Genomic DNA, 72,089 nt, shown 5'->3' on the forward strand with positions numbered 1-72,089 from the left:
TCCCTGATGAAGTATTATTACACAGGAGATGCAACTACTGAGATTTGTTTCAACGATGACTTAGATGGACAGGAAGTAGGTGAGGTCATTGGTGAGTCAAATAGGTGTATCATTGCAGCAACAGGGTGATGGGGACACAGAGGTTCACAATATGGTTTCTTTTTATGTGTTCTTGAATGATCCGATAACAAAAGGCTTATATTTGTGTGTGGGAAGAGTAGAGGGTTCTTATGTGCTGTTGCACATGTGTGTGAAAGAGTGTGCATGCACATTATGTGTGGAAGAGCCATAGGCCAGCTTTGGAAGCTTTCTACCTTGCCATTTGAGGCACAGTCTCTAATTGAAATCTGGGGTTCACCGATACATCTAGGCTTACCAGGGAACACTGAGAATCTACCTGGCTCCACTTCCCAAGCACTGGAATCACAAGTATGAACCCTGTCCCCAGTGTAAACTGGCAGACAGCCCTGGCCAGAAACATCACACACACACACACACACACACACACACACACACCACACACACACACATACCACACACACACACACACACACACACACACACACACACACACACTATCCTCAAGTGCACAAGGAGGGCATTGCCATTTTTGTTGCTGGATGAAATGTGAGTTCTTTGGGGGAAGAGGTTACATGAGGAGCCTACTGACGACCCCAAAACTCTTCATGTGACTTTGTTATGATGAGTTTCACTGTCAATGCACATGTGAACTGGCCCCTGAGGGTAAACCTACAAACGTGAGAGTGGACTCAAACCCTGAAACATAATGACAAACATTTTCAAATGGGGTTTGTACAATAACCCTTCATTTCTCGTTGAAGATTGAGGAAGATGGCAAGCCTCCACTTTGGTGTCTCCATTGGGTCAGCCCTGGCCAATTGGCCATTGATGGCTGTGCTCTCTTCTTACAGTTATGCCCTTGAGCAGAAGGAGGAATCTTCCTGGGTGTATCTGACACATGGTTCCTAGCCAGGAAGAGGGAGGGAAAGAGGGAAGGCAAGGAAGACAAAGGGAGACAGAGACAGGTTTGAGAGACCATGTTCAACAAGAAAAGTTGATTCAATTTGCACTGAAGGTTCCTTGACGCCCTTTAAGTCCAAAATGTTCAACAAATATTTATAAAGATGTGGGTTTTATCCTGTCTTGTGTTGTTAGCAACAATAACACCATCAACTTGTTTCCACAAAGATTTCCTTGCCTGGTTCCTAATCCTGAGAGCACAAACAGGTAGCGCATAGAACTGCCATTTCCCAAGTCCTTCATTCTGTGATTATTGGTCATCGGGCAGAGACGTATTTCCAGGCAGTGGTTTCAAGAGAGTTCCTTCTTGCATAGCTTTTCAATTTTATCAAGAAAGACAGAAGACAAGTCAACAAATGACTCAGGATGAGGTGGGGCTGGGGATAATAAGAAGTATAGAATGAGGGGAACTGAGTCAACATATCTCAGAAGACCTTTTCTGTGGAGCTAATATCCAACCTGAATGAGGTCACAAGGAGAGCTGGGCAAAGGCTCAGAGGGACACATTCTGCGGACTGGAAAGTATGTGTGCCAATGTTCTAGACCACCAGTGAACTTGGCTGATCTGCCTTGTTAGAGCCTCTGAGTAAGAGCTTGCTGAGAGAGGCCAGCAGCAGGCATGGGATGAGGGCCTTGGAATCATGAGGAATACTTTGGATGTGATTCAGGACCAGATGGGAAAATTTGGAGGATTTTGAGCAGGAGGCAGAAGCATAGTTAGATGAAGAAGCTTGAGAATGAATATGACATGACTCATAGAATCTACAGGAACACGCTTTCCCAGGGGAAATGTAAGCAAATGCCTAATCCTGTCTTATGGGTTCTAACCCATATGGTTATAGCCCTGTCCGACCAAAGCCCAACTTGGGGCACAAATTAGTTTCTTGGCTTGCTTACAGAATATGGGTAAGAGGTTACTTACAGGAGCACAAGTGACCTCAAACCAGAAAAATCTCACCCAGAGTGCATAGCTGCAAAGATGGAGTTCCTCTCCCATTTCAGTTAACCCTGGACCCTCTATGCAGTCTTATACTCCTGGAGACCACAGGGCAATGCACGGTTGGGGCAACATTGTATACAAATGGCCAGGAGGTACAAGAAGAAGCAGCCAAAATCTCCAAAGACCCTCGGTGTCTATTAGGAAATGTCAGCAACACGGGTGTGATCTAGGGCACATTTTCCAAGATACTACAGAGGCTCTGATGAAGGTCCTGGCTGTTGTAATATCAAGTAGCAGAGTCAGAGTTCAGTGTCCGAGATGCAGGGTCCTTGTCTCTTCAGGGGCATGACATGGGAGCCTCCCTCCTCCCATCAATGGTCTCTTCATGCCACACTTACTTCTCTTTGCCCAAGAGGCCCGCTCCCATTATACCATGGTGGGAAAATGTCGCAAGCTGAGGATGGGCATCTATTTTGTGCAGCATTTTGGCCAAGATCAAGAATGGATGGGTCCTCCCATTCATTATTCAAACCTAGGAGCTGAGGAGATGGCTCAGTTGATAAAGCACTTGCTGCACAACTGTGTGGACACGAGGTGAGTCCCTAGCATCCAGGGGAAAAGCCAAACGTCATCATTTTCAGTCCTGGCACCAGAGAGGTGAAGATCAGAGGATTCCCGAGGTTTGCTTTTCAACCAGTGTAGCCAAATGAGTGAGCTCCATTTTAGTGTCTCGAAAAATAAGATAAAGAGAAAATAAGAAAGACAGACAATATTAACTTGGAACCTCCATGTGCATAGACACACCACACACACACACACACACACACACACACACACACACACATTCATATATACGCACACTCAAATTAATAATTAAAGTACATGTATCATATAAATCCTACCATAAGAACTTGCATGTGAATGCAGCTTTGTCAACCAAATTACTTGACAACCACAAATGTGCCTGCATTTAAAAGAACCCCAAAGAAAGCCTTATTAAGAAAAAAAATCATCTTGTAATACAAATCACACACAAAAAATTTCCTTCTCACCAAAAATTAGCATCTCTGTACATGGATTTTCAAAATGTAATTCATACTCAATTGTCACTGGCAACACCATTGCAAAATATAATTACCACTAGTAAGATAGATACATTACAAATATCACAATAACGGTTACATATGGTTAACTCACCATCATCACAGAGAGACGTCAGTAGCACCAAATCTGGAGCTTATGCAACCTGTGTAGATTTCAGTTCTCTTCTTTCTGTCATATTAATGAAACGCTCCCCCAGGGATGGTGGGGTAGATTTTTTTTTGTCCTATATATGAGTTTTATTTGACCAACAGAACCAGCCCTCAACTCCCTAGAGGATCCCCACAGGAAGCAAATGTAGGTGTGTTCTGAGCACGCCAATGATCAAAGAGAGAAGCCAACTCTTGTGCCAGCCACTCTCTTGATTATTCAGGGAAGGATGATCCAATTTGTGGATTAGCTGGGCCTCTTGGCCTTTTCTGATTTCACTGATCATTAGCCCATGCCCCCCTCGGGCCAGGAAGATAAAAGGAGCCCGGCAAAGCGGTCCACTGGCTTCTTGGCTGGTGTGGAAAAGGGGCAGAACTGGAGGCAGTCATTTGCAGTGGGGAAAATGAGGTCTGGGGATTATCTGGCTTTCAGTGAGTTAGCTTTTCCATAGCTCCCTAGACCCCCACCTGAGTGCCTAACATCGAGTAACAGACAGTTTGCCTTAGTTGAGTGGTCTACAGAGGCAGCCTATGGGCTTCAAATGTGATCCTTCAAAAGCTGGAGGTGGCGGAGGTGTGCCGCTGCTCTCAAAAGGCAGAGTAAACATGGGCGCACCAAACTCCCACCACCTCTGTGGTGGACTGGAGTGTCAGAGCAAATGTCAGAGAGCAGGTGTGAGCTTTAATACCACTCTGCACCTGGGAAGAGATGTGCTGCTTTAAACCCTGGAAGGAAAGGCCGTTCTCTGGCACAGCACTTTGTGGGATTACAAAAACTGCAAAGGGAGAGAAAGCGAGGAAGGAAATAGCAAGAAACAGGGGTTTAGGATTCAGGGGAAAGGAGAGGTTTTCAGTTCCTCTGAGTAACTCCTCAGTGACCAAGTCAGACTGTGGAACAGAAGTATGAAGGTTATATGCCTCACCCTTCATTGAAGCCATGCCATTGGGAAAGAGACTGCCAAAACCTCAGTGGAAGCTGAAGTAGGTCTTCACAGGCAAGACCTGCCCATCATCCACTTGGGTGATCCATCTCAGAGCCTTTTTTTTTTGGTCCAATAGCAAAGACAACAGGAGTATAGAAGGTTGAGAGAAGCAATTGAGATTCCCTAGTATAGAACCCAGTGAGGTGTGTGTCTATAGAGTGTTCTGGGTGATGGATAGAGTCAGGAGGGAGCTGTGAGGCTAAGCCACACGTGTAGGACTAAGCCTCCCTCCATCCTGAGTACCTTCTTCTCCATCCTTCATGATTTAGTGTCCTCCATGCAAGGGAACCAGAGCATGCCTCAGCTTGTCCCAGAGCTTCCTAGCCTCATATACTACAACAAAGATCTGACTTAAAGAACGTTGAGGTCCAGATCCCTGATGACACTGCTCACCACGATTGGTTCAGAATTTGCAGAAGACCTGAGGAAGACCAATGGGCAGCATCCCAGAACATCCATGTGGAGAAGTGATCTCGAGAAGAGCTCCAAAGAGTGCTGCCCAGGTGCCAGATGCATTAAGGGATGAGTTTTTAGACAGCTTTTGTTTCAGAATCATCTAACCCTGTCTTAAGAATTCCAAGCAAGAATAGCCTACTTGATGTGATCAGTAAAATGCTTATCTGAAAGCACGAGTACTTGGTTTCACACCCTGCCACCCACACACACAGATTGGGTGAGGTAATGAGTAACAGCCATCCCAGTGCTGGGGAGACAATAGAGACAGGTGGGTCCCTTCCGATTTCTGGCCATCTAGCCTATTCTAATCATCAAACTGCAGGTCAGTGAGAAAAAGCTGTTGAAAGAAGGAAAGAAAGAAAGAAAGAAAGAAAGAAAGAAAGAAAGAAAGAAAGAAAGAAAGAAAGAAAGAAAGAAAGGGAGAAAGAAGGAAAGAAAGAAAAGGAGGCAGATGACCTCTGAGGAACAACATTCAAGTTTGACCTCTGGGCTACACACCCATACAAGAGAACCACCCAATGAGCCCAGTTATCCCTCTGATCCAATGATTGTGAGTTTTGGGCTTTGTTTTGGGTCTTCTTATTGTGGAACCAGAAAGGGACAGAGTTGGCTATCTATTAATCACAGGATTAAAATTCCAGAGGTTAAGCTAGAACAAGACGCCACTGAACACAAGCTTACTTCCTCAGCTCTTCATTTTAAAGCAGTTGTCTCTTCGAAGGTTCAAGGACATACTATCACAATAGAGTTTTCAAGGACATATCTCACAACAGAGTTCTGATAATCGTGATTTCCTTGAGCTTCCTCCATGAACTTGTCATCCCAAGGACAGCATCCGACCATCCTATTGAGGTACGAAAACAGAGGATATGAACAATGACTTCAAATGATGGAGCCAGGCCATTTAGTATAGGGAAGTATAGCATTATGTTTTCCTGGAAAGGTGTGAGCAAATGCCTGTTTACCATAGATGGGGTTCCCAAGACAAATCAAATAACTCATCCTACCAAAGTTCATCTTAGCCAACTTTTCTTCTAGGGACTTACATAACTGAAAAGTTGCTTTCAGGGCACATAATTGACCCCAAAATACTTACATCACTATGACGTAATAGGCCATGGCCTCATGGAAGCTGAATCACTTATCCTCTTTCAGTCAATATTCTACTTCCTACGTACTCTCTAATGCCCCAAGATCGCTTGTGGCTAGGGGAGGAAAGAGGAGCAGTGACTGGGATTCCAGGTGAGGTGTGGGACCCTTCCCACTTTTGTCCACTAGGGAGTGTCAATAGTTCTGTTTCTGCTACCACAGACCCATACCATCAAAGTTTTCCTACTCAGTTGCCATGGTCCCCTAGACAAAGTGTTGTCTCTTCTAAGATGGCAAGGGGACAATCATTTTATCCCCAGAAGAAAAACACATACTATTGCAGGAAGAAAGCAGGATGTCAAACTGCTGTGCCTCCAACGGGCTACTATGGGACATTGGGTCTCTGTGCTCATGCCTCATATAGGAGAGTTTTAGAGAATTCTCACCGCTGTGACCTGTCGTGAGAAAAAAGTTAAGCCATCACACTGCTACAGGAGCAGAGTGAAGTTTGGTGTCCTCCATTAGATACAAGATATGGTTCTTTTTGGGGCATAGTACCAACATCATTGGCTTTTTGCTTTTCAAGTGTAAAACCTTTAAGGGACAAAACTTCTCTAAAATTTCTTCAGGATCCAGAAGCCACAATAAGTGCTCAATCAATATTTGTTGGCAGCTTGCCTGGTTTATGTGTGTGTGGGATGGGGGGGGTGTGGGTGCATGAATGTGTACCTATGTTCCCGTGTATGCAGGTGTGAAGGACAAAGACCAATACACTTAACTGTGGTATCTAAGGTACTGTCCACCTTATTCTATATTCATTGAGTGTGTGTGTGTGTGTGTGTGTGTGTGTGTGTGTGTGTGTGTGTGTGTGTGTGCGCGCGCGCGCATGCTTATGACATACATTCCTGGAACATATACAGAGAGGCCAGCAGAGGATATGGGTGTCCCTCTGTATCACTTTCTACATTATTCCCTTGAGACAAGTTTTTCTCACTGAAACTCAAGGTAGTCTGGCAAGCCCTTGTTGCCAAAACTCACAGCTCTGGGGTTCCCAAGTCGCATTTAGCCAGGTCCAGCTTTTTATGTGGGTGCTTGAGTTTTAAACTCGGGCCTGCACCCCTGCTCTTATCCACAGAACCGTCTTCCAGGCCCTACTTTCCCACGCCCTACTTTGCTATTGTTCAGACAGACTTCCATTGGCCTGCGGCTCTCCAAGTAGACTACACTGGCTGGCCAGCAATCCCCAAGGGGATTACAAAAGTACACCACCACATCTGGGTTTTTTACATGGGTTCTGATCTAGGAATTTGAACTCAGATCTTCATGGTTGCAAGTACTTTACTGACTGAGCCATCTCCCCAGCCTCATTTATTTTTAAATTTAATACTGTAGCCTTCTATTTCATATGGGAAGGGCAAAGAGAGCTGCAGCAGCCAATACCTTTCAGCAATGAGATAGAATCTTAAGGTACATATGAAACAGTGGTTAAAGAGAGAGGCATCGCCCGGCAAACCCTGTGAGATTCCTTCAGGATTTAGAAAGCATGGAGCTGTGAGACTTGAGTTTGAATTTGAACTCAGCCATTGAGTTGGGGGCATTCTCTATAAAGTGGGGTGCCAACACCCTTGAGGTTGTGATGATTCAAAGTGAATTTATTGGAAGGCAGGCAGCATTGACACGTAGAGAGCCTCTGTAGACAGAAATGATTATTACAGTTGTACATGAAGGGATAAACTCCTGGATTATGCATTTTCTTTGACAATCCCATGGATCAAGTGAGAGTGGACTGGATGAAGCTTTCAAAATATTAATAAAGTTCAATGCAAACAAAGTTGTCAAGAACCAGACTGAAGGCCAGAGAGATGGCTCAGTGCTAACGAGAGCATTCTGCTGTTGCAGAGGATCTGAGTTCAGTTCCCAGTACCCTTGTGTGGCAGTTAATCAGTGCTGGTAACTTAGTCCCCAGACATCAATCCTCTCTGTACTCCATGGGCATCTGTGCTCACACACTCAAATACACACCCATAAATAAAAATAATGAAAGGTAACCAAAAAGTAAGAACCAGACTAAAAATAACCTGCCAGATGTAAATATTGATTCTGTTAATTTAGGCAAAGCAGACACAGAATATAAGAAACTTGGGGCTAGGAGATGGGCTCAGTTAATGAAGTATTTGTTGTGCAAGTGTTAGGATCTGAGTTAGATCCTCAGGACCCAGGTCAAAAGCTGACTATGATGATGCACATGTTGAATGCTCATGACAGGTAGATTCCTGAGAGTCACTGGCTAGCCAACCTAGCCTACTTGGTGAGTTCCAGTGAGATATCCTGCCCTCATAAACTAAAGTGGAAGATATTTGAGAAACATCAATCTCACAGGCACATACATGCATGCATGCATAGCTGCATAGTCAAACGTCATGCATACACACACACACACACACACACACACACACACAGAGCACAATGTCAATGGAACAGTCATCAAGAGCTAGGAATAACTTTGCTGGTCATCGAGCTTAGTTCATTCTTCAGAAGGGACAGTAGACTAGCAAGGTCCCCATAGGAAGATGGAGACCAGGAAGAGAAAGCTGGACCCACATTTCCAGGCAGATACTCCTCATTAGTCTCTATATTTGCTGAGCCATGACCCAGGCAGGTGCCCTTCACATCATTGACAAATGTGAGGGTGTATGTCTTAGTAATCTATTGCCGTGACGGGATACCATTATATACCATTACCATGGCAACTCTTAACGAAGAAAGTACACAAGTGGGGCTTGATTACAGCTTCAGAGGTTAGTCCTCATAGCAGAGAGCATGGCAGTGCATAGGCAGATGTGGTAGCTGAAAGTTCTACATCCAGTTTAGAAGGCAGCAGGAAGATAGTGAAACTGGGACTGGCTCGAGCTCGTAAAACCCCAGAGCTGATCCCCAGGGACACACTTCCTCCAGCAAGACCAGGTCTACTCTAACGAGGCTACATCTCCTAATCCCTGTCAAGCAGCCCTAACGAACAAGCATTCAAATATATGGGGAGGAGGGCCATCCTATTCACACCACCACAGTGCATGTAAAAGTGAACGGGTATACATGTGTGCACAAGCATGTAGAGTCCAGGGGACAATCTTGTGTGTCATGGCTTGGGTGTCATCCACCTTTTCTTTGAGACAAGTCTCTGACTGACCTTGAATGCACCAAGTAGATTGAGTTGGCTCTCCCAGAAGTCCCAAGGATTCCTCTTTCTCTGTCTCCCCAGTCTAGGATTACAAACGCATGCCACTCTGCCTGGCTTTTCCCACATGGATCTAGAGATCAGACCTAATTCCTCACACTGCTGCAGCCACCTCCCAATCCTAGGTCATAGCTTTTGAAGTCCATCAGAGGTTCAGTCACAAGGCCAAGTGTCCATTTGTTTGACAAAGGAAGGGTCTATGCTGTGAGGAAGCCCATCCACATAGAATCTGTGTTTCTGTGTCATCACGAGGCCCAGACACGCTGTGCAAAATGCTACATTCAAATACATTAAGTAATATTCAAGTTCTTAGGTCATTCTCTAGCTACCTAAATCACCTTTGTCTGCCTATTGGCTCATAGCTCTGGATTCTTTGGCCATCAGCTGTTGCCTGGGATGGTTAATCCCAGTTGTCAACTTGAGATCTCCTGGGCATGTGCCTGAGAGGATATCTTGATTAGGTTAATTGAAATGAGAAGACCCACCAACTGTGGGTGTCACCATTCCCCTGGCAGGGGTTCCTGAGCTGCATGCAGTGAGCAGCTGCACGTGTTTGTTGCTCTCTGCTTCCTGATTGTGGGTGCGATGTGACCAGCTGCTTTGAACTCCTGCTGCTTTGATGTGATGGACCGTGAACCAGAATAAACCCTTTCTCCCTGTAAATCACTTTTGTGAGAGTGTTTTATCAGAGCCACAGCAAAGGGAAGTAAGACATCATCCATCGTCCTATCTCACCCCCTGAGCTGGCTTGCAATGACCCTCACCGTATCTCATCGGCACCATAGCCGTAGCACCAAGATGTCAGAATCCAGGTCTTCTCCACTGTGACACTATTCTGGGAAGACATGAACGAGTATCTGCTCAGCTCAGATACAGCCCAAAGTAACGATGTCACTGAGGTCCCACTTGGTGAGCCAATGAATGTGTTGGGTTTATGGGGTATGCGTGAGACGTGGCTTATAGGACATGGGTGACTCAAAGGCAGTTGCATCACTGAAAGGCCACCCCAACATTAATGGTCACTCAGGGAAGCTGAAGACCTGGACCTCTGCATGGGCTCCAAGCAATTAGACACGTGAGTTGTCTCTTCCAGACAGCTCAGCTGCTGTCTTCACATCAGCCTTTCCTGCTTATATAAGCTTGGGGAGGGAAGTGCTTTGTGCATCTCATCACTTTCAGGGACTTCCTGAGACTCCCAAGTTGCTTATTTCTTGTGTCTTTTTTTTTCTTTTTTTTTTTCAGAGCTAGGGACCAAACCCAGGGCCTTGCGCTTCCTAGGCAAGTGCTCTACCGCTGAGCTAAATCCCCAACCCCTATTTCTTGTGTCTTAACAAGTCTCCTTTAGATTATCCCAAGTCTTACTGAGTTGTGAAAGAAAATGCTGCACAAGAGCTTTACAACCCTACATGTTGCCATGTAAAATAACCCCAGGTCTCCTTTCATTCCAACCTTGGTCCCCCAGTTCTTCTCTCTCTCTCTCTCTTGTACTTCCAGAAACTCACAAGCTTTCATCAAAATCCCAGATACCCTTCATGGCCATGGTGGTGGCCTGCTTGGTGGCCATGCTCCTTTGCCAGAGTCCCTTCCCATAACCTCAGAACACATGTCCATACACGTCTGCTATCGACATCTTTGCCTCTCACAGGCCCTTCTAGGAAGATATTCTCTGTGTGCAAAGAATCTAGTGGTTTAGATTCGTCCAGCCAGTGGTCCAGAGACCATGTGCATCCCACGATAGCAACCCACCTAAAATTATAAATAGAATTTGAAAAAATGATGAGAGTTCTTTTGTGATTTATTTTTTATAACTTGTCTCTGAAGCTCTCCAGGGCGAGCTATGTAGATGACGGTGTTGTCTCACAAACTCCAAGACGTAGGCACGTCTGCTGCTGAAGACAGAATTGTGCATTCTGATTCTTCCCACAGAGTCATTGAGAGAGTTCCTGTTGTTGTAAAAATATAAAAATAAAACGGTAATGTTGGTCTTTTACCCCGCTTGGTCCTGCACCGCCGTGCCCAAGATATCTGCTAGATATCTTGGCAGAAACACATCCCAGCCGCACACTTTCCTACACTCAAACCCTCACATAAAACAACACACAACACAATAATCTTTGACCCAATTGGTAAGATATAATTGCCCACTTAAACATACAAAACCCGGTACCATCCATCCCTTGAGAACATTAATAACAACCTGTAAATATACAGAGCAGAATCTTAACATCACCTGCCATGTTGTCCTGTCATGGCTTCTCCCCTCTCTCCTCTGTCTTGTCTCTTCCTCTCTCCCTTCTGTTCTAGTCTCCTCCTCTTCCTTCAAACTTCTCTCCCGCCCATCCTTCTCCTCCAATGATAGGCCCTCTTCTATCCTGTACCTGCCCCTCACCTGTACTTTACAACTTCAAAGGCAAGGTTCTGGTGAAGTCACCTGATTCCTGAGTATGTGACTAGGCAGCTGTCCTTGGGGCAGTGGAATGGGCATCAAAATACAGATAACTTCAGGGCAAACCACAACAAGTTCCCATGGCCTCAGTTTCCCTAACTGTGACCACATGACATTCCTCATTTCACAAGGTAGGAATGTTCTGCTGGTCTTCGTGTGTGTGTGTGTGTGTGTGTGTGTGTGTGTGTGTGTGTGTGTGTGTGTGTGAATACGAGGGAATATGATCACAGGTGTGAGTGTGGCACTTATGTGAAAGCCAAAAGACAACTTCAGGCATCAGGACTCAAGGTCTACCTTTTATGAAACAGGGTCTCTTTATCACTCATCACTGGTAGACCAGGCTAGCTCCTCCTGACCCCAGCTTTTCAGATCCCCCCTTCTCCATCACCTTGGAGGTACTAGGATTAGAGTCTGCACCATCATGATCAGTGGTTTAAAAATCTGGGCTCTGGGGATCCAAACTCAGAAAGGTAAGCTCTATACCCACTGAGCCATCTCGCTAGCCCGGCCATAGTTTGTTTTTAAGCAAACTTGTGTACAGAGACCTGGGAGATGCTGTTTGGAAGAGAAAGACCCCAGAACTTCTTAATTTAGAATTCATTGCCAGTCCAAGGGAGAAAGAGAAAGGGTGAGACAGCCAGAGGGAGGGAGGGAGAGAGGGAAGGATGGAGAGAGGGAAGGAAGGAAACACACAGTGAGAGAGAGAGAGAGAGAGAGAGAGAGAGAGAGAGAGAGAGAGAGAGAGAGATTCTCTCTCCAACCAGAAAGCAAACAAACAGCTGTGGTGACAGATGTTGGTGATCCTGATTACTCTGAGGCAGTTAATGTTTAGGTTACCCAAGTAGTCTCCCTCTCCCCTTCTCCTATCCTCTCTGTCTCTCTGTCTCTCTGTCTCTGTCTCTGTCTCCCTCCCTGCCTCCCTCTCCCTCTCTCTCTTCTTCCTCTTCCTTCCCCCCACCCCCACTCCTTCTCAGACTAGTTCCTCCCACTCCAGCTCAGCTGGCTCCCCAGCTTAGAGGCCTATAAAGAAAACACCCACAGGTCTTCCCTCCACCCCACCCGTGCCCACACCAAGTCATCCACCCACCCCATGCATGTGTGCCCTCCTTGTTTCTCTCTGAACACAGAGAACAGGAGGACGAAGGAAGACTTTCATCCTTTGCCTCAGGTCGGCCTGTGCATTTTGTTCCTGTGGGAAATCACATTCAAGGTCAATGTCTCCCAAAGACAAGTACACTTCTGCGCCCCCTCAAGACTTTATCTGAATACCAAAAAGGGGGCGCTTTTGTTCCCTCTAAATTCATTCCGAGATGGTTAATAACGAATTAATGATATCACTCTTTTGGGTTTTTGTTGTTGTTTGTTTTGATAAGGACAGGAGAGGAAGAAGGTCTGTCTGTTCTCTCTAAAGTAGACCCGGAGTGTTTCTGGGATTAAAAGTTGTCTACCCAAACTGTAAGGGCCATGTATATGCAAGCAGTTAGGAGTTATTACAGGGCCCCAAATAGGAAACCGTTCGCTTGATCTTTCTCTTCAATCCTATTAGGGGCCCCCTGTAGCTCAAGAGAGATACCAGCCTGTCGTGTCCCGGTTGCTGTGACGACCCTGTCTTTATAGAACAAGAAAGGGAGACGGTAGTGATTGGCAGACCTTGCTTGCCCCCGTATGTACAACAAAGGGCGACAAAACGAAGAGGAAGTGAGGCCCTTCTGGGCTTCTTAACCCGACCCCACCTTCCACCTGGCTATCTCGCCCCCCTCCCCTCCTCCGGAAAGGACAGCACCATTGCCTGTGTACAGATGTCAAAAGATCATTAATCGTGAGGTGGTGGGAGGGGGTGCTTCTAATTGCAAGGGATGCATTTTTTTTAAGTCAGACTGTCTAGCATCAAGTTCATTTAGCTAAAGCGATGTGGTGGGGAGCTGAAGCAACGAAGGGGGTGCCTAAGGCGTTGCCCTGCGGGTGACTGCCACCCAGGGCCCTGTTGGTGTAACGTTAGGGAAACCGGGAAGCTGGGGGGAGGTGGCCCAGCCTGAAAGTCCCACCATCTGGTGCCACAGTCCAACTCGCCAGTCATAAATAACAGCCTGTCTTTTCACGTTTTCTCTCTGGCCTCCTCTCAGACTCCCTCTAAAGGGGCTGCAAAATGCAAAATGGAGTTGGGGTTCAATTTCCCTTGCTGTCTGCGCGGGAAGGAGCAGGCGCGTCCGGGGCGGGCACCAGGGGAGGGGACCACGAAGCCTGTGGAGTGGCCACGACAAAGGCCTCGGCGTCCTGGGGCCCAGCTTTCCGCTGTGAGCCACCCAGCCCCAGCCGGAGCCTTCGATTGCAAAAGTAAAACCGAAGGAGCGCGGGCCGAGATGGCAATTTCATCTCTTTCCGTTCTCTTCCCTAAAGCCCTCAACCCTTCTGGGACGCGTCCCGGGTTAGAACTGCGCGGTGCACAGGGGTGCTCCTAGCCGTCCCTGAAACCTGGAGCTCGCGGATCCTTGCTTACACTCTGTGGACACAATTGCCTCTTTTAGATTTGCAACACTCCCCGGCTCTCCGCACACATCCACTGCTGCCAAAATATTTTTCAAAGGTCCTCAAATAAAATCAAACCCTAGTAGTGGCGGAGGCCCGGGATTGCCCAGATAATGCACAAGGAACAGAAGTTAAGTCGACTCATGGGCATTAAAGGCTAAGTCGGATGATTTTTTTTTCTTCTTTCCCTTTCCTTTTTGGAGAAATCGAGGGAGGAAAAAGGAAAAAAAATGTTAAGGAAGAAAGTTTTTTTTTTTTAAAGAAATAGTAAAATAGGAAATGAAGACCTACCCTGCAGCGTAGCTGCGAAGTAACGAAGTAACGCTGTTTAACTTTGACATGTGCCCCACTTAAAACAAAACTGTTATCTCCTTGAGCGCCGAGATCCCCCAAACCTCGTTCAGACTCCGACAGAGGGAAAGATGTCGTAAATAGGCGAATTTTGTTTCCCAGTGGGTCTCTCTGCCAGCGTGAGCTATCCAGGATCCGCAGACAAAGCGGGTGCCTTGAAGCGGGTGACTTTTCCAGGTGAGCCTAGAGACTCGGTTTAAACTCCAGGGCTCTCCATGAAACCGGCCAAGAAAAAGTTGCTTAAGAAAACCCACCCAATCCTCCCAGGAAACCCCCCACTTTCCATTCCCAACCCGGATTCCTCTCTCAAATGAATTACCATCCACTCTCTTCCTAGCCAAGTCCTCTCAGCTTCATAACCAAGCCCCCCAAGATTTTAAGAAATAAACTTGAGGTTTGGAATTGAGAGGACCTGGCATGTGATTCCCGGTCGCCCCGACTTCAGTGTTCTTGGTTCTCTTCCTGTCAGGCGTGATAAAACAAAATATTTTAACTACAACCTACAAGTTTGCTTTTTATTTCATTTTTCTCCCTTTTTACACATTTTCTTCTCTTAGGAGAAACAGATCAAGAGAGACTTATTACAAGGCACGGTGAAGAAGTCGAATGAAAGTGGCTCCCATCAATGCAGAAAGTAAATTATTTTTTTAAAAGCTAGATTTTAGTTGGTAACAAAAGCACATTATATTTAGTAACATTTACTGAGATTAAGTTCAATCTTCAGTTGGGATATGAGGACTAAGCCCGAGGTCACTTTCTTAGTTCGAATTTCCTTAGAAATTCTAATTTGAAAACATCTTTGAGACCACTGGTTTGCTTTCTTCATAAGAAGCTTTGGGAGTATTTTTTTTAATTATCATTTTGTTTTTTTTTTCTTTTTTAAAATAGACCTTTTAGCTTAAAAAAACCGCTTTCAGCTAGAATATAAGAAATGCTTTTTGGTTGGTTTGGGGTGTTTGGTTTTTGTTTTGTTTTACAGTTCTTCAGTTGGTAGGATCTTTCACTGAAATAAAAAAAACTAATCTAATCTAAAAAAAAAATACTTTCTTCTTGGTGACTATCCAGTCCCTAAAAATGTTTTAGACTGTTGGGAAAGTGTCCACTAACACAGGCATCTGACCAGCTAGTTCAGGCAAAGCTTGCAGCAGGAGTTACCCTCACGGGCCAAGGAAGAAGATTTTGTTATTCTGGTTGGCATTAATGGTGGTGGCTTGGGGGGTTGGGGGGTTGGGGGGTTGGGGGAAATCTCTCCTTTTGTGTCTATGAGCGCACTGGCGCATGCCTCGTTTGCTCTAGTAACATTAAATTTTTTTTTTGGAAAACACAGAAGGAAGTTCCGTAGCGTCTGGTCTTCTATGTTCTAAAGATGTCCAAATACCTAAATATCACGAGTATTTTCAAATTAAAACGCAACATGTGCCCGAAAACTTCTTTATTTATTATGTTTATTAGAACCTTCAACATAAGCCATTCCTGAATATGGTGGTTCTTGAACACACGAAACGGCTGCTTAAGTTTCTTACACAAAATGCTGGGAATTGTCCTCCGCAAATCTTCATCCAGCGCTTCTTCGGCTTGTTTGACTCTCATCAGATGAAACGTGCTATAAAAACGTGGATGATTGCAACCTAAGAGTGATTTATTTTTTACAAAGACGAACCTTTTCGGGCCATTCGTTTATTTTTAAATAGAGAACGGTCTTGGGTGGCTTTTTTTGTTTGTTTTCTTTCTCTCTGTTTTACTAGACTCACAGGGCCGGGGCGCACGAAAAGAAAGCCTCGCTTCTTCTTCTTCGCGGTTTCAACGGTGAATTTGCGCCACCTTCTGGTAGCCTGGAGAACGAAAACACCAGACTGGTTCTATAAAAGAATTCTTTTATTCACAATTCTGTGTCCCATCGGTATCTGTAGGCGGAGCGTCCCTCCGCTTCTCTAAGAACTCCTGGCAGATTCCCTACAGCCTGGTTTTTATAAAGATGCTTTAAACTAGGAAACGAGATTTTTTTCTTTATCTCATCTTTAAAAGAGCTCTCTAAAACGAAAGCTGCATCTCTATATGATAGTTTACTGAAACGCCTCTTCCTAGTCGAGCTTCAGTAAAGGATGCATGTAGACTAGTCCTAGACCATCCCACATGCGCAGTCCTCTGGGGAGTGCTTGCAAACAAAATGGAGCCCATAACTGTAGCAGCAGAGAAACAAACGCTTTTCTTTCTTGGGTTCCTAAGACCCCATTGCCCACAATTAATCACGATGACATGTTGTATTCAGGCTTTTTGGTGACGTCGGCTAGGTGCACATACATCTGGTTTTTCATAGATTTCAATCCCTTCTGTAATACGGATTTCACAATGTTAAAACTTGTTGGTACAGCCCCTGGGTGAGCCCCTTCCCTCAAAAGTTATCAGTTCACACACACACACACACACACACACACACACACACACACACACACACACACACTATGAGTTCAAGCCATGTTGGTGGCTTTGAACTTTAACACAGACAGATCTCTCTGAGGTCAAAGCTGTTCTAGTCTACATAGTGAGACCCTGTCTACAAAATCAACAAAACGAAACAAGCTAGCAGTGTGGAGAGAGACAATTCAGGTGAGAATTGCCACAAAGACAGAGGTTGATACTTAGACCCTCAAGGCAGGCTCCCTTAAAAATGTGAATGGATGGCGCCGAGCACAGGGCAGGGTTGGTGGGTGCTCACTTAGTTGGCACTAAATTCTGGGTTTCATCCTCAGTACTGCATGATCTGGAAGTGGTGGCACGCACCTGTAATTCCAGCACTAGGGAGGTGGAGGCAGGAGGATCATTCAAGGTCAATCCCATATTCATAGCTAGTTCCAGACCATTCAAGGAATACACGAGGTAGGGTTTCATGGGAGGAAAAAGGTATATTCAACCAAACCACATTGGCATGTATAGCCCCACATCCCCCTTCCAGGAAGGCCTCTGTACTGCCTTTTAAAGACTCTGTGGAAAAGTGGGGATGGGAAGGCTTTGCAGCAGATAAAGTACTAAAAGCTGCACAAAGACCCCAGGTTTCATCATGAAAATCCACATTTAAAAAAGAAGTCAGTCGGGGCTGGGGATTTAGCTCAGTGGTAGAGCGCTTACCTAGGAAGCGCAAGGCCCTGGGTTCGGTCCCCAGCTCCAAAAAAAAAAAAAAAAAAAAAAAAGAAGTCAGTCACAGCAGCAACGCTTGTAATCTCAGGACTGAGGAGATGAAGATAGGGGCTTGCTGGCCAGCTACCCTAGCTGCATTGGTAAATTTGAGGCTAGTGAGAGACCCAGCCTCAAAAGGCTGAGTTGATGGTAACTGAGGATCCACACCCAAGGCGTCCTCTGCCTCCCGTATGCAGTCACACATACATGCACCTGCGCACAATGCACATGCACACCTTTACACACAGAAAAACACACTCAACAAGGAGTGAAAAACGAAGACCTTGCTGCAGTCTTAATGGGGCTCCAAATGTTTTCATTTGCCAAGCTGTGCTCAGAAAGATGGGTGCTAGATTGGGCTATCTCAGTGCAATCATTTTCTCCATTATTCATTCGCTATTTATGAGAACTATCCAAGCCCCAGTGCATGCCAGACCTGTGAGGTTAAAATAGCCCTGCAGACAGCCTTGGGAGGGCTGCACAGCACATGGCATTACCCCATGCCTGACTTAGCAGGGGCCTCTCCAGAAGAATCACGCTGAAGGCATCTGTCCAGACAGGACAGGTGGCTACTTGTATGACATGAAGACAACCCCAATAAGAGAGACCAATAATTATTTTGTCATCAGCGTAATCTCAAAAATCTTTATTGCCAATGCAAGCAGGTTGTGAGGAAAGCTCGGATGAAGACTACATAGTTTCTTAAAGAATATTCAAACCAGGACACGAAGGATGGAGAAGAACACTTACAAATTAATAATGTTGGGTTGGGGAGGTGATTTAGTGGGTAAAAGGCTTGCTGCCCAATTGTGAGGAACCTGAAGCCAGATTCCCCACCCCCACCCCAGTCCTCACACTGTAGCATGTGTCTGCAATCCTGGCACGGATATTGCGGGATAGGAGGTGGAAACAGGGGAGTTCTCAGGGGCTCATCAGCCAGCTAGGATATAGCAGTGAGCAACATGAGACCTTTCCTCAGACTGGCTGGAAGAGCATCCTTATCTAAAGTATCCTTTGGACTACACACATGAGACACTGTGCACAAACACCTACACCCCTGCACACGAACATGCACACACGTGTGTGTGTGTATATGTATATGTGTATGTGTATGCATATGTGTATGTGTATGTATAATGTATGTATATACACACACAGGCATAAACCGTCAATGTTGGGTAGATTTCAGTCACCAAATTAAGAGTGTGTACACCAATAAACTGGGAGCAAAACAGGTTAGGAAGGAATTTGACAAAATAATTCCAATAATTTACAAGAATAATGTGTTGAAGGCAGCCAAAGTGTGTGTGGCAAAGTAATAAAAGCTGACCTCATTATGTCACTGTCGTAACAATAACAATAATAACAAGTGGAGTGGAGTGACATGGCTATGGAAATCAGACCAAAATAAAACCAGACAAAGGATACAAAAAGGATTTTGTGTATTTACAAAAATTCAGTAAGGTAATCAAATACATGGTAGAAATTGCTAAATTTTCTGGTGTGGTTTTTCCTTTTTGTTTTTTTCTGTGTTTTTAAATTTTTTTTTTACATTTATTTACTTACTCAAGAGTAGCATGTACACAACACATGTGGAAGTCAGAAAACAATGTTCAAGAGTCAATTCTCTCCCATCACCTGGGTTCCAGGACGTGGCAAGTAACTTCACCCACTGAGATACCTCAGTGGACTCTGATGTCTAAATTTAGTAGAGAGGGAATATTATGCAACTGTCAAAAAGATATACATCTTAATGAAAAACAAATTTCCTGCTTCTAAAGGTCTACACATCAAGAGTAAATGTAGAAAGACGAGTAAAAGACACAAACCGCACCTCCTAGCAGAGAAAACACATACTTCAAGAAATGCTAAAATGGACTTCAGGAGAGGATAGGGAGGCTGGCTATGCTGGTAAAATGCCAGCAGTGAAACCACAAACACCTGAATCTGGATTCTCAGAAGCCATGGGTGGGTTTTTGTTTGTTTTGTTTTATAAGCAAGGCATAAAAGCGTGTTCCTATAGTCTCAGATCTGGGGCACAGAAACTGTCAGATCCCTAAAGCTCACAAGCCAATCTATCCAAACCAGGTTCAGGGGGACACATAGTATCCAACAGTAAGATTTAGAATAGTTAAGGAACTATATTGAATAAGTAGGGAGAGAGTGGCCTTGTCTAGTCCCTGATTTTAGTGGGATTGCTTCAAGTTTCTCTCCATTTGGTTTAATGTTAGCAACTGGTTTGCTGTATATGGCTTTTACTATGTTTAGGTATGGGCCTTGAATTCCTATTCTTTCCAGGACTTTTATCATGAAGGGGTGTTGAATTTTGTCAAATGCTTTCTCAGCATCTAATGAAATGATCATGTGGTTTTGTTCTTTCAGTTTGTTTATATAATGGATCACGTTGATGGTTTTAAGGGGATACAAATCGGAAAAGAAGAAGTCAAAATATCACTATTTGCAGATGATATGATAGTATATTTAAGTGATCCCAAAAGTTCCACCAGAGAACTACTAAAGCTGATAAACAACTTCAGCAAAGTGGCTGGGTATAAAATTAACTCAAAGAAATCAGTAGCCTTCCTCTACACAAAAGAGAAACAAGCCGAGAAAGAAATTAGGGAAATGGCACCCTTCATAATAGACCCAAATAATATAAAGTACCTCGGTGTGACTTTAACCAAGCAAGTAAAAGATCTGTACAATAAGAACTTCAAGACACTGAAGAAAGAAATTGAAGAAGACCTCAGAAGATGGAAAGATCTCCCATGCTCATGGATTGGCAGGATTAATATAGTAAAAATGGCCATTTTACCAAAAGCAATCTACAGATTCAATGCAATCCCCATCAAAATACCAATCCAATTCTTCAAAGAGTTAGACAGAACAATTTGCAAATTCATCTGGAATAACAAAAAACCCAGGATAGCTAAAGCTATCCTCAACAATAAGAGGACTTCAGGGGGAATCACTATCCCTGAACTCAAGCAGTATTACAGAGCAACAGTGATAAAAACTGCATGGTATTGGTACAGAGACAGACAGATAGACCAATGGAACAGAATTGAAGACCCAGAAATGAACCCACACACCTATGGTCACTTGATTTTTGACAAAGGAGCCAAAACCATCCAATGGAAAAAAGATAGCATTTTCAGCAAATGGTGCTGGTTCAACTGGAGGTCAGCATGTAGAAGAATGCAGATCGATCTATTCTTATCACCCTGTACAAAGCTTAAGTCCAAGTGGATAAAGGACCTCCACATCAAACCACATACACTCAAACTAATAGAAGAAAAACTAGGGAAGCACCTGGAACACATGGGCACTGGAAAAAATTTCCTGAACAAAACACCAATGGCTTATGCTCTAAGATCAAGAATCGATAAATGGGATCTCATAAAACTGCAAAGCTTCTGTAAGGCAAAGGACACTGTGGTTAGGACAAAACGGCAACCAACAGATTGGGAAAAGATCTTTACCAATCCTACAACAGATAGAGGCCTTATATCCAAAATATACAAAGAACTCAAGAAGTTAGACCGCAGGGAGACAAATAACCCTATTAAAAAGTGGGGTTCAGAGCTAAACAAAGAATTCACAGCTGAGGAATGCCGAATGGCTGAGAAACACCTAAAGAAATGTTTAACATCTTTAGTCATAAGAGAAATGCAAATCAAAACAACCCTGAGATTTCACCTCACACCAGTGAGAATGGCTAAGATCAAAAACTCAGGTGACAGCAAATGCTGGCGAGGATGTGGAGAAAGAGGACCACTCCTCCATTGTTGGTGGGATTGCAGACTGGTACAACCATTCTGGAAATCAGTCTGGAGGTTCCTCAGAAAATTGGACATTGAACTGCCTGAGGATCCACCTATACCTCTCTTGGACATATACCCAAAAGATGCCCCAACATATAACAAAGACACATGCTCCACTATGTTCATCGCAGCCTTATTTATAATAGCCAGAAGCTGGAAAGAACCCAGATGCCCTTCAACAGAGGAATGGATACAGAAAATGTGGTACATCTACACAATGGAATATTACTCAGCTATCAAAAACAATGACTTTATGAAATTCGTAGGCAAATGGTTGGAACTGGAAAATATCATCCTGAGTGAGGTAACCCAATCACAGAAAAACACACATGGTATGTACTCATTGATAAGTGGCTATTAGCCCAAATGCTTGAATTACCCTAGATGCCTAGAACAAATGAAACTCAAGACGGATGATCAAAATGTGAATGCTTCACTCCTTCTTTAAAAGGGGAACAATAATACCCTTGGCAGGGAATAGAGAGGCAAAGATTAAAACAGACACAGAAGGAACACCCATTCAGAGCCTGCCCCACATGTGGCCCATACATATACAGCCACCCAATTAGACAAGATGGATGAAGCAAAGAAGTGCAGGCAGGAGCCGGATGTAGATCGCTCCTGAGAGACACAGCCAGAATACAGCAAATACAGAGGTGAATGCCAGCAGCAAACCACTGAACTGAGAACGGGACCCCCTTTGAAGGAATCAGAGAAAGAACTCGAAGAGCTTGAAGGAGCTCGAGACCCCTTATGAACAACAATGCCAAGCAACCAGAGCTTCCAGGGACTAAGCCACTACCTAAAGACTATACATGGACTGACCCTGGACTCTGACCTCATAGGTAGCAATGAATATCCTAGTAAGAGCACCAGTGGAAGGGGAAGCCCTGGGTCCTGCTAAGACTGAACCCCCAGTGAACATGATTTTTGGGGGGAGGGCGGCAATGGGGGGAGGATGGAGAGGAGAACACCCATAAAAGAGGGGAGGGGAGGATTAGGGGGATGTTTGTCCGGAAACCGTGAAAGGGAATAACACTTGAAATGTAAATAAGAAACACTCAAGTCCTCTCTTGGGCATATACCCAAAAGATGCCTCAACATATAAAAGAGACACGTGCTCCACTATGTTCATCGCAGCCTTATTTATAATAGCCAGAAGCTGGAAAGAACCCAGATGCCCTTCAACAGAGGAATGGATACAGAAAATGTGGTACATCTACACAATGGAATATTACTCAGCTATCAAAAACAACGAGTTTATGAAATTCGTAGGCAAATGGTTGGAACTGGAAAATATCATCCTGAGTGAGCTAACCCAATCACAGAAAGACATACATGGTATGCACTCATTGATAAGTGGCTATTAGCCCAAATGCTTGAATTACCCTAGATCCCTAGAACAAACGAAACTCAAGACGGATGATCAAAATGTGAATGCTTCACTCCTTCTTTAAATGAGGAAAAAGAATACCCTTGGCAGGGAAGGGAGAGGCAAAGATTAAAACAGAGACTGAAGGAACACCCATTCAGAGCCTGCCCCACATGTGGCCCATACATATACAGCCACCCAATTAGACAAGATGGATGAAGCAAAGAAGTGCAGACCGACAGGAGCCGGATGTAGATCGCTCCTGAGAGACACAGCCAGAATACAGCAAATATAGAGGCGAATGCCAGCAGCAAACCACTGAACTGAGAATAGGTCCCCTATTGAAGGAATCAGAGAAAGAACTGGAAGAGCTTGAAGGGGCTCGAGACCCCAAAAGTACAACAATGCCAAGCAACCAGAGCTTCCAGGGACTAAGCCACTACCTAAAGACTATACATGGACTGACCCTGGACTCTGACCCCATAGGTAGCAATGAATATCCTAGTAAGAGCACCAGTGGAAGGGGAAGCCCTGGGTCCTGCTAAGACTGAACCCACAGTGAACTAGTCTATGGGGGGAGGGCTGCAATGGGGGGAGGGTTGGGAGGGGAACACCCATAAGGAAGGGGAGGGGGGAGGGGGATGTTTGCCCGGAAACCGGGAAAGGGAATAACACTCGAAATGTATATAAGAAATACTCAAGTTAATAAAAAAAAAAAAAAAAAAAAGAAACACTCAAGTTAATAAAAAAAAAAAAGAATAGTTAAGGAAGACACATGACATCAACCTTTGATCTCCACACACGTGTGCATACACATGCACTCTCACACACACGTCCTACATGTGTGGACACAAATGACAATGTGTACACATTCATGTTCAAGGCAGACTGGTCACACCAACTAGAACATATTGAGGTTCCATTTCCTATCTAATAGTGCACACATACTATTTGAGATGCCGTAATTTGGTTCAACTGACAAAACCTCTTAGAAGTCTCTTCACATCAAGTGCTGGAGAAGATGTGGGACCACATGATCTTTGAACAAGACTTCTAGAAAAAAAAAGAGTCACCACGGAAAATGGGTTGGCATTTAAATATTATACAACTTGGCAACTCAGCTCTGATTCATAACTAAGAAAAACTTTTTACAGGTACCTAAGACGAAGTGTTTGTGAGCATTCAGAATAGTGGCAGGCTTGAGAGTGGGGCTAGAACCATGAATGAGGGTTGTAGGAAAAGATGTAGAATGGGGCACAACTGAGCATGTGCAGCGGGTAGCAAAGATTAACAGAGGATACTATTACCCAATGGGGGAGGAGCCTGTCAGAAGCCCACAGGTAGTATGGTCCTTGCCATGAGAATGAAATGGCTTGGAAGAGGTTAAGTGGGTCAAATGGTTGCTGCACAAGAATAGGTCCAGAGTCTGAACCCCAGAACCCATACAAATTCGGGTTCAGAAGAGGTTGTCTGTAATTTTAAAGCTCCTATTGTGAGATGGGAGGGAGAGACACCACCGAAAGCCGTACGGCCAGATAGCCTGATATATGTGGAGTCAAACACACACACACACACACACACACACACACACACACACACACATGAATGCTCATCAAACACACACAAAGATAGTAAAAAATCAATTAAAAGTATTAAAACATTTAAGTAAGGTCACACTTCCTAGGAAAGCATATAGATAAGGTGGAACTATAGAAAGAGAGGGGAAAGGCAGGATTCGGAGTAGTTTCTTAAGTGATACAGGGCAGGAGGATAGTGTATTTGATCAAAGAAATTACTTCAAGGTCCTAATTACTGTGTCATCGGTGTATTCACAGATGTCTATTACTCTTGTGAAAGCAAAGCGAACGCTACACAAAAGAGGACCATTGATGCAGCCATGATGAGAGTCTGTCACAGGTGAACAGGTCTCTGCACCCAAGATCCAGTCAGAATTAAAGGGAACAAAACCGACGGATCTATAGCACTTTCTTATGGGGAAGGCTCTTGCAGACAAAACATTGGTAAGAACAGTTTGAGGAGACAACTCAATCAGTGAAATGCTTGTTCTTCGACCATAGGGACCAGAAATCAACCTCTAGAACCATGCAAAAATGTCTGACACAGTGTGGTGTGTTTGTAGCCCCAGCACCAGAATCATAGGGACAGGGGACCCACACCCACCCACCAGTGGGGTGCTCACCAGCTAGCCGGCTTTGCTAAACTGGTGAGCTCTAGGGCAGTGAGAGAAATTGTCTTAAACCCAAGGTAGTCAGCTCCTGAGAGTCACTGATTTTCGCCTACACGCATGCACCTGAGTACACACAGACACACAGGCACAGACTCACAGACACAGACACACACACACACAAATAAATACATAGAAAATGTGTTCTACACAGACAGCCATGTAAGAAAACAAGTTACTTGGAGGATGTGGCATCTGCAAGACCAGCCCCTGCACTGTTCTGGTCTTGGTCATAAATGCAGTAACAACAGCAGCAACCATCACATCCCTTGAGCCTTTACCATGTGCCATGCCTTGCCATGCTCCCCACCTACCTGTAGAACCCCAGGAGCTAGCAACCAATCCGAGCCACAATGTCCACAAGAAGAAACCTTCCACATGCATGGGAAAAGTTCCTAAGATTTACATGAGCTGCACCAGCTGTGTTCTGCTGCGGTTGCCCAAACACACTGAAGAGACTGGCATCTCTCTCTCATGAACAGTGAATCTTTCTGCACTTTGGACAGAGGTTTCTAAAAGTGTAGTAAAGCCAGGAAGTCTGTGTCTGCCAGTTCCATTTCTAGGGAACTATGGACAGAGAATGGGTAAGGAGGGATGTCAAATGTAGTTGCAAGGACATTCGCTCTGGCACTTTCAGAGGTAAAATTATGAAACTCGTGTGTTCAAAGGAGAAGTGGTAGTTGGATAAATGGCAGAATGTTCATAGGTTAAAGATTGTCATCTCTTTCAATCTACTAAATTGTTCTAAGATTAGATGAAGATAGATAGATGATAGATAGATAGATAGATAGATAGATAGATAGATAGAGATAGATAGATAGATAGATAGATAGATAGATAGATAGATAGATAGATAGGTAACAGATAGATGAGAGGCCAACAGACAGACAAAAAACAACAAATCATATACTGGCTAGTTTTATATCAATTTGACGCAAGCTAGAGTCATTTTGAAAGAGGAAACCGCAATTGAGAAAATGAGTCCACCACCAGATTGGCCCATTGGCAAGGCTTTTCCATGATTGGTGATTGATGTGAGTGAAGACTATGAGTGATGCCATCCCATCCGGTGGTCCTAAGTGGTGTAGGAAAGTAGGCCTAGTAAGCCATTCAGGAAAGCCGGTGATCATTGTTCTTTTTCTTTAGTTCCTGACCCCAGGTTCATGCTTTGAGTTCCTGCCCTGACTTTCCTGGATGATGAACTGCAATCTGTATGATCAAATAAATGATTTGCTCCCAAAGCTGCTTTTGGTCATGGTGTTTTATCACATCAATAGAAACCCTAAGAAAGACAGAAAGATAGACAGATAAATATGAGTATATGGATAGATGTATTGACAGACGGATGGATGGATGGATGGATGGATGGATGGATGGATGGATGGAAGGGTAGATGGCTGGAGATCAATAGATATATGATACAGATAGATGAAGTTCAAAATAAATAATATAAATAATTGATAGAGACAATAATTGATGATAGATTCATAGAGAGTTTTGTGGTTGTGACTTGGTGGTAGAATGGATAGATAGATAGATAGATAGATAGATAGATAGATAGATAGATAGATAGATAGATAGATAGATAGATAGATAGATAGATAGATTCATAGGTCAATAGATAGGTAGATATATAGATACATAAACACATATATACATAGATACATAGATAATACATAAATACATAGATAGCTTTGTGGTTGCAGCTTGGTGGTAGAAGGGATACATAAATAGACAGACAGACAGACACATACAGACAGACAGACAGACAGACATAGGTAGATGCATAGATAGATGCATAGATACATAGATAGTTTTGTGGCTTTGGCTTGGTGGTACAGTGCTTATCTAGCATTCTCAAAGCCCTGAGATTGACTACCATTACCACATTAAAATCACAAACACAACGGATTTACATGCAGCTTAAGAAAGAACTTAAAGAGAGACTACGCACTCCTTACCGGTTTCCTCAAGACAGAACACTTTTCCAACATTACAAAGTTTTCCAAAACTTTTGTAGATACTTTCTCACACTTCTCCCTTTCCTTTAGTCCTAATGACCACTAATCTCTGTCCACTTGCATAATTCTCTCTTTCCGTAATACCGAGTAAGTGGAGTTCTATCATGTGTAACTTTGAGAACCAGCTTTTCCACCTATTACATTCCCCAAAGAGCCACCAGGTGGTTGTAACTATTTCTTTCTATAGGGAGGGTAGCACCCCACAGAACAGATACACCAAACATGTTTAACCATTTGCCCACTGAGGGGCATCCTGGCCATATCTAGTTTAGGAACAATTACAAATAAAACCACTGCTATAATCATTATGCAGAATTTTGTGTGGACAATGGTCTTCATTTCTCTGGGACAAATACTCAACAACGAATTGTTAAATTATGTGCCATGACTTCATTTTTGTTAAGAACTGCCAAGCTACTGGCAAAACGGATGCACCATTTCTGCAGTCCCACTAATGAAAATAATTCATTTCTCCTGTCTTCCTCATCAAAATTTGGTACCATCACCAAATTTCATGTTAGCCATTTTGGTAGCTGAGTGTTGCTATTTCATTATGGTTCCTTAGTACCTGATGATGTTCAATGTTGATTATGTGCTTATTTGAATCTGCATACTTTGTCTCATGAAGCCATGTCTTTTGTCAATTTTCTAGTTGGATTATTTAAGGGTGTGTGTGCTCTATGTGCACATGTGTGAGCCCACATGTGCCTACAGAGGGTAGAGGAGGACTTCTGTCACGTTCTACTTTGTCTCCTTGGTTCCCTCTGTGAACCTGGAACATGGGTGACAGTTTTCCTTTGTCACTTTACATAAACTTCAGATTAATGCTATTTCAACAACAAAAATATAGCCATGATGTGAATTACATTAAACCTACATATCAATGTAGAAAATGCATACCATCACTGTGATGACTCTTGTGAGCCTTGAACATAGTATTCCTGTCCTTATTTGGAGTCATAACTTCCAGCACACAATGCATATGGGTTTTTTTAGACCTGGGTGATAAGTTTTTGAGGGACTTTGAGTCACACTGTATTTTTAACTTCTTCCCCCGACTTACTGCTGACACCTACAAATATCATTAATCATGTTTTATAATATTGTTAACTTTTCTCATTAGTTTTAGGAACATAGTTTTGTCTATATTTTGGAAGTGTTTCTTGGGGTGGGTAAGAAAAATCAGTTCATCTGCAAACAGGAACAATTTTAATTTTTTTTTTACCAATGTACATGTTCTTTTCTTACTCTATTTCAGAATATCCAACACTCTCCTGAACAAAAGTAGTGAGATTGGGCATCTTTGTTCTGTTCCTGACCACAGGAGACAAACACTTAGTCTTTCACAACAAAGCATATTGCATATTTCTTCATTGTGACATTTTAAATGTGAACATTTGGGCTGCAGAGATGGCTCAATGGCTAAGAGGGCTGACTGCTCTTCCAGAGGTCCTGAATTCAATTCCCAGCAACCACAGGGTGGCTCTCAACCATCTGTAGTGAGATTGGATGCCCTCTTCTGGTGTGTCTGAAGACAGCTATAGTATACTCATATACATTAAATAAATAAATGTTAAAAAAAAGAGAAATAGTCAGAACTAACTATAGTTTGCACTGTGAATGTTGACATTTAAAAATTACAAATATTCATTGTCAGATTAATATACTCTCTCTACATATAAATTTGTAGAATTTTTTCATGTTTCAGGACAATGAGGTGGAAAGGGGAGGGGAGATGGAATTGAGTGGAAAAGACAACTTTAATTGAAGGCACATTTAAGGCAATAGGAAAATCTAGTGCTGTAGAAACTTCCTAAAATATAAGAAGACAATCCCAATGACGTCTCCAAATAATGGGGAAGATGGAGCTCCAATTGGCCATCTTTTGTACTAAACAAAGCTTCTAGGACAGGGACTAGGTTACATCCAATTAAGTTTTTGGCTAAAGTGGTCCCATGGAAATCCCCAAACAGGTTGTTCTCCACAAACTGACAGCAATTCCCCATTGCTGAAGACAGCACGTACACACAGCTAGTTGAACATGGATAGTTAGAACTTGTGTCTACATAAAACCATTACTAGCCTAGTTTCTTTGTTACAGGAAGGTACTCTGCAGGCACTGTGATGGTTTGTATATGATTGGCCTAGGGAGTAGCCCTGTTGGAGTAGGTGTGTCACTGTGGACATGGGCTTTAAGACCCTCACCCTAGCTTCCTACAAGCCAGAATTCGCTAGTAGCCTTCAAATGAAAATGTAGAACTTTCAGCTCCTCCTGCCCCATGTCTGCCTAGATGCCGCCATGTTCCAGTCTTGATGATAATGGACTGAACCTCTGAAATTGTAACCCAGCCCCAAATAAACGACAGTTATAAGAGTTGCCTTGGTCATGGTGTCTGTTCATGAAAGTAAAACCCTAACTAAGACAGGCACCAAGAGAGAAATGTACACACCAACCTGGCCACAGAACCTTTGATCTACAGTGGTGAAGTGTCTGCCCATTACATAATGGAATACATACCCTAAACTGTTTGGGTGACCAAGAACCAGAGTCTAGATAGCCCAGAGATGTAGTGTAAAATCAAATAATACTGGTCTAAAAAAAGAAAAGGTAACAATAAAATAACTACTAGTGATACTCTGCTGTACTCCCAGATTGGTGCCTTCCTCCTGCAGCAGATGGGAACAAGTACAGAGACCCACAGCCAGACATTACACAGGAGAGATGGGGAGGAGAGAGGAATGCATCACTCTAAATGGGCTATCTCCATCCAACTCCTCTGTGTGGGAATCAGAGGGGATGGAGGTCACGAGGAGAACAAGGCCCTCTAACTCCACTGAGAAAAGCTCTTATGAGATGAGAGAGTGAAGCAGCAAGAACAGGGCCAACATGTATCTGTAGGAGGTCCACTATGTATATATTACAGCTTTCAGTTTAGTACTTCAATGGCAATCCCGAATGTGTGAATGAGTGGGGCTCCGAATCTTGTGCCTTCCTGTGGGGCTGCTTTCCTTCTACTGGTTTGCCTTGTTTAACTTCAAAGTGATGATCATGCTTTTGTTTGTTTGTTTTTTATCTTATCATTTACTTTGTTAAACAAAAACCCGAGTGTATTATTGTTGCATAGCACACTCTAGAAGAATTTATTTGATCTTTAGTTCATAATCTTGTTGAGTTTTTTATTTCCTTGCTAATTTTATGTCTAGTTGTTATATTAGTCATTGAGAGGTAGATATTAAATTCCCTTCCCATTATTACCAAATTTTTTGGACTCTTAAATTTTGTATCAGGTTTTACTTCAAACATTTTAGCTTGGGTAAGTTGTTGAATACGCTTTTGGAGTTTTAAAAACAAAATGTATATTTACTTTACCTTTAGCCGTGTGTGTGTGTGTGTGTGTGTGTGTGTGTGTGTGTGTGTCTGTGTCTGTGTAACACCTACTGAGGCCGGAAGAAGGCATCTGAATCCCTGGAGCTGGGGTTACAGACAGACACAGGTGCTAAGAATCAAACCCCAGTCTTTGCAAGAGCAACAAGTGCTCTTAACTGCCAAGTCATCTTTCTGTCCAGTCACACATTTAGACTCTTCAGAGTCACCTATGCATCTTAGCACGCTCCTTTGTGTCTGAAAATTCCCTTTCTGGTTGGTTTGTGTGGAGCAGGTGGTCCTGCAGCCCAGACCTCTTCAACGTCACTGTGTAGCCGAGGATGATCTTGAACTCCTGTTCTTCCTGCTTCTATCCCCCAGCTGATGAGCTTAGGGATGTGCACCATGCTTGCTGCCATTTCTCTGATTCTGAATTATGCATACATAAAATGATCAGGTAGAACCGATACTCAGGCAGCCACTTCCGCTTCCTTCTGACACTCGTACATACATCTTTCTCCATCCTTTTACTTCTGTCCTGACTATTACACTGTATTTGACGAGAAATACCTTTAGTCTGCACATAATTAAAGTATGCCCTTTGATACACTCTGTTGATTTCTATGTCTAACAGGTATTTTTCAGCTTTTTACATTTTCTTTTTGTTGCAGATTGTTCTGCACAGTCTTCTTTTTTCTGAGTTTTTTTTCCTAGCTTCTCATTACTTGAACATTTTACATAATTCCATTTTGAGGTATTCCGTGTTTTTTAGTATAATTCTCAGTACGGAACTTTTACAGGCTACTGCACGTGCCATGTACATTATGCATATACATACATGGACATCACGCATGCATACACACACACCACACACACATACATACATTTACATACACTTACACATGCACACACATCATGCATGCATGCACACACACCATGCACACACACATATATATATACATATACATACACACAACATGCATGCATACATATAGACTATGCACACACACTATACACATATGCATACAGATACACACATTCACATACACTATGAACACACACACCATACAAACACACCATACACACACCATAAACACACGCATACACATATATACACACATCATGCACACACACACACACACACACACACACACACACACACAAATGCCTTCATTCTCTGTACTTTAGGTCTGCTGACAACAAGGCCACTTGTCTTTCCTTTGACTCAGAACACCTTGATTCCTTCATCGCTAAGGGATGCTTTTGCTGGATTTCCACTTCATTTGTCTGTCTGTCTCTCTGTCTGTCATTCCTGAAGAGCACTCTCCATTGCTCTGGCCTCCAAGGCTCCTGACTAAAAATCTTCTTCCATTCTGACTGGCTCTTCCTTGGAACTAAGACTCCATTTATTTCTGGCTCCCTTTGAGGTTTTTTCCAAGTCCTTACAACTTTAATTACGGCATGTCATGGTGAGGGTCACTCAGCTTCTTGAGTATGTTTGTTCCTGACCTTTACCAGTTTAGGCAATTTTCAGTATTAATTTCTTCATGGCTTTTACATTTTAGACTACATCTATTTGTGTATGTGTGTGCACGTGCACACAGGTACGCATGTGTATGTGCTTACATGCACACATGCCAAGACATGTGCAGAGGTCATAGAAGGACAACTTGAAGGACTTGGATTTTCTCTTTCACCATGTGGGTCCCAGGAATTGAACTCAGATAATGAAACTTGGCAGCAAACTCCTTCCCCTGCTAAACCAGCTTGCCAGCCCTCGTATACTTTTTGTCAGTCCCACTTTTTGTCCCTCCTTTCAGTATCTGAATGACATCAACAGACCTTGTATTAGTGTGGGTTTCCATGGTTCTGCTCATCCTGTTTCTTGGCAAGTCCTGTTGCTTATCCCGTGAGTTGTGACTCTCTTCTCTGCTCCTTCTATTCTGCCCTTGAGCGCACCGATCAGCCCTTTGCTCTGGTTATAATTTCTCAGTTCTGAGGTTTCTTCTCAACTATTTTTCATATCCTTTATGTTTTGGCTGAGACTGTTCTTGGAATTGGTATTTTAAACCAGCTCATATCGTGTATATATAATTTCTCATGGAGGTGCATTTATAATAGCTGCTTTCAATTTTTTTTGTCAGAAACTTCTAATGTAGCTGTCCTTTCTGCATTGCTCTGTGTAACTTGTCTCATTGCAGTGGCAAAATACCTGAGAGCAGAAACCTACAAGAAGGCAGGCTATCTTCTGGCTTACAGCTTACGTCATGCAGGGAGGCGTGGCAGCCGGAGCATGAGGCAGCTGCTCACCCTGTCTGGAAGCAGAGTGCTAAGTGCTCAGCTGGCTTCCTCCTTCTTATTCAGTCCAGGACCCCAGCCTATGGAATGCTATTGACCATATGCAGGATGAGTCTTTCCATCCCATCCACCCCTATCCAATCTAGATAATCCCTCATAGGAAAACCATGACTTCTGTTTCCATGGTGACTCTAAATCCCATCAAATTGACCATCAATATTCATCAGTCTCTACTGATAGCCTCTTTAATTACGGCATGTCATGGTGAGGGTCACTCAGCTTCTTGAGTATGTTTGTTCCTGACCTTTACCAGTTTAGACAATTTTCAGTATTAATTTCTTCATGGCTTTTACATTTTAGACTACATCTATTTGTGTATGTGTGTGCATGTGCACACAGGTACGCATGTGTATGTGCTTACGTGCACACATGCCAAGACATGTGCAGAGGTCATAGAAGGACAACTTGAAGGACTTGGATTTTCTCTTTCACCATGTGGGTCCCAGGAATTGAACTCAGATAATAAAACTTGGCTTTAAGAGTTTAAGAGTTAGCCTGGTTACTGGTATTATGAGTAACTTATTAAACCCTTCCGGTACACTTGCACAGGAAGAGACACCATCTCATTGTCCATACCGATGGCAGAAGGTCAGGTTCTCTGAACTTCAGTGTATTCTCACTGCAATGATCTCATCCTTACGCAGTGTGGCATGTGAATTCCTGCCCTTCACAGAATACATGGTTTTAGTCTCGGGACAAGACTTGCTGCCAACTGGCAGAGCTGAGAGCCCAGACTCCCTACTTGGTCTCCTGGCAATGCTCCATCACGTGGGTGTTGGTGTCCTTCAGTACAGCCCGTTCTTTACTGTCCTTTGAAAGTAGGGACTGGACACAACCCTCGCAGGATGTTTGGCTGGATTGCAGCAGTTCTTGCTATAAGTTTTCTCTACCCAGGTCTCTGTGATGGTTATCCTTAATGTTCACCTTGACAGAAGGAAAAATCACTTGAAAAGAGAGTCTCAGTGAGAAGTCGTCTATGTTGGACTTCCTGCAAGCATTCCTATAGGGGATTAAATTAATTAATATAGGAAGACCTAGCCCACTGTGGGTGTCACTATTCTCTAAGCAGGGGGAACACAGAAATGAAAACAGACAAACAAGCAAGTGAGCGTGCACGCATTCATTTCTCTCTGCTCATAACTGTGCTTGTGATGTCACCATCTATCTGAGGTTCCTGCTCCTATGGCTGCCTCATAGTAGTGCGCAGTGACCCAGAGCTATGAGCTAAAATAACTCATTTTTCCCTAGGTTGTTTCCCTGTAAGAATATTTTGCCACAGCAATAGCAATGAAACTGAGAAAGCTTCCTCTTACTAGACTAGAGAGAGCAATCTTTTGGTTTTGACGTTTGTCTCCTCCACTCACTGGTCTTTCTCTGTGTTCTGTAGCCATTTCCTACCAGTGAAACATTCCCTCCCCGAAGAGGGAGTCTCCTGAGATTGACTTGAGAAGATCCTGAACCTTACAAGGCTCAGAAGAGCCATCTCCAAAGTTTTAAAATGAGTAACAATTATTGAGGAAGAGACTCTTAGGGGAGCCATGGGCAAGTTGGACAGAAAACCCCAAGAACTTGGGTTTGTGAGTCATCACCCATGCTGGGGCAGACCGCTCAGTGATGCAGCTGCTTTTGGGTCAGCTTTGCTGCTGTATGCAATTCCAATAACCTCTGTTACGTAGGCGGAATCATTTGGTTCATCTGTCACCAGTGCCCCTATTTGGGTTGAACAGAACCTAGTTCACTCATTTCCAGGAGAAGTCACACAATACAGAGTCACTGGCTTCTTCTGTCCAAGTATTATACATAAGTGTTTGTGTTGGGGCTGGAGAGGTGACTCCACGATTAAGAACATTTTCTAGCACCTACATGGCAGCTCACGCGTCTATAACTTCAGATCTATAAAATCAAATGCAGGCATGCAAATATGTAAGCGCGCGCGCACACACACACACACACACACACACACACACACATACACACACACAGCATTCATACATGATAAAAATAAACAAGTTAAACGTTCTCATTTCATTTCTGTTACTATGATAAATATCCTTATGAAAGCAACATAGAAAGGGTTTGACTTCAGTTCCAGGTTACAGTTCTTCATTTGGGGGAAGGCAAGGGACTCAGGGAGTTAATCAAACCACATCCACATCAACAGCAAAGGAAGACTAAGTGCATCTTGTTTGGTGCCCAGCTAACTTTCTCTACTCTAACAGTCCAGGGTCCAGCCCATGAAATGATGCTGCCCACGTACAGGCTGGGTCTTGTTACCTCAATTAATATCAAAATAATCCTTCCCCACATGCATGGGCTAACCTGATCTAGTCAGCTTCTTAGCCCTCAGCTGATCCTGGATTATGATAAATTAACAGAAGCTGATCATCACAATAAGATAAAGAAAAAGGAAACAAACAACAACAAAACAGGAACTTCTCACTGAACCGTCTTGGGATCCTGAGGGGGCTGTGTAGGCTTCCTTCTTTCCATCATTCCATTTACGTACACATGTTTTACACAGTTTTTTTTAAGCTTTTAAATCATACTGAAGGAAATAAATAGGACAACTTTTAGCCACTTTATCTTCCTAGGAGTAGAAGAGCTGTATATTTCATTAAATAGGTTTAAGAACACAATGATCGATGTTGATATTTCATAGTATGTCCATGATGTAATCAAAATCTAGGTGTCAAAGTCCTGTAGCTCCACTTCTACAAATGTACATGTAAAAGTCTAAAAGAATATCTACCATCAGCAGCAGGAAGGAAACTCCAGAGGGAGAGATCAAACCTGGATTTGGTTTTGCTTTTTGGATTTCTTGTTATTTTCTCTACTACGTAACATATAATATGTTAATGGTTTTCTATGGCATTCTCTCTATTTATGAGTTTATTTTTGTGTGTATGTGCTTGTGTGTAAGGGAGCACATGTGCCGTAGCATGGATGTGGAGGTCAGAGCACAAAGTAGGTAAGGCTCCACCTTCCACATTATCACTGCTACACTGTACTCTGGGCTAGCTGCCCTGCAAGCTTTGGAAGAATCCTGTCTCCACCTCCTATTACTTTAGAAGTGCTGGGGCCACAGACATTTGACTTTTTATGGGTTCTGACTTACAAACTCAGGTCATCGTGGCCTGGTTAGCAAGTGAGTTTACTTACTGACTTCCTGGATTTGCTAAAGCATTTGAAAGCAGGAAAAGGGAGTCTGAGGCATTCATGTATGTTAGAAACAACAGCTGTCCTCTCAGCTACTGTTTCTTGAGCTGTGGCTGTGGAGTATCAGAATAAATACTATGAACTTTGTATGCATTATTTCTTGAATTCTCACCTCTAGGATGCAGATGCCCAGCCCACCCAGAAGCTAGAGAGGAAAACCTGGAGCTGTCAAATGACTGGGCCTTTGTTTACCAAGTGAGCAAGAGCATGGATTCTAACTCAGTCACACTGGCTTCCTGCTTTCTCCTAACAATTGCTCACACATTTTGGCACTCTCTGTCTTACCTCAATTATTTTCATTTGTGTTCTTGCTTCCTTTACTCCATAATCTAAAGACAGAGTTGGGAAGGGCCTATTTTGACTCTTCGGAATTTGGTTTGTAGTTCCACCTTTAGTCACATGACTAGATGATGTCTCGCCAGCTCAGTTTGTTTGACTTCTTAAAGATGCCCATGGAATGGTACCATCCAGTTACCCATAGAATGTGGGCCACTTGTCCACAGAAGACCTTCTTGTGAAGACATTGAGGAAATGGTTCTGTGTCCCCCCAGGTTCATTCATTAGATAGCAGAGCCACTGTGGGGAAGAGGGAGGTCTAGGCCGTGTCCCAAGATCCAAAATCAACCCCAAGTTCATGCTGATCTACCCCTTTCTCCCTCCAATTTCAGAGAGACAGAATGGGGGAGGGGTGCTCTGTAGCATTTTAAAAACATTTATCTTCTAAATGTTCTATTTTCTTTAAAAGTTAGCATGATAAGGTCATTGCCTTGCTAATTTAATTTTTGTATTGAACATCTCTGAGTTTTATTGAGCTTCTATTTCTTTTATTTTTGAGATTCTAATATAATTACACCGTTAGCTACTTCTCTTTCCTCCTTCCAAATCCTCTCATATACCTCTCCTTGCTCTCTTTCAAATTAACAAGCTCTTTCTTACTAATTGTTGTTACTTGCACGTATTCCAAATACAACCTCCGCGCTCTGTTTGAGGTTACTTGCATATATGTTTTCAGAGCTGACCAGTTAGCTGGGTAACCAGTTGGTGTGCTCTTCCCTGGGGAAGACTATTTCTCCCCCTCTCAGCATTCCTTAGTTGCCTGTAGATCTTTGTGAGGCCCAGTACCCATGGATGTACAAAACACTCGTGTACCAATTGTTCAGGGAACATTTCAGAAGGAGGGGAGAAATCTTGTAAGAAGCAGAGGATCAGGTAAGATTGTATCTTCTATGACTGCCACAGGTTGCATCAATCGCATCTCATCAGAATAACTACCCAGACATGAACTAAACAAGGACAATAGACATGCCAAAGTTGACAGAGGAAAAACCATGAGGTCCAATTTCTTCTATCCATACGGCTTCATACCCCCTTCTGCTATTTCTTCTGCTCAGGCAAGCTTGAGCTTGCTTTCGTCCCCCTCCCTTCCCTCACTAAACCCCATCAAGTTCTATTTGCCATTCTTGGATCTATTTCTCTTGTTCTAGCTTCATTTCTGTTGCTGTGATAAAATGCCCTGACAAAAAGCCATTAAGGAAAAACAGGTTTATTTTAGCTTAATTTCAGGTTCCAGTCCACCTAGTCCATTACTCTAGAGAAACCAAGGCAGCTAATCACATCACATTTATAGTCCAGAGCAGAGAGAAATTAACTCATGCTTATTCTCTTGCTTGCTTGTGTTTAGTTCCATTTCTTCAGACACATTACATGTGTGCGTTCAGGGTTATATTAATTATAATCCATATATGTAGTGATAGATGGGTAGATAGATGCTACATAGGTAGATAGATAGATAGATAATAGATAGAGACAGATGATAGATAGATAGAGATAGATAGAGATAGAAGATAATAGTTGATAGATGATATAGAGAAATAGATAGATAATACATAGAGATAGATATAGATAGATATAGATAGAAGATAATAGTTGATGATATAGAGAGATAGATAGATAGATAGATAGATAGATAGATAGATAGATAGATAGATAGATAGATAGATAGATAGATAGAGGCTACACCATGTAGGTTTTCTAAGTGTATGTTAGGGTATTGAGATGTGTACAAAGACAACAAAAAGGACGGTAATGGGCTTCCACGGTCTCCAGGGACACATCAAGCTTGGTGTGCAATGAGACACTGATCATTGAGTCTTCACTGCTAGCTCGCTTTCTTTCTTTCTTTCTTTCTTTCTTTCTTTCTTTCTTTCTTTCTTATGTTTGAGACAGGGTCTTGTTTAATCCACGCTGGGCTCAAATATGGTAATGTAACATTGGGTGACCTTGAACTTTGAATTTTTCCAATTCTCTTTCCTGAGTGGAGAGATTAACCATGTACTATCATATGTCCCATCTAGCGCTAGGGATCTAACCTAGAGCTTTGCGAATGTGAGGCAAGAACTCTAGCAACTGACCTGCATCCTGAGTCTCTTCCCTTTTTATTTCCTTTTCAGTCTAAAGGGACAAGGTTAAGCTTCTGATCCCTCTCTATGCAGAATTGAACGGATTAAGGCCTCTGGATATCAGGACGGTAGCCTTCTTTGAATTTATTGAACTGCTTGATTACAACCAAGAAAATAAATGTATGAAATGCTTGGCAGATGCAGAATTTGAATGAAAAATAAGACATGAATAATGAATGAGCTTGAGTCAGTACCTTCAGCTACCTCAGGCTGCTCTTGATAGCTTTTGAAGGCTTTGAGAATTCTTAAGACATCAAGGAAGAATTTTTCTCTGTGGGAAAGAGTATCAGCTTTTTATATATTAGTTCAACTTCAGAAGTCATCAAATAACTGACAACATGTCTGAATTCCAGAGTAAAACATGCAGGTATGGAGTCTTTGCCTGGCTTTTGGATATACTGATGATACATTGGGAACCATGTCAGAGCCACAGGTTACCTCAGGGAAGCTGCAACCGTGACAATGGCACAAACGTGGAATGTGGCCTTAGCCTTGCTCCCAGTGACTGTGGGCAAGTTCTTTATCCCCTGGGTTTCATTTACAGTGGAATGGTCAGGGTCTCTCTGAGATTCAATTCTCCCTCCAACTGCTCAGATGTTGGGTGGCTGGCAGAATATGAGGCTCCAAGGGTCTTGGGTCTTCTCCCAAAACTTGTGAAAGTTACAATGATGATCTTTAAAGTAAAAGACTTTGTTATTTTTATTTATGAGTAGTGTGTGTTTCTGTGTATGTGCAAGTGAACACCTTGACAGTGGAGGCCAGAAGAAGGCATCGGGTCCCCTGCAACTGGAGTTCCAGCCAGTTGTTAGCTTCCCATTACAGCTGCTGGGAACTGAACTCTGTCTCCTGCAAGAGCAGGGAGTGCTCTTTCTTAACTGAGCCATCTCGTCTCCCCAGCGCTGCTTGAAGAACGTCAAAGGATGCTATCAAGTGGTGATCCTGTCTAATCCGAATAGGTTCTTCTGTAGCTTTACATTGCTACAGAAAACCATGCTGAAATGTAGCAATGGGCCGAGAGCAGATGTTATGAAGGCCATTCCAATGGAAGGTGCAGAAATGACTCAGTCAGTAAATTGCTTGATAATCAAGCATGAAGACCTGAATGAGGACCTACTGTAAACAGTTAGGTACAGCAGCATGCATCTGGAACAGCACTGGAAAGATGGAGACATGAGGATCCTTCCAGCTTGATGGCTGGCCAGTCTAACCACAGTGAGCTCTGGCTTCAATGGTAGACTCTTCTTCAAACAAATAAGATGAGGTTCCATTGAGGAAGCGGACATTGATCTCTGATCCCCACATGTGGGTACGCTTAGATACACGTGTGTACACACACAGACGATTTACTCAGGTGTCTGTTTACCTCCCAATTTTGCCATGTGATGTCTTTAAGTACCTTGGAACTATTTGAGTTAGAAAATTATCAACAGATTCAGCCCCTGGATCTTGAACAGGTCTCAAAAGCCAAACGTTTTTCTTTATGATTCTGGCTCATTCGAAAAACATAGAAGGTAACAATGGCAAACCCATTTAAAAAGAGACACTACACGGAGGAGGAGAAAGCAGAGTGACTACAGAGTGGAAATCGGAGCCATGCAGACACCAGAGGACTGGAGACAGGAGCCATACAGTCCTCCCTGCAGCCATTACAAGAGAGAAATCCAGCTCTCAGTGCTGAGAACAAACAACTGTTGAATGCCCAGCCACGAGTGGGACATTTACATTATCGTATTACTCTTTCTACAGTCCAGGAACATCTCAGGGGGTGAGATTGGCAAGAATTTAAGAGGGACGGAGTGTTGTGGAACATTGTTTCCCAGGCGTGGGGTAACAATACACTTGAACTCTCAGAGGCTGTGATTAGCCAAGTAGGATCACACATGACTGGGCCCATCGGCATTCCATCATGGGGTGGGGAAAGGACTCTTTCTCCCCCAAAGATCTATTGGTAAGTTGTTAGCAGGGAGGGAGAGACATTTCCTTCAGTGGTGTAGTCCCTGATAAGTCGCCCATGCTACTGCAATAATCTTAAAGTAAGTAACCCTGGTTAGGTTCATTGGTTCACCCCCTTTCAAACATGTGAGATTAGCAGAGAAACCAGTTGGGAAAGAGAAGATTGTCAGGAGGGGGAGGGGCACACAAGAAGTTCAGGGGTGAAAATGATCAAAAAACATTCCATGCGTGTATGAAAGCATTGTAATGAAACCCATAACTATGTAAATGTATTATGTGCTAATGAAACCTTTAAAAATGGGATCGATGGGATGGCTTAGCCAGAAAGTCACACATGCCTAGCAGCCCTAGAACCTAGGTACAGGAGGAAACTGACTCCACAAAATGCTTCTAACTTCCACACATACCATATCATGTGTACCCACACACAAATGTCATGTACACACACATGCATACACATGTTAAAGAAGCTTTTAGAAGCTTCACAGCTCCCAGCAGCTCTAGCTTTTGCTCTAGAACCAGGGGGTGAACCAGAGCTGACCTGGAATCAGTGTAGCACTCAGGCCTCTTCAGAGAAGCTTCACTGGACAGTGGGGGGTGGTGAAAACAGAAACTCACAAATGGACAATGTGCAGTGCACAAATGACTGTGGGGTGCCCAGCCACAAACTGGACATTGTCATTACACCTCTCCTGAAGGCTCAGGCTATCATGGAAGATGGGGAGGAGAGACTGTAATAGCCAGAGGTCAGGGAGACCTGAGCAGAGCAGTATCTTGTAGACATGACAGGACTTCTGACTTCATGTACTCACAGCAGCTGTGGTTCCTCTCAGGACCAAGCCAGTCAGATTTCTAACAGGGAGGGGAGAGGGCTCGCTCACGAGGTAGCCCTAACTGGGTTGCTATGGATGATTAATGGCATGTGCAGAAAGAAGAGACTGTTTTCTGTGAAGTTACGTCTCCTGGTATGTTATTTACACTTCAGCGGATCACCCCACATCCAGAAGTATGTGGACAGCATAAATTGGGATCTATGTGCTACTAATTTTTTTAAGACTTATTTTATTTATATAAGCACACTGCAGCTGCCTTCAGACACACCAGAAGAGGGCATCAGATATCATTACAGATGGTTTTGAGCCACCATGTGGTTGCTGGGATTTGAACTCAGGACCTCTGGAAGAGCAGCCAGTGCTCTTAACCTCTGAGCCATCTCTCCAACCCATGTTATTTAATTTTAAAGAAAGACATGAAGTTGGGGATGCAGAAGGGATCTAAGAGGAGTTAATGGGAAGAGTTGGGATACATATAATCAAAATATATTCTATGAAATCCTCAGTGAAGAATAAAAATAATATTTTTTATTTCCTGAACTTTATTTAAATAGTTTTTCAAACCTGAACAGTCCTTCAGCGATTAGAGGGCCGTGCTTGCTTCTTTGGTATCCTTCGTTTACTCTGGCTCAGACAATCCTTCCATGTCTTCTTTCACAGGGTTCCCTGAGCCCTGACGGGGGGATTAGGTAGAGATATCCCATTTAGGGCTGAAGGTTCCAAGATCTCTCTCTCTCTGTACATTGACCATCTGTGCGTCTCTGAATTTCTATCATCAACTGCAGGAGGAAGCTTCTCTGACGATGGCTGGACCAGACACTGATCTATGAGTCTAGCAGCAGAATGTCATCTGCTGTCATTTTCTGGCCACATTCCCGTGGTACAACAATAGTAATTGCTTTTCCTCTAGCAGCACGGCCTACCTGGTCCATAATTCTGGGCCGCCTGAGGAGTGTCTGGGATGGGTTCCTTCTCAATCTAATCAGATATGGGTGGGTCACTTCCACAAGCTTGTGCCACCATTGCACTTGCAGGCAGGGCGCCATTGTAGATTGGAGGTTTGTAGCTGGGTCGGTGGTTACCTTTCTCCTTTGGTAGCATGCAGAGCGCCTTCCAGTGCCATGAACACTAGTCCATGGGCCTGAAAACTCCAAGCAGGCCCCAAATTGACTTCTCCATGTCCAATGAGGTACGTCGGTGCTCAGCAATAGGGCCTTAGTTTCAGTGTGTAGAGACTAGCCAATGGCCTGAGATGTTCAGAGGTCCCCATGGTACCATTTTGAACAACTTTTGCATCCCATTCCTGGTACTGGAAGCTTCATTTGGTGACTTACAATGTTCAGATGGGGCTACATCTTAGCTATTTGATAATTTCAGTTAAATTGCCTTCATATACACATATATTTTGTTCTCATTCCTGAGGAGACCCAGCCCTCCTCACAGTCCCCTTACTGTATACTTAACCTCTGTAGTTATATAGATTGCTGTTATAGAAAACTTACCAGCTAACATCCACATATAAGTGACTACATTCGTACACTGTATTTGTCTTTCTGGATCTGAGTTACCTTACTGAGGATGGCTTCTTCTTGCTCCATTCATTTACCTGAATATGTCATTATTTCACTTAAAAATATTTTTAAAGGAAAAAAAGTTTATAGAAGAAACAGTTCTGCTGAGACCTTGACCTCAACCCCATCAGACTCATTCAGACTTCTGGTCTCTAGAACGCTTTTTCTTTTTAATATGTTTTTAATTCTTCTCTCATTTACTAAATCCTGACACACCCCTCCCCCCCCCCCAGCCTTGTCATCAAAGACCTCGAGTGGAAGGCTGGGTTTAGCACTCTGTTACTGCTGCTACTGTCGCTGTTACTCTTAGTGTTCAGGGCGCCTGGCCTTCAGGTACTCAGGAAGACCTGGCTGAATGAGTGAATGGCTGTAGCTTAGTTCTGCTAAGGAAGGAGTAGCGGGATCTAATTCCAGTGCCTTTTGAAGACAAGCAGGTAATGTCTTTCACCTCCTCTCATTAAGACTAAACTATTTGTTGTTTTAAGCTTCTCCATCAATGGTGACTTAATAGGAAAGTAATTCACAAACACTCACCAACCTTCCAAGAGGCTTCATGGATGGGGCATCTGGCAGCCTCTTTTAGTCTGCTTTGGAAGATGTTTCTTGTCTTCTTCCCTTAGCAGAACTAAGCTATAGTACTTGTTTACCCATTACTCATTCAGTCATGTCTCCAAGTACCTGAAGACCAGGCACCTGGAGCTACTAAGAATAACAGCAACATAGTGTTAAGCTTAGTCATCCACTCAAGGTTTCTGCTGACAAGACTGGGACAGTGAACAGGCTGACCCAGGCGGACAGAGGTGAGTGGAGGGGCCAGGTGCTGTTGATTACCATGTGAGGGCTCCAAGAGAGGGAGGTGGCCCTAGGTCACAGTGTTTCCTCATCTTCCTCTTTATCATCATGGGAAGGTAAAAGCCCAATTCTGGGCCCAGCCAGTTCTCCAGAATCCAGCCCCCACCCACTTGTCTCCCAGACCTGTTCCAGGACAGAAGCTCAGGTTGCCTCACATTCCAGAGCTTTCTCAGAATCCTGCCTCTGGGTGGTTTCAATTAGAGACTTTCAAACTTAGAGTCATGCCTCGCTTGGAGGTTGTGAAATCTATTTATTGGGTCACAACTAGCCATGAGGAAGTGGTATGAAACTTAATAGAAAGTGTTCGTATGTTTCACGTTTCATGTTGATGATAGAGATACTGCTTTGGGAAAGTTTAGTTTGGAGAGAAATATATATATATATATTCATACATATATTAATTTAACTATATGTTATATGTGTATATATATTATATGTTAGATGTTATATACTATGTACTATGTATTATGTATATGATGTAGTATGTATTTATTATTAAGTTGTGTGAGTGTGTGTGTGTGTGTGTGTGTGTGTGTGTGTGCATGTATGTGTGTGTGATTGTTGAGGTCAATGCTGAATGTCAGTCTGACCTAAGAGACAAGCCTCTGTCCACATCTGTGGGGGAAATTATAGACTGAATTAGCTGAGGGGGGAAAGCCCATCATGAATGTAAGTGGCACCATCCTCGGGCTGAAATCCTGGAGTAAATAAAAAAAGAGAAAGGACTGTGCACCAGCGTTCAGCTCTTTACTTCCCGACTCTGAATACAGCGTGATCAGCTGCCTCACCTTCCTGCTACCAAGACTTCCCTGACATGGGGGTCTGTACCCTCAAACTATGAGTCAAATAACCTCCCTTCTCTCCCTTGTTAGATAATTTTGTCCCAGCAAATAAAAACAGGGCAAACGTCCAATGAGAAGTAAACTGTATTTGTTCCTGAGGTCTCGGATCACACAGAAAATGAGCTCCTCACTGAAGTGTTTCGAAATGAGACAAACTGTCTCGATCCTCTCCGGATAAACGTGGCCAAGTGGTGCCCATTACAAACCTAAAAATCAATGCTTGTGGTAAGAAGTGAGTGAGGCTGTGCTTACACAAACCATCTTCAAAACACCAAGTCGCACTTTGCCCCTTATGGTGTCTGCAGCTGTGTCCTAGGCAGACTGGGAGACGATACCAAGACCTCAAGTTTCTGGTTAGAGAAGACGCACCACAGCCACCCAATGAATGCCAACTTAACCAAAACTAAGTACGCACTCTGAGCTTTGACGGTCTCTAGATCTAGGCCTTGCACATGTGCTCACCTGTTCAGTCGTGTTTGGACTAGCCCTGGCTTAGTGTAGAGCTTGTGAAGGCGGGCTGTGGAGGAGAGCACAGCGTGGATGAGGATGGCGCAAAGGGCATCTGTGGTGGCATCATCGTGGTGGCAGATGTGGTGGCACTATCCCCTGCTGTCTCTCCCAGCAGCCTGATGAAGTTCCTCAGTCTTTCAGGTACCGCCACCAGGGTAAAACTGGATTTTAGCCTCAATGCATAAAAGAATTCCAGGATGAGGTCAGTCTAAAGCAATGCTAACATTTATCTAAAATGGAAAGAAAGGCACCTGGGGAAGAATAAGCCCCCGCCACACACACTAAAGAGCATGGATGCAAACGTCTCCATGAGGAGTCACAGTTGATCAGGCATTTTAACATAGCATTTAAGCAGAGGAATTATGGGAGAGGCATGACAAGTGTGGGTAGGGGCTTCTTAAAAGACAGCCTTGCTTCATTAACCCATCGTGACGACACACAGGAATCCCTATATGACTACACATGAAATCTCGTTGTTCAGAAGACATCTAAGGGACCTTCCCCTCCTCTTTCTTGATTCCCTTTTATGATAATTAAGAGTATAGGGCAGTTCTGGAGTACCTTGGACAGGGTTAAAATCAGATAAAACCAGGAGCCACTGGAGTTATGCAAGGGTATCAGGAAGCATCCTTTTAGTGTACAGGGGGTTTCTGGTGAGATACCTATGAAATTGCAGGTTTGGAGTTTGGAAAGGAGGGCAACCTTGAGCAGGCATTAACTGTGCTGGAATTTTTGCTTCTCTCATGGGAGAGGCTTCAGCCAGAGTCTTGGGATGCCTACCAAGAACAGTCTTGCAGAAGGCCTTTGGTAAACCAGTAGCCGGGTGTGACCGTATATTTCTTGTTTACACAACAGTGTGAATGGCTACACCTCCCTGGGGACCACTGTACATGACGAAGGGACAGCTAGAAAGATTCACTGAGACCGACTGTCCAATTCACCCACTGCCTCCCTCACCCACCGCTTTCCTGAGCCCGGAGCGTGTGGCTGTTGCTGGTGTGAAATAACTCATTGGATGAGCAGTGCCCAGCCCTGTAGTGACACAGAAGTTCAGAGAACAGACTGCCTGGTAGGACTTGGAAAGAAAACAGTGTATCGCTGAGGACAAGATACGGAGCTGAACCTGGAGGATGAGTTGTCCTTTGTCAGGATCAAAAATAAAGGGTCTGCTAGCAAAAACCAAAAGCAGACCAACCCATTCTGGGCAGCACTGTGTTCTCCTGGTGCAAAGAGGCACCTCCTTGAAGGCTCTTGGGGAATCTAAAATGTAGTCTTTATCCGTTCGCATAGAGGTGCCATCTGCTGGCCAACCCGTGTGCCTACAGGGACAGGTCTGCCCAGGTAAGAGTTTAAGAGCGTTCCTCTTTTCCTCTTCCTCATCCTCTTCTTCTCCTCCTCCTTTTCAAATTTTAATTCATTTTTTGAGAATACCATACATGAGTAAGAAATTTATTTACATCATTTTACTCCTTGTGTTCCCCTTCCAATTTCTCCTGTGTCCCCCTACTCCCATTCAAAGTTGTGAATTAGTCTTTACTTATTCTGTCTCTGTGTCTCTGTGTCTCTGTGTCTCTGTGTCTCTGTGTCTGTCTCTGTGTCTGTCTCTGTCTCTCTCTGTCTCTGTCTCTCTCTGTCTCTGTCTCTCTCTCTCTCTCTCGTGCATTTAGTGCTGACCACGTGGTACTAGGTATCCTCCTATCAGGAGGCTGATCTGGGCATAAAGCTGATTCCCCTCTTATCAGCACAGCAAGCACTGGTAAGCTTAGCTGGTAAGCTTAGCTGCCTCACTAGCCCCATAAGCCTGCATTTCTAGCAGCTTCTGGAACATGGAGGCCACGCCAAACCCTGGACCTCATTTCAGGAAAAAGATCCTTCTCTCCTTCCCTCAGCAGGGCTCCTGGATTACCATGCCCACCTTCCGTCTCCCTCTTCTTCACTTCAGACTTCTATCCATAGTCTAGGTCTGGCACTGGCCAGAGGGCTCTCCCTGTCTTTCTGCTTAACATTACATCGACTCCAACATACACTGAAGTGCTGCTGTAACCGTGTATCTATGGGGAACATACTCTAAGCCCCCCAGCGGATGCCTGAAACCATAAATAGTACTGAGTCCCTTCTATATTGCACATACCTTTGATAATGTTAATTTCTCACTCAGGCACAGCAAGACACGAATGATAATCATCCTCAAAATAGAACAGTTACAGTGATATTGTAATAAAACTGTGAATTTTACCTTTCTCAGAATATCGTGCTTTCTTCTGTCTTTTATATATGCATGTATATATTTTTGCATGTGTAGGACATGTGTGGGGTGTGTACACATGCATGTGCATGCATATGTGTGCCCGAGGTTGGTCTCCAGAATCATCCCCGATCTCTCTTTTGCCTCATCTATTGAGGCAGGATCTCCCAGTCAAATCCAGAACTAGTTAATGCGGTTCATCTCTGTAGCCATTTTGCTCTGGGTGTCTCCTGTCTCCATCTCCTGAGACTAGAGTTACAAGCAAGTTGTGACATTCGCCTGGTACGTACATAGGTTTCTGAGCATTTGAACTCTGATCCTTTCAAAACTAATAAATGCTTTGACCACTGAGCCATTTCGTCAGCCCTCTCAAAATATTTCGCAGCAATAGAATAAAAAGTACCATTATGACCATTATCTTAATAGAATTAAGAACCATTATCGATTATAATCATATTATATGATTAAAACATGTGAATTCTAGCCCTCAAGATCTTATGCTAGAACGGCCTCAGTGTGTTAGAGGTATTTATAATATGGTAAGATGAGGTGAAGTATGTAAGTAGACAGAGAAATAGGCTGGTCTTGAACTCCTCACATACCTCAAAGGTACCTGGGAATCTCCACATACTATTTCTGTATTAGGTAAATAAACCTCAGGGGGCAGAGAAAACAGATTAATGAGGAGGACTCCTGTGTGCTCTGTCCCTCGGTGTATACAGCATGTCCTTCCTCCTCTGCAGAACTGTTTATGTGGTTACCTCTGTGGTTCCACACAGCTTTTCCTCACCTCTCTTCACTCCCTTGGTTGCTTCTTGGGCAAAAGAAATGTAAGCCCTGTTCTCTGTGGCATCCTCTCTGCACCACCTTACCTCAGGTTTGCCCACCAGGCTTGTCTCGGTACCATGGATTTCCTTGAGATCAGGGACGTACTGTGTCTTTATATCATATGTTGCTCTGCAGACGTGTAGGGGACAAACAGAAGAAGCTCTATGGAGGCATTCTTTCACGGAGGGGAGGGAGATAGAATATCTGAAAGAGCAGCAGAGACTGTTTTCACAAGGGTTCAGATCATTGCTACGTGTATGATCTCACTTTTTAAAGCTAATGAGATTTCTGCCAATATTAACATATTTGACTATGCCATTTGCTTTGCAAAGGGTGGATAAAAATGCCAGATGTTAACTGGCATTAAACAACTTCTTTTGGGGAGTGAAGTGAGCAGATTAAATGTTTTTACTCCACAGCTTGCTGAAGAAATAATGTTCCTTGAAGACGCTACAGCGTAACCTCTACTCGCTATTATCCCCGTTGGTCTGTGTTTGGGAGACGGTAGTGGGAACTACCTGAAATATTTGACTAGGTAGGTAGGTGGATAGATGGGTAGACAGACAGGTAGAGAGATGGCGGGTAACTGGATGGATAGATAGATGACAGGTGGGTAGATGGATATGTAGATAAATAGACTAACGTTTAACACATCACTGAGGATAAATATTACACTATAAATGATAACTATAGTTTATTGAACACTTATTTGTTCTTTACCCAAAGCAACACTAGTTCTTCATATCTGTAATCTCATCCACTTGTCTAATTAGCCTGAGATGTGATCAATGCTTGCTCCTTAATATTATCCTCTATACTGACAGAAATGCCAAGACTCAGAGACTAACCTATCATTGGCCATACAGTGGCAGGTGCAGGACTGCCACTAGTTTTCATTGCCCATAACCATTAAGTAGAACTGCCACTTGTCAAGTGTTAGTGGTGCTCATGCATATTGCAAAGTCAACCAGTGACTGCGTAACATGAAATACAAAGGAAGTGGACAGCTGTACCCATTCTACATGAACTTCAGCCCCTTTAAGGTTCCATCCCACAGGCAGTTGCGACACCAAGGATGCCCACGCTGTTAGATGAGAAAACATTGAATGTAGCCAACTAGGACAATACAAAACAACCTGCCTGAAGAAAGAAAAGAAAAGTGTGTGTGTGGGGGGGGAGGGCAGTAGAGTTTCACGTGTATGTGCTGACATGTGTTCTTTAAGACATCATCTTTCACTTGCCTTGGAGTAACCCAATAGGCTAGGCTGACTGGCCAGTGCATCCTAGGGAGCCACCTCTCTCTGCCAGCTCTGGGATTACAAGTGGGCACTACTACACCCAAATCTTTTTGCTGTTCTTATCGTTCTTTTATTAGTGGAGAGTTTCATGTGTGCATGTAATGTGTTTTTATCAAATCCCTTCCCTTCCCTTCCTATTCCTCTCATTTCCCCGCCACTGCTCTTCCCTCCCAGATTTATATGTTGTTTTTCCTTAAATCACGGAGTTCACGAAGTGCTATTAGTAGTCTGTGTGTGGCTGTAACATCTACTAGAGTATAGGTGCCACATCCAAGAAGAAAAGCAATGTCCCTCCCACCCGACCCTAGGCAATTACCTGTTGGCAGTGGCTCCTAGATAGGGGTGGGACTTCCTGGCCCCTCTGTGTCAATAGCGCCTAGCTAAGGGTGGGACTTCCTGGCCCCTCTGTCAATAGCGCCTAGCTAAGGGTGGGACTTCCTGGTCTCTCTCTGTTCCATGCTGGAGTTATGCCTGGCCCCATGTTTGCTATTGAATTGATCTGCTGATATCCTGACAATGAAGAGTTGAATCACCCCCAAGGAACTACTTCTAGATAGATCCACAACTCCCTTTTCCTATTAGCCTTCTTTTTCTCCTACCTCTGGTCCTTTAAGTGTTTAGGAACTCTAAATAAAGTAATGTAAGCCTAGAGGACAAGCACGGCAGAGAGCATGGTGCAGCCTTCTTCAGCATGATGGCCTGAACCCTCAAACTGTGAATCCGAATAAACCCTTCCACCCTTAAGGTGCTTCTTGGCACTTGGCAATATGGAAAGTACAGAATAGGCACAACCTCTAGGACAAGCACTCCCGAGGAGAGAGGGGGGCTTACACTTAGGAGACAAAGTCCCTGACCTTAGGGCCTGGATAAGAAAAGCGCCAAATGAACAGAAGAAAATATAGATGTGGGAGCAAGAGGGAAGGCAGTCAATGAGAAGAAGAGAAATCGAGGTTCTCAGACAAGGAAGCGGCCAGGAAAGGGTGAGAGGAAGGCAGCAGGTGTGAGGAAACATGTGTATGCACCCTGGTGAGTCAGCATGTGCCCACATCAGAGACCAGTGCTAACCGGATGCTGGTCTACTATCATCCCTGATATTTTGATAAAATACTCTTATCAAAAACAACTCAGGAGAGGAAATGGCCTATTTTAGCTTATGGATCAGCTTCGTACTGCACAGAAGTCAGGAAACAAATTCAAGAGAGCTTAATACTTAATCAAGTTTCTTATAAAACTCAGAAGTACCTGCTTAGACAGATACCATCCACTGTGATCTGGGCCCCTTTACAACAACAGTCAAGGGAGTCCCCCATAGACACTCCCACAGCCAATCTGATCTTGATTGAGAGTCTCTTCATAGATGACTCCATGCTGTGTCAAGAAGACCGTGAAAGCTAACTAGGACATGTGTCTTCAGTGCCAGGCACTAAGATAACCACATGGTGGATACGCTCTCACCAGACTCTCAAGGTCGCCTTAGAAGGTGATCTTCATTATTCTCATTTTGCAGATTAGAAACTGGGGGCTGGGAGACACTTAGGAAAGTGTTTGCCTTGTAAGCATAAAGGTTTGAGTTCAAATCCCCATAATTCATGTTAAAAAGGACGAAAAGCCAAGCCTGATGGTGTTATGCTTAGAATCCTAGTAGCAGGGAGGGAGGCAGAGACAGAAAGAAGCCTAGAAGTTGATGGTTAGTCAGAGATGCTGTCTAAAAACAAACAAACAAACAAACAAACAAAAAATCAAAACAAAAACAAAAAAATTTAAAAAGAAGTCCATGGTAGATGGACATACTTGAGGTTGTCTTGTGCCATCCACGTGCATAGATAGGCACATACATGCATGCAGACATGCACATACACATGAGTGAGCATTCACACACATGTACACACATACACGAAATCCTGGATCTCAGCTAGAAGAAAACCAAATGGCTTGGCAGGTTTGTAAAGTAGCCCAGACTGACTCCCGTGCATCACAGGAGAGGTAGGCTGCCTTCTGTTGTTGGCCAATCCATCCTTTGATTCCCCATTGCATCCTGCCCCAGCCTCAGCCAAACTCAACAAATTCCAAGCACCTACTGTGGAGGAGGTTAAAGTGGCTGTTTGTGGAATCAAGGTTGTTTCCAGGACAGTGTCCAGAACCTCAGGGAGATTGCCTGTCCCTCACAGCTCAGGTACTCAGACCCTCCTAGTCAGGTTAATTAGACAAATCTAATCATGGAACTGAAGTGAGCTAGGTGCTGGGCCAAAAGCACTCAGCTCCACTTTGCTGACGATTATCAGGAAATCCAATTAAGATAGAACTGATCCTACCTTGTTTCATAGGGGCAGGGCGGGGGTTAAGGGGAAGCTAAAAAAGGAAACCATATCTTAATATCCATTAAATCAATCTGCCTTTGTGTTTGCTCACACTCGTGGGAGCGTGGAAGGAAACAGAGGACAGCCCTGGTGTCTCTCTCAGGCTTCCTTCCCCTCCTCCCTTTTAACAGGGTCCATCCGTGGCCTGGAGCTTATCAAGTAGGCTTAGCCAAGGATCCTCCCGTCACTGTCCCCAAGTGCTGTTGGACTTTTACTTAGGTTCTGGGTGTCCAAATTCAGGTCCTCAAGCTTGCATGGAAATCCCTTTGTGGACTTTGCCATCTCCCCAGCCCCGAGTCTTTCTCTTCAGCAGTGGTGTGGAGGGTCTACGCTGGATCACGAAGAGAAGTAAATGGGATCCAAACACAACCCTATTCTCCTTTGACATTGTCCCAAGATTCTGTTTGGGAGGCATGTAGCATGCATCACACAGACAGAAGGACACGTCATTTATGCAGCCAACCACCAGGACCACAGAGTCCCAAGGTCAAACACAATAGAGGACTTGGCCTTTGACCTTATACATAAAGAACTGTAGTGGAAGTCCGACACTAGGTCAATGTCACCACAGAGAATGACAGGGAAGACTCGGGGAATCATGGAATTATGTCCTGCACAGGAATCTGAGAAAGAAAAAACGTCTTCCATCATAATGAGCTGTACTTTATCCCGAGAAACAACATGCAGGAAACCATGCGCTGCTCACTAGGACAAGGCAGGAATTGCTCCGTCATCATCTGCCCATGCGAACTTCATTGAGCACCTGTATGCACCAAGTTACAGGCATAGATAAATGTAGTCTGTGGTGCAAGAGAAGGAACTGGGTCTAGAGAGAGGAAGAGATGGGGAAGAAGGAACTGGGGCAGGGGAAGAGGAAGGGAAAGTGGGAAGAGAGATGGAGATGGAGGAAAGGAGGAAAGCAGGAACTCAGGAGAGAGGAAGGAAGAGAGGAGGGAAAGAGAGGGAAAGAGAGAGAGGGAGCCTAAAACAGACAACAGGGCCAGACATTGGTGCTCCACAGCGCTCCCAGAGGGGGATGAGTAGAAGTCTGTGGATTTAACCCTTGAGGAAATTAAACCAGACAAGCTTCTGGGGCCAAAAGCACTCTAATGCCCTTGTGATAAGCTCAACCATCCCTATAGAGAGGCAATCCCCAAAGCTAGGAAGTCCTAGGCAGTACCGAGTCAGTCTTCTGGGCTGGGCCAAGACAAGCAGGGCATAGACTTTTAAAATTCATGTTAAATAGTTTGTTTCTTTATTTATTGTTTTTCTATATTAGGGAAAACAAAAACGAATAGTTTACAGACGATAACTTTAGAGAATTTGCTTGAATTTGTGCACGTTTAATTGGTCTTATTGAAATACAGTGCACGTTTAACATGGTGCACAGATTTTAGTTGTGCAACTCAGTAAGTCATTTGTATCTGGGACGTGCTTTAAGCTGGAAGCTAGACAGCAGGGGGCCATGCAACAAAGCCTGGACCTCAAAGAGCCAGCTATGCTGTGACTGTCCAGGATGGTCCAGGCAACCGGTCAGTTTGGTAGAGTATACACCATGTGGGGAGCGGGAAGAGAAGAGATGAGCACGATTGATGAGTCGCGTGAACCTGTAGAGGAAAGAGGAGGGATGTCAGATGGCCATACATGAGCCTGGTGTTGGGACATTGGAGGCTGGGGTTTTATGTGAAATAAAACTGAACCAGCCATGGCCAAAGACAGCCAAATAGTCGTGAAAGGACACGAATGCAGGAAAGGAAACTGCTTCCCATTGCAGCCTTCAGCTTCCGGTAGCAGCCTTCAGCTTCCGGTAGCAGCCTTCAGCTTCCGGTTGCGCCTTCAGCTTTGATTGATGGAGAATTTACAAGGATACACTTTGCCCCCTGCTCTTCCTTGATCTCCTGAAGGAAAAAAAAATCCTTGGAAGGCCGTTCTGAAGAAGAACGTGTCCAGCTAGAGTAAGTGGGGCTGGGCCTGAGGCGCTAACTGGAATGTCCCCTTGGTTAAGTACCCTGACCTACCTGCCATCTCCGCAATGCAGAAGATGCTTCCCTGCACACAGCAGGAACCGATGCAAGGCCAAGCACGAGCCTGCACTTTTTTTCCTCTAGCCTTCTTGCCAAGCAAGACTGTAATTCCTGATGCTTTCTAATATTATCCCCAGCACCACATGCAGACCCCCACTGAGCCACCTTCCCCTTGCCTTTCTTCACCTCTCACTGCAGGTATCCCTTAAGTTCTGAAGCAAAGGAACCACCGATACCTGTTAGAGGAGATGGCATTTTAATAATTTTTAATTAGCACACTCAAGCTGCTGTAAATACCAACTCCTGCATCTGTGCCCCTCTCCCAACGTCTCTGCTCACCCCCAGTTATGTACATAACCAGAAAAGTCTCTCTGATCACCGTCTTGGAGGCTATGCAACCTCCAGAGCTTGGGCTCATTGGAAAGGTCTCTCTCCCAGATAACAACAATTCAATGTGCCTTGACATTTTAATAGCCTGCCGTCCTGGTGAACACAATCGAGCAAGGCAGTGAAGCAAAAATCATTAGGTAAGCAAGATAATCTAAACGGAATCTGCCGCCAGCACCGCTCACATCTGGGAGAGGCTGGCACAGCTGGGCGGGCCACAAAGCAGAGATCGCCGTGATCCACCGTGTCTTTGTCTGTCAGCACACTTATGCGCTTGAGTCCCTGTGCATATCTCTGTGCACAGTCGTTGAGAGATAAGCACCCAGGCCACGGTAGACCCCTTGAGGCTCCGATATGAAATCATATGAGTGCGAACAACTTATAATGAACAAAGATATTTTAGACCTCGCTAAGTCATCACAAATATAAACTAACAGATTACAGTATAGGCTTGCCATGTCTCAGAGAGGAGGGTTTGCCAGAGTTCTTGATGCCTACTCCATAAGGGGGTTCCTGTTCATGTGTATTCATTCACATAAAGATTTTGAATATAAAGTCATGCCATACTCGTTTCTTTCTGTTGCTGTAACAAACACAAACATCAAGCAACTTAGTTAAGGAAAGGATTTATTTCACTTACACTTCCAGGGCACAGTTCATCACTGAGGAAAGTCATGGCAGGACCTCAAGCAAAAACTTGAAACAGAAATCATGAGGAATCCTGCTTGCTGGCTTCCTCACATGCGTAGCTAATTCCTTGTATGGTACAGGACCACCTTCCTGAGGAATGGGACCACCCATAGGGGTCTGGGTCCTCCTACATCAGTTAATAATTAAAGCACCCCCACTACAGACATACCCACAGGCTAATATGCTGGGGTAATCTCCCAACTGAGATTCTCTTCTAAGGCTGTGTCAAGTTGATAGTTAATTCTAATCTGGAAACGTGCAAAGTATATAATTTAAGCAGAACTATAGAACATGGAAGTTTTATATTTGTAAATTCAAGGCTCATATTGACTAATCCATCTAATCTTTGAAATGCCAGTGTTACTATGTTCCCATTTGGAGATGAGATGATCAAGGCACAGAAAAGAAGCTCACTCAGCTCATCTCTCTCACCAGCAGAGTCAGCAGGAGCTGACTATAGTAGTCTGCCTCTATAATTTAGGCGGTCTTCATACTATGCTGGCTCGTTAAAACATAAATCCCACACAGAAAAGTGCTACCTGTTTTTTTTTAAAATAAGTGTATTCCTTTCTTTTTTAATTAGTATTTCTTTAACGTATATGAATACACTGTAGCTGTCTTTAGACACACCAGAAGAGGGCATTGGACCCATTACAGATGGTTGTGAGCCACCATGTGGTTGCTGGGATTTGAACTCAGGACCTCTGGAAGAATAGTCAGTGCTCTTAACCACTGAGCCATCTCTGCAGCCCAGTGTATTCCTCTCTGAATGTGTGCATTTACATGTGTACATGATACACACATACCTGTGTGAACGCTCAAAACAAGCAAGGCACTATAAACCACGTCTTTGTGTGCTCGCATGCATGCCTGCATGTTCCTCTGTGTGTGTGTGTGTGTGTGTGTGTGTGTGTGTGTGTGTGTGTGTGTATTTTGTAGCAGTAATAGGAGGAGGAGGCAGAGAAAAAGGAGGAGGAAGAGGAGCCAGCAGTCAGAAGTCAATGTTGGGTATCTTCTTTGATTACTTTCTAACTGATTTTTTGAGATAAAGTTTCTTATTGAACCTGGGGCTTACCAATTCAGACTGACCAGCAAGTCCCAAAGATTTGTCTGTGTTTTTCCCAACACAGTACTGGGGTTCCAAGCACACATCACAATGCCCAGGTTCTTATTTGGATACTGAGGATCTGAACTTAGGTCGTCGTGCTTGAGCAGCAAGCGCCTTACCAACTGAGCCAATTCCCCAGCCCATGATTATTTTCCAGTGCAAATGCTTACCTTCACTTATGCCTCAGAGACAGCCATACACAGGCACTCTGTGAATCCCTAGACTGTAACTAGGATATATAGGATATATACAGATATGATAATCAATTAGACATAGCCCTTCAACTACCTCATAGCCTACAGAGAAATGAAACAGGAAAATAGGTGGCTAACCTTGAGGGTTAGAGGCTGGGGATCACTAGGAGCTATGGAGGTTTGGAGTGCCCACTCCTGACACCTACTTCTAAGCCTCATCCCCTCCCTGTCAGTCTTCCTGGAAAGCCACCCACTTAACGCCATCATAACAAACAATAGGGGGCTCCGTTTGAGAACTGCTTTGAAGACCATGTTCTAAGATACACAAGAAAGATTAATCTTGTTACTCACTGATGACACAGAGGTACCCACGCTCGCACCCCTTTCTAAGAAGGGTAGCAGGAGTGACGTCACAAAACCCTGGGAGCAAGTGACTGACTGCAGGCAGTTCTCCTGTTGGAGCCCCACCCTTCCAGCTGTCCCTTGCCCTTCCCAGCACAGAGCAGTTTCCCTGGTGCTGACTTGGCAAGCTCCTCACTTTATGAATATGACCCTCGGCGGGGAGAGTCCCTCAATGCATCCCCCAACTATGTTATCACCATTATTAAGGAGCTTAAAAGAGGGCCTGGGAGGACGAGACACTGCTGGAATTGCAGGCTGATTGTGATTGATGTGTTCCTATTAGTGCCTCAGTGTTATCTCTCTGGATGGCAAGAACAACCAGTGAGTTGTAACACAACAGATTACCTGAGTTCCCAGCCTTAGAAGGGTGTTTAAATAAAATATAGTCCCTCTTAGCAAGAGGCTCATTTTCTCTGCGGAGCTCCCGGACTATGTCATGTCAGCTCTGATTCGCTGCGCCTCTCCTCAGTAAACATGTCTTATCATTAATAATTCCTTACAGGCCCCGTCTCTGAGAGTCCTCTCTCGCGCTCTCCCCCCCTCACTCTTCCTCTAGGTGGCTGGATTCAGACACATCACGCTCCGGCTTGGGTTCCAAGGTGCTTCTCTCTGGATTTTCACCTGCCTTGCCAAAAATGATGGATTACGCTGGGCCAACCGGGTGTCCGGCAATACCCAACAAATGACTTTGGCCCCTAACAGCAGGCCTTGGCCAGATAGAAATCAATATTTCACCATTAAAATCTATCAAAGAAGAGTTAAGGCACCATCTGTCCCTGCCGCCTCTCTATGGTGTGTGAACATTAAATCCGACACTTGTACCACACGGGTAATCAATATATAGTGGTTCACAGATCATTTGTGGTCCCCCTTTAGCAGTGATGGATGTCTGGAATCGTTGTGATTCATTTTGTCAGACCATTAAACAAGATTCTGTCCAGTTCCTTCCTGATTTCATTTAGAGGATCATTCTTCACAGTTCATAAGAGGGAAACGGTTTTACCAATCTGCTTCTATTTCAATAAGTCACTTTATAGAGATTTTGTGTCCTGCAGACTGTAAAAATTCTAGAGAGATAGTACAAACAGACCTCTGAAGCTATTCACGGCATGACATATGCAGAAGGTGTGGAGAGAGGAATGTAAATATGTTTACCTCTTCATCTGCAAATGTTGGTTTTAACCCGTTCCTAGCTGGAAGTCTGAGACTCTCAGCTGCAGCCAGAGGATGAAGCTGCATGACACTGCGCTTTATTTACATCGAAGGAGCTGAGGAATCCACTTGGGAGCATGGTCAAAAAAAAGAAAGAAAGAAAAATAAGCGCCTTTCAGGAGACTGCAATTCAAACCCAGATTTTTGTGTGTGTGTGTGTGTGTGTGTGTGTGTGTGTGTGTGTGTGTGTGTTTGCATGCACATGTTCATATTAATGTTGGTGTAGGTACAAGTGTGCATATGGATATACATACAGCCAAGCAAGGGTGAGCCTCAGGTGCTGTCCACCCTGCTTTTTGTAACAGTGTCTCTCATTGGCCTGGAACTCACCAAGCTGGCTACGTTGGCCCCAGGGATCCACCTGTCGCCACCTTCTGAGTGGCAGGATTACAAGCATGGGACACCACACCTTGTTTTTTGTTGTTGTTTTTGTTTTGTTTTGTTTTGTTTAATGTGGCTTCTAGAGATCAGACCCAGGTCCTTGTGCTTGAAGGAAAAGCACTTTACCAACTGAGCCATCTCCCCAGCCTAAGACCCTGTTTTTTACAGTCAAGGTGATCTTGTCCCTCACCAAAGAGATGGGAAAATGTTTCTTTGTACTCTGGTCAAGCACCAAGAAAGAAGGTGCTGGCTGTGCCCTAGACCTCTAGGTCTGGATGAATATGAAGGACCTAATGGCATCGAGACAAACATTTGTGGAACACCAACCTGTTGTCCTCCATGTGTGCACAATTCTCTGCTTCAGTAAGCTACAAGGTCACTATTATTACCTTCACTTTCCAGCAAGCAAAGAGACATTAAACTTCCTGCCTGAGATCGCTGTTCTCGGACGATGTAAATCCGACTCAAGTAGGTCATCTGGTGGCTTCACTCATGTGAACTGTGGACTGTGCAGATAATTCCAGGCTAACAGAAGTGAATTTCTTCAAAGTTTCTAGACTCGTTGGTGACACTGACAAACCAGTGCTTCTAGGAAATAAAATTCTGTCTGATTATTATTTCAGTTAATAATTATGATCATTATTTTCCTCATGTTCACTAGTTCATTAAGAATTTTATAAAACAGTCATTTGTTGGGTGTGGCCAGACACCCAGTTGAATAGATTTTGATCATATTTACCCCTCCCCTAACTCTTCCCAGATCCAGCCTCCCTTCTCTAACCTCCCCACTTTGTGCCCTAAATGGGACATTTAGGTAACATCCCTTCCCCTGCAAGGTTCAGGTATCATTGCAGAAAGGGAGGCAGAAAATTTGTAAGGGTCAGAGAAAGTGGGTGACCACAGGGAAAGAGCACATGAACTCAATGGAGTTGAGCCAGATACACAGGACCTTTCACAGGCTCAGACCACACAAGACTCCAGTCTGGAGATGGAAGGGAAGCAGCCACTCCCACCCCAGGCTCTCCTGGCAGTAAATGGCTGCTGGGAAAGGGAAAGTCTGTTTTCTTTAAAAGTGCAGCCCCTGGTAGGTTGGTCACTCTCCCATGAAGATCACACATACAGAGTGTATGGGAGCACAAACTGTACTGGGTGGGTTTTTAAATCTTTTTAAAAAGATTTATTTACTTATTATATATAAGAACACTGTAGCTGTCTTCAGACACACCAGAAGAGGACGTCAGATGTCATTACAGATGGTTGTGAGCCACTATGTGGTTGCTGGGATTTGAACTCAGGACCTCTAGAAGAGTAGTCAGTGCTCTTAACTGCTGAGCCATCTCTCCAGCCCAAAATACATTTTTTTAAATTCAGATATCAGACTGCTCAGTGGGTTGAACCAGTGAATTCAGACCCAGGAACCAAATGAAGAGAAACGTGATAGTTTGTGTGAAGCACTAAGCAGTTCACCCCACAACCGTGGAATGGGTTTAAACTATTTGCTGGTGCTGGGCCAGATGCTTATTTGTGTAGTTATTGGTGATGTTAGTAGAGAGAGGTAGACTTTGGCTTCGATATTAGCATAAGCATAAATTCATATGTGGATAGACAGTATGCACTAATATAAACATATAATTAATATAAAACTATGGTGCTACATAGTACATGTAAAACTTGAAAGACCTTAGAGGTAATGTAATGTATTCTTTCCTTTCCTTTTGGAATGATTCATTTTAGGTTAAACAAAAGTAAAATTTGAGCTGGGGGGATGGTAGTGGGTAAAGCCCTTGTCACACAAACATAAGGGTCTTAGTTTAGATCCCCAGAACCCACTTTAAGCTGGGCGGAGTAGTGTGTGCCTATAATTCAGTGCTTCTACTGGGATGGGAGGGAGAGACAGGAAAGCCCTAGAAGCTCACTCCCCAGTTAGTCTGGGCACACAGTGCTGACCAACATGAGATCTGTATTGAACAAGGTGGAAGTCAAGGACTGCATCTGAGGTTGTTCTCTGACCTTTACATGTGTGCCCTGGGCATTCGTGTACCCACACTTACATACATGAACATATGTACACATGACACACATACATATATACAAATTCTTACATCCACCCTACTCACTCAGTATCAGGTAACCCTGACTAAATTTAACCCATGTGCGCCCATGTGCTCATGCGCATGCGTGCTCAAGATGCACATGCGTGCCTTTTTGTGTTGAGATCAGAGATTGATATTGAATGCCTTCTGCAATCTCTCCCCATGTTATTTTTAAGCAAGGTGAACTCAGAGCGCATCAATTCAAGTAGGCCAATGGCCAGTGGGCTCCAGGGATCTCCTCCTACAAGGGCTGGGGTTATTGGTATGTGTCCCTGCACTTGGCTTTTACATGGGTGCTGGGAATACGGACTCAAGCCCTCCTCGTGTTTGAACAGCAGTCACTTTACCAATGCTGCCTTCTTACTCTCCATGTTAGATTGTTTAAGAAATAGTGGAATCCTGTACAATGCCAGTTTAAGGCACCGGAGAGGTGTGAGACATGGGCTAGATCTTTAAAAACCTAGGCTTTGGTCACATCTGTGCTCTCTCAGACAGGCCTTTCTGAGGTTTGTTTGTAAGACTGAAGCTTGTTGCAACAAGGTAATTGCAAGCATAACATTAGACAACATAAACTCAGGCACAGGTCCAGAGTTAGTACCTTGTTTGTTCCTTTTCTTCTTTCCTTCTTTCCTCCCCAACTTCACTCATGAATACGCACCATACCATACTTCAGTCATGTATAAGAATCTGGGATGGATTCTGCCACACCAGGATTTATCTCAGCTCTCTCTAGTTCTAGAAATATGTGGCCTGGGAATCAAAGCAAGCCTTCAGGTCCACCACCTGAGCAGTCTATTTCTCCCCACCTACTAGGCCATTCTCAATAACCAGGGTCTCTGAGTGTCTCAGGAGCAGAGCCTCTTCACCGAGCAGTGTTCTAATGACCAATTTCCTGCTAAGCCAACCCCGTGTAAATGCTAGCCATTAGCCCCAGTCATAATTTCAACCCATAACCACCTCATGTTCCGTATAATAATTTAATGAAATCAAAAGAAATGTTCCCTTTAATTGTGTTAAAACTACCTCTTTGGGGCTTTCTTTGCCATTGGACTGGACTCCACGAACAGAGACAGTGACAAAGCTGCCTTTGAGGTTTCGTTCTGTGTTTTCATAGACTGTGGCCATGAAGGTGTTTGTTTGCCTGTTTGACTTTTATTCTTTTTCTGAGTCTCCCCTTTGGTCTCTATTTCTCTTTAGCTTTGTCTCACCACTACCCCTTGAAACCCAGAGCTGCCCGGAACACACCCATCTCTAATACCTACTTCCATTCCTGTCAATCATTTCTTCTTTACTACTGTCCTCCTTCTTTCTTTTCATCTTTTGCAATGTAACCTTTTCCCTCCAGGCCTGACCTGGTCACCCTACTGTCAATTTGGAGCAGAGACTACCTTGGCCTGGTAGCCATAACAACAAATTGAGTAGAGCAGTAGGAGAGCTAGTAGACCTAGTAGAGCTAGGTCAGGGCGATAGTAATGAAGCTGACTACGATTACTAGTAGCAGCGGGGAATGGACGGTCACAGGGGCCTCACCTGGCAATCCAGACCCCCGTCCTAACTACAAGTGAGCTTGAGAAATGCTGGAATATATAGGAACTGAAAGATTAACTGAGTGGGATAGAGACTTCATAATGCAGGTTCCAGGAGGTCACCATCCACCATGTGGTAAGATGTGGTTTGTAATGATACAGCTATTGAGGGGCCACTCATGCTCCTGTAGTAGCTCCTCACACATATTGTGTAAAAATGTCCCATAAACTTACTATTTCTCTAAGCTAGCCTTGGGAGGAATTGGTTTTTTTTTTTGCCCTATTTGTGGTAAATAGCCATAAAGAGGAAACACACCACTAACCATTTTCCCCCCATCTACACCCCTTCCATCTATCTACCCTTCCATCTATCTACCCTTTCATCTTAGAGGTACCAATCAGAGAAGGACAATCTATTCTGGAAGCCCAGATAAAACCTTTACAACAGAATGAACCATCTTTTCAACCACCTTTCCAGTCTCACAAGGCTTCCCAGCCAAGGGTATCTGTTGTAGCTCTTCCTGGAACACTCCATCTTCTGTTGTAGCTGTTATCATTTTCAAGATCACTCAGTCACTGGTGTTAGCCACCTGTAGGCAAGCTCCTATCTTCACCAGCTCCCAACAGCATGGAATGGTCTCTCAGCTGTCCCAAATATTCACACATTCAGAGACAGAGTTTATTCCCCCCCACCCTACATCCTAGGCATTCCCTAAAGGTACACAAAACTGCTATAATCTGTCTAGGTTATTCAAGACAGAGATCGTCCTGGCAGATGATCATTTTGTGGCTCTGAAGTTCAACCTTTGGGCTTCACTCAGCTCCAGCCTTCCAAGTCTCCTTCATAGATAGATTGTGGTGCCACCATGTTAACACTTTCTTGTTTGTGTGCAGAACTCTGAGTCTAGTGTATCTGACCATCAGTACATACAAGCTCTGAATCAGAGTATGCTTGTGGGGTTGGAAAGAGAGCTCAGTGATTCAAAGCACTTGCTGCTTTTCTGGAGGATGCAAGTTGCTCTCCCAGCACCCACTCAACAATCACCTGTAATTACAGTCACAACTGCTCAATACCACCTTCTTGCTCCCATAAGAATCTGCACACATATGACATACACGTGCGTGCACGAGCACACACACACACACACACGCACACACACACACACACACAAAGAGTAGCTTTGTTAGCCATGCTCTCTAGGTTCTAAGCAGAGAGGGCTGTGAGCAACATGGAAACATACACAGCCCCCTGCCATCCAGAGGCTAGAGGCAACCCGTCTGTTGATACATTGCATGGATCATATACACTGATAAAGACCCAATCTCCTAGCCAGAGAAAGAAAGACCCCTGACATATAACCCATTATATATAACCTGCTTCTCTAGGTCATGTAGAACATACCCTATACAAACTACGTCTGCTCCCTCTTCATAAAAGACCCTTCTTCCCTCAGAAACCCTTAAGTCTAGAAACCTTGCTTTGTCTAGTGAGACTGGAGCTTCTTACTACAGATCCCATCATGATTTGATGACTGCCTGCTCGGATTAATCAATGACTTCTCTGAAGGACAATTAAACTCAGTGATGCTTTCCCAGAACCCTCCTATCTCCCTCTCACAAATCTAACAGTCTCTACACTGCCTCTTCTCAAACAGTCATCTCTGTGAATATTTGCCAGGTCCAGTCACAAGTGCATCCTTGACCTAGAGGGACTGCAGCCACATTCAGTCAGAAACGCAGAGCTCCCCACCCACTGCTCCTACACGGTTCATAGGGTATATGGGGGTGAGTGTAGCCCATCTTACAATAGTGAGACCAACCTCATGAAGCTGGAGGTCTGAAACCTTCTGTCTCCTCTTTCCCCTCCAATCTGGTCAGGCATCTCCAGAACCATTTCTAATGGAGTAGGTAATATATTCTCAAAGATTTCCTAGAATTTAAAACATGATTACTCTCTGTGCCAGTGTAACGTGATCTGTTCCCTCAGTAATTTCTTGAGAACTAATTTCAGGCCATCTTACGGTAATCAAAACCCATTCTGGAATTCACAGCTGGTCAAAGTGCAGAAAGCAAGTGCCAGTGGGGCATTCAGTCATAAATGGGAATCCATATCACAATCATCCTGCCCAAGGCTCAGGGATCACCACAGGAGATTGGGCAGAAAGTTTGTAAGATCCAGAGTTTGGGGAAGACTTTCCAGCAGCTATGGTTGTCCACACAAGACCAAGACAGTAAACACTCCAGTATGGATGGGGGAGGGTCTCAGGAGCCCCCATCCCTAACTGAGAGCCATTGGCAGTCTATGGCACAGATAAGAAAGAGTCAGTTTTCTTTAGGGGTGTGGTCCTTGGGAGGTTGCCCACACTCCAGTGGACGGCCCCACCCCCATACATATTTGAGAAGTATAAATCAGCCACAGTGGGCTATAAACAGATTTTTTTAAAACCCATGACGGGAGGGGAACATGGGGAGGCTATAAGGGGCATTTAAGGAAGAAAGAGAGTATTCTCAAAAGAACAAATCAAAATATTGCATTATAAGAAACATTCTGGGGCTTGTGGTTTTTGTTTCTTCACAAGTTTTTCTCTTATCCTAGAGGTTTTATTTCAAAATTTTCTCCATACCCAGCCTCTCACAGTTGTCCCTTCTCATAGAAGTAGATGAAAAGTTGAGGCTCTGAAAGGCTTAGTGTGTCCCATAATGTCACATAGCTCATTAATGGCTGGAACAAGAAGTCTGGTCAGACCCCACAGACAGAGCCACTAAGCACTTAGCTATCCCTTTGTCTAAAAGCTAGTTTAATGTATGTATTCATATCTGTGATATGAGTTATAGTGTTACAGAGAAGACTACAGGCCTCATTAGAAGCCTTTCCATTAGATTACTTCTACCCAACTTAGTCTCCCACTGATCCATTATGTAAGCATAAATAATAAATTTATATTTTTATGTGTGTATGTGTATGTGTGTGCATTTGTGTGCATATAAGATGAGTCAAAAGTGAACTGTGGGGCTTGTTTCTCAGGTGCCAGCCATTGTGTTTTTGAGAAAAACCCTGACTTGCCAAGTGAATCAGGCTTCTCGGCAAGTTAGCCTCAGAGATCTGACTCTCTCTGCCTCCTCACCTTTGGGCTAATAAGCATATCCTACCAAATTCAGACTTTTATGGAGGTTCTCAGGATCAAATCCAATTCTTTAAAATGTTTGCAAAACAATTTACCTACAGAGGTAAAAAACCCTGTTCTCTGTAAGCACTCTACTCATTGGGCCATCTCATCTGTCCTCCCTCCTTCCCTTCCTCCCTCCCTGGTTGCTTACTTGATTTCTTTCTTTCTTTCTTTCTTTCTTTCTTTCTTTCTTTCTTTCTTTCTCTCTCTCTCTCTCTCTCTCTCTCTCTCTCTCTCTCTCTCTTTCTTTCTTTCGAAAGTGTCTTATGTATGCTAGGCTAGTCTCAAACTTACTGACTTGGAGGATAACTTTGAACTCTAATCTTCCTGCCGCCAGACACCAAGTGCCTAGATTTGGGACATGTGTCATCATGCCCAGTTTATGGGGTGAAAACCAAGGCTTCGTAAATGCTGGCCTAGCTGCCCTGCCTCCTAATCTGAAGTTTAAAAACCCAATATGCTGTCAGATCTGAAATGCTTAACGCCCCAAGATGATATCACAAATGGAAAATTCCAGGCCTGACTTCACGTGATAGATCACATTCAAAATCCAGGTGTACTAAAAATACCGTATGAAATCACCTTCAGGCTATGTGTGCAAAGTATTGCTGGAGCATGAACTGAATTCGTGTTTAGACTTGATTCTTGTCCCTAACAGCTCTGTTGTGTGTCTGAAAATCATCTGAAACATTCAAAGAAATCTAAAATCCCAAACTACTTCAGCTATCCAGCATTCTGAACAATATATACTCACTCTTTATAACGTACAAATGAGGAAATTCATTTATCTAGGGGGTAGTTCTTTAAAATGTCTAAATGCCCTTGCCAAAAACCCCAGTGACTTGTGTTGGAGTTCTGGGATCCGAGTGCTGGAGGTAGAGGACCAGATAGCTGCCTTTTGCCTTCCAAACACACATGGCAGCTCACAAACACTCTACACAAAAGAAATAAAATGTAATCGACATTTTTAAAGTGAGACATAGTGATACATGCTTATGATACCCATGCTGGAGAGGTAGATATAGTAAGGTCCCTGGGGTCTACTAAGCATCAATTTAACAGGATTATCCATTTACAGGGCAATGAAAGACCTTGTCTCAAAAAGCAAAGTGGACAGCATTCTGAAGAGCAACGCCTAAGGTTGACATCTATCTTCCACACACATATTCATGCATGTGCATGTGCACACAGTAAAAAAAATAAAATAAAATAAGAAAGAATGGGGCCTGAGAATATGGCTCACTGGGTAAAGGTGCTTGCTGAGAAAGAATGAGGACCTGAATACCTTAGGAATGTCTGTATGTGCATAGCAGAGGCTCATAGGGACTTGCTAGCTTCCAGCCTAGTCAGGCTCAATGAGAGACCCAGGCTGAAGGGAACACACACACACACACACACACACACACACACACACACACACACACACACGGTAAACTCACACAAATACACACAAGCTAAACAAACACACAGGTATGTGTGCACAGACCATATATTACACACATATATAGACACATACAAAAAATAAGCATGGAAAGAAAGTACCTGGCACATAGTAGGGCATCAGGAATTGGAAGCAGCTGTGAACTCCCTTGGAAACAGATGGTGTGGCCTTGCCTTGGATGCCAGGCTAGAAGATTCCATCACCTCAGAGCTACCATTCTACCACTGTCAATCTCTTTCTCCTCAAGATGGGTGGGGCAGATGCAGGGTGGGGGTAGCAGACTGGGGGTTTTCAGGGTAACAAGACTAATCAGGATTTCACCATCAAAGCAAATATATCCAATTAACAGCTATTAAAGAAGCATTTTCCGGCACTGTGCGCAGTGAAGGCCATTCTATCTAGAAGAAATTAATCTTAATTATTGGTACCTGCATACATACATGCAAAGGGAAGCAAGTCACATTAATCTACATTAAACTTAATAGCAGTCCGTGTATTATCTATTCTGAGTCAAAATTGACTGCTGGCCCCCGCGCAGATATCTGCTGTGCTAACTCAAGTAATTACTGTGCAGTGGGTCTCAAAGACACAATTTGTTCCCTATATAATAAATCAGCTGCTAGAAGCTTTTTATAATTAAAAACCAAGGGGGAAAGATAGAACTGTATAGGCAAATGTCGTTTTCTTCTGAGGGAAATAGGTTTTGTTGCCTAGTTGAGAAGACAGAATCCCTGTCATTTTGCATTCCTAAACAAAGACAGAAATCTTGTTCAACTTTGGTGACTGTGCAAGAGAATGCTTAAGAACCCCAACTCTTAAGATTTCTCAGACTCCTTAACTTCATTTCCAAGGAGAGTAATAAGTCTATCAGGGATAAATGGCTTCCATTAATTGGAATTTTCAATAGCATTGGTCAGTGTGGAAGGCCAAGTTCAGCTTATTAAATTTCACTTAGCAGGACCCTTTCGCATGGACCACGAGGGAAACTAACTACGCTCTCCTCCTCTCTGCTGCCCACAGCCTTCCCATTAGGACACTTTGCAAGCACCACCATAAATCAGTGGTGTAGAAGTTACTCTTCAACGATTCTCTTTCAAGTTTCTGTATTTCCAAAGACCCTTGTCCCTCTCTCTGTCCAAGTCCAGCTATCCCATTTTAGTTAGAATATCAACACTGTGTGTGCTTGTGTGTGCACATGTATATGTATGCACATGTGTGTGTTTACATGTGTTTGTATGGATGTGTACATTTGTGGAGGCCAGGAGTTGATATCAGGTGTCTTTTCTAATCATCTCTCTACCTTATAATTTATTTTATGTATGTATGTATGTATGTATGTATGTATGTATGTATGTATGTATGTACTGAGACATGGTCTTTCATTGCGCCTGAAGCACAAGAATCCCTCAGTGCCGGGGTTACAAATGCACATCATCATGTCAAGCTTTAACATGGATGCTGGGGATCAGAACCCAGGCACACATGATGGCACAGCAGTGACTTTACTACCTGAATCATCTCCCCAAACTGACTTTAGTCAGGACTCTTCTCTATGGTTAAGGTCATATATTTAGGGTTGTACAATTACACCGCAGGCTGGTTGTGGTGGTTTAAATGAGAATGCCCCCTTAGGTTCATATATTTGAATGTTTGGTACTAGTCCGTGGAACTGTTTAAGAAGGACTAGGAAGTGTGGCCTTGTTGGAGGAAGTGTGTTACTAAAGTGGGCTAAGAGGTTTAAAAAAATTACCCCATTCTCAGTTAGTTCTCTCTCTCTCTCTCTCTCTCTCTCTCTCTCTCTCTCTCTCTCTCTCTCTCTCTCTCTCTTTCTCTCTCTCTCTCTGCCTCCAGCTTGCAGATCAGAATTTAAGCTTTTAACTACTGCTCCAGCACTCTATTGCCTTCCTGCTGCTGTGTGGCCCGCCATAATCATGGACTCTAAACATCTGGAACCCTGAAACCCAGCTAACATTTTCATTTATAAGTTGCCTTCGTCATTTTGGTGGTTCCAAATAAGAATGACCCCAGAGGTTAAGCATATATCTGTATGCTTAGTTACCAAGGACTGGAATTGTTTGACAAGAATAGAAGGTGTGGTCTTGTTGGAGGAAGTGTGTCACGGGATGGGCATTGAAATTTAGAAAGCTCAAACCAGGCCCATTGTTTCTCTTTATGCCTAATCAGGATGTAGGTCCCAGCTACTACTCCAGTGCCAAGCATGAAGCCATACTCCCTGCCATGACGATGATAGACCAACTCCCTGAAACGTTAAGCAAACTCACAATTAAATGTCTTCATTGAGTTGCCATACATGACCTTGTAGTTTTCTGGAGGGATGTGAAAGACTTTTTGAAGTCTGGGTCAGAAGGTGGCTGAACGCTGTAGGTACAGCTTAATGGGCCAATCTAGTAAGAGTTTGGAAGACAGTAGTGCTGAGGGTAATGAGGACTATAGAGACACAGCTCAGGCGGTTCCAGAGAGGAGCAATACCATCAACGGGACTACAGACCATTCTTGTGATATTTTGCCTAAGAATATGGCTGGTTTTTGTCCTTGTCCTAAGAATCTTCCTGAGGCTAAATTTGGACTGAATTTGTCTGAAGCTATGAACAACTTTTTTACATGGGTGTTTGGGATTCAGACTCGGGTCCTCATGCTGTGCAAGAAGGACTTTTACCAACCTAAACCATTTCCCTAGCTCCTATTGCTTTATTTTAATTAAGACATAATTACATCATTTCTCCCTTCCTCTTTCCTCCTTCCAACTCCCAAGCTCCTCCCCTTACTCTCTTTCAAATGCATGGTTTCTTTTCTCTTTGATTTTACACACACACACACACACACACACACACACACACACACACACAATTGCATGCATATACAAATAAATAAATATATAATGCAAACCTACTGAATCTGTTTAGTGTTGCTTGTGTGTATATGATTTTAAGGCAGAACCCCGATGCTGGATAATCAATTAGGGGGCTCATTCTTCAGAAAGACTAGATCTCCCTTTCTCAACAGTCATTAGTTGCCTGTGGTTCTTTGTCTAGGCATCAGGCTCCATGAAATTTCCCCTTCTACATTAGTATATTTGTTGGTGTTACCTTGTTCAGGTCTTACTTAGGTCTTACTTAGGTAGCCATATTTAAGTATTGTGAGTGTAGCATCGTTGTCGTTTCTAAGAGACACAATCTTACAGAAGACTTCTTGGTCCTCTGGCTTTCACAATCTTTCCATTTCCTGCTCCATGACATTTCTTGAGCCTTAGAAGTTATAGATACATCAGCTGGGTCTGTACACTCCACAACAGCTGATCTCTGCATTCTGCCTGGTTGTGGTTTTTTCATCTGCACCAAAGGTAGGCTTCTCTGATGAGGGGTGAAAGCTGTGCTTATGTGTGGGCATAAGGCTAAGTTTTAGAATGCATTTAAGGAATCATGCTGGTCTAGAAAAGTGGTGTTGGTAGGTTCTCCTCAAAGACCCATTTTCTTCTCAGGGAAAGGTGAGAGATAAGAGAATGTCACTCAAAGCTCACAGACTGGGCAAAAGTGTGAGGGAGAAGTTTTTGAAGGATCCCAGGTATCTGGCTAGGGGAACTATATAAAAAAAGGTAGAACTGGTGACTGGTGGGTTTTCGAGAAATATTTTACTTTAGTTTGGCAATGTTAAAGTTGAGAGTCCCAAGAGAGGGCCACATGGAATTTCCAAGAACATGTGAGTAGGGGACTTTGAACCAAGGCAGTTCTGGGTCAGAGGCAGAAGTTTGGGATTATGTGGCCCATGAGTGGCTGACTGCTGAATTTCGGATGTGATTTACCACAGTTGAGCCAAGAAGAAAGCTGGGGTGACTGGCAGAGAACTTTCCAGAGCATCAAAAGAGACTGAAAGCCAGCCAGAGAGGTGGGAGGAGGTCCCACAGAAAGGACTGTGTTTCTGATGTCAATGGAAAGCAAGACTGTCAACAGTGAATGGTTGAATAACTGTGCCAATGGTGATGAGATCAGAGTTGACAAGCAATTTCTTGACAGAGCATAGTGGAGATCTTGATGACCTTGGAAAGTTCAGTGGAGTCATTGGGGTGGAATCTAGGTCATGGAGATCACAGGGCAAGTGGGCAAGGGAGGAGACAGTGGTTTTACCAGTAACTTCATGTGAAAATTAAGGTGACATACGGGAAGCACTTGGAAGCTGAGGAGAATTTGAGGCATGATTTAATTGTTTAAAATTGTGTGTGTGTGTGTGTGTGTGTGTGTGTGTGTGAGAGAGAGAGAGAGAGAGAGAGAGAGAGAGAGAGAGAGAGAGAGAGCACATATGTGGGTCATGCATAAGTATAGAGGTCAGAGGACAAGTTGGTAGAGATTTTTCTCCTTTCATTTCTCCTTAGGTTCCAGGAATCAAACTCATGTCATCAGACTTGTTCTGCAAGAACATTTACCCTGAGTAATCTCACCAGCCCTGATTTTCCTTTTTGGGGGTGGGGTCAGGGAGCCTTCTGCACGTCTTAAAGCTCATAAGGAAAACAAAAAGTTACAGGAAAGAATAACAGGGAAACCTCATTGCAGAGATGGGTAGAGAAAGGACTCCAAAAATGCTTTATGATCAGGGGAATGGAAGTGCTTGCATATATGATTGATATTCTGTTCATGGCCAGGAACAGTAGTACTCACCTGTAATCCAAGTACATAGGAGGCCAAGACAGGAAGACCAGGGTTTCACAGTAACCACAGTTTGCATAGCATATGGTTTGGGCTGCATGAGATCCTATCTCTAACCAACACCCAACAAGTGATAATAGGTAGGTGAGTTTTGCAAATTTTTAAGTAAAGAAAAAGACAAAGAAGGATTAGGGACATGGCCTAGACAGTAAAGTAGAAACATGATCTTTGGGGTTTCATTGTTGTTTGTTGTTTTTGTTGTTGTTGTTGGTGGTGGTGGTGGTGGTGGTGGTGGTAGTGGTGGTGGTGGTGGTGGTGGTGTGTGTGTGTGTGTGTGTGTGTGTGTGTGTGTGTGTGTGTGTGTGTGTGTGTGTGTGTTCTGGACAAGGTCTTATTTATCTTAGGCTATCCTCAAATTATATAGCCATGAATGACCTTGACCTCCTGATTCTCCTGCCTTCCCCAGTGCTGGGTTAACAGGCATGCACCATCATGCCCTCCTTATTCATGCTGTGCTAGGGATCCAACCATGGACACTATGCAAGCAGGATAGGTACTCTGCCAACTGAGATTCATTCCCATCCCAACATGGTCTAAAGCAGGGATGGTCCTTCTGGTGAAATCAAGCAGATAAGGAGACTGACTGTGAGACTGAACCAGCATTCGGCCTCAGGCTTCTGTCTCTTCCCTCTGGCTCTGAGCTCTGCAATCCACAGTGTGCTGCCTGAGCCTATTCCAACAGGGAACTCAACACACTTGGCTTTCTTTCGAGTGTTCCTCAGTCCACATAGGCACTTTCACAGAGAGCTTTTTTCCCCCAGAGAGAATCTAAAAAGTTACAAAAATTAAATGTACAGTAGCACTCTATTCTCTTTTCAAGGAAGTCAACATTGGTGCTGGGGATAGCAGGTTGCGTGGTAGGGGCTAGGGCCATTGGGGGAGGGAATACAATAAAAGAAAGAGCAACATTTTCCAAAGAACTAGATATAGAAAGGACGCTCTCCCCAGCTGGAATGTGCTCTGGGCTGCATCTTTTAATAATAATTTTTAAAAAATGCTATGTGCCTGGGGAACATTAATACATGCCAAGGCAGTCTGAGACTCTCCCTGTAATCAGGATAGCACCCTCTGTCCCAGAGACTTCACAAAGGGCCTCACACAACTTAC

General features: G+C 43.8%; 1 long non-coding RNA gene across 1 annotated transcript; it reads right to left on the reverse strand.

Annotated features, from left to right (window-relative positions):
- Window positions 1–10,771: 10,771 nt before the first annotated feature.
- LOC134481621 (uncharacterized) lies at window positions 10,772–49,626 on the reverse strand. Its single transcript, XR_015635465.1, has 4 exons — window positions 49,599–49,626; window positions 48,029–48,188; window positions 44,864–45,141; window positions 10,772–10,937 (listed from the first exon to the last, which is right to left on the reverse strand). It is a non-coding gene; the product is annotated as an uncharacterized LOC134481621 (long non-coding RNA).
- Window positions 49,627–72,089: the final 22,463 nt, after the last annotated feature.

The sequence above is a fragment of the Rattus norvegicus genome, chromosome 13 (genome assembly GCF_021556685.1).
Source record: "Rattus norvegicus strain SHRSP/BbbUtx chromosome 13, alternate assembly SHRSP_T2T, whole genome shotgun sequence".
Taxonomy (NCBI): Eukaryota; Metazoa; Chordata; class Mammalia; order Rodentia; family Muridae; genus Rattus; species Rattus norvegicus.